Below are 71,325 nucleotides of genomic sequence, written 5' to 3'. Positions count from 1 at the left end.
AAATTAATCAAGAGAAGCTGTATTCTAATTCCTCTGCAAAGACATCCTTATGAGGTAGAATTTACTAAACTACTTTGTTAAATCTGGAAGATAGTTGCCCAAACTGTTGACTTCGAACTATTTCCATTGCCTTTTAAAAATGAAAACTTAAGTATCATATTGTTGCCCCCCTTATTTCTAAAATACTTTTTTTTTTTTTTAATGGAGCCATCACTGGAAATTGCACAAATATGAACAAAGAATCCACAAAGCAAGAAATAGTTTAATGCAAGCATGCATTTTGCCCTCCCTTTAAAACATGCTACCTATCAAAGATGGAAAACATATCTACTTTTTTTTGTAAACTTCTTATTTTAGCTCCAGATCGTTAGTATTCAGTCTTCAAGCACCACTTCCTCCAAGCCCAGGATCAGTGTGTCCCAATGCACAAGAAAGGAGGAAAAGGAGGCAGGAGGCCTCCATGGATGAGCAAAGATCTGCTGGGACAGCTCAGGCAGAAAGCAGCCATCTATGGGAGGTGGAAACAGGGGCTGACTTCTTGGGAAGAGTATAGGAACATTGCCAGGGCATGCAGGGGTGCAACTAGGAAGGCCAGAGCCCTTCTAGAGATAAATTAGCCAGGGAAGTTAAGGACAGTAATAAGGCATTTTTCAAGTACATCAGCAGCAGAAGGATGGCGAGGGGGGATGTGGGCCCGTTGCTAAATGCTGAGGGTGCCCTAGTGACCGAGGATGCAGAGAAGGCTGAAGTACTGAATGTCTTCTTTGCTTCAGTCTTTATGGCCAAGGCCGGCCCTTGGGAAGCCCAGTGCGGCAAGGATAACAGGATGGCCAGGACAGCAGAGGACTTGCCCTGAGTGGAAGAGGAAGAGGTTAAAGACTTGTTGGCCAAGCTTAAGGCTCATAAGTCAATGGGTCCTGATGGGATGCATCCTAGAGTGCTGAGGGAGCTGGCTGATGTGATTGCTAAGCCTCTCTCCATCATTTTTGAACAATCATGGAGGACAGGTGAGGTGCCTGAGGACTGCAGAAAGTCAGTGTCATGACAGCCTTCAAAAAGGGCAAGAATGACCCAGGAAACTACAGGCCGGTCAGCCTCACCTCCATCCCTGGAAAAGTGATGGAACAACTCATCTTGAATGTTATCACTGAACATATGAAGGAAAGGATGGTTATCAGAGGGAGTCAACATGGATTCACCAAGGGGAAATCCTGTTTAACCAACCTGACAGCCTTCTATGAGTGCATAACCAGCTGGCTAGATGAGGGGAGAGCAGTGGATGTCATCTACCTTGACTTCAGCAAGGCTTTTGACACTGTCTCCCATAACATCCTCACCAGAAAGCTCAGGCAGTGTGGCTTGGAAGAGTGGACAGTGAGGTGGATCGAGAGCTGGCTGAATGACAGAGCACAGAGGGTGGTGATCAGTGGCACAGAATTGAGTTGGAGGCCTGTGGCCAGTGGAGTTCCACAGGGATTGTTTCTGGGGCCAGTCTTGTTCAACATCTTCATTAATGACCTGGATGAGGGGACAGAGTGACCCTCTGCAAGTTCCCTGATGACACCAAACTGGGAGGACTGGCTGATTCCCCAGAGGCTGTGCTGCCATTCAGTGGGATCTCAACCAGCTTGAGAGTTGGGCAGAGAGGAACCTCAAGAGGTTCAACAAGGACAAGTGCAGAGTCCTGCATCTGGGAAGGAACAACCCCATGCACCAGTACAGGCTGGGGGTCGAACTGCTGGAGAACAACTCTGCAGAGAGAGACCTGGGAGTCCTGATTGATAATAAGCTAAATATAAGCTAAATGTGCCCTCATGGTCAAGAAGGCCAGTGCTGTCCTGGGATGCATCAAGAAGAGTATGGACAGCAGGTCAAGGGAGGTTCCTCTCCCCCTCTACTCTGCCCTGGTGAGGCCTCATCTGGAGTCCTGTGTCCAGTTCTGGGCTCCTCAGCTCAACAGGGACAGAGAACATCTGGAGAGAGTCCAGCACAGGGCCACCAAGATGATCAGGGGAATGGAGCATCTTTCTTATGAGGAAAGGCTGCGGCAACTGGGGCTGTTTAGTCTGGAGAAGAGGAGACTGAGGGGAGATCTTATTAACATTTACATATATCTAAAGGGTGGGTGTCAGGAGGTTGGGACATCCCTTTTTTTCTATAGTAGCTAGCAACAGGACAAGGGGTAATGGGATGAAGTTGGAACACAAAAAGTTCCACTTAAACATAAGAAAAAGCTATTTCACTGTTCAGGTGAGGGAGCCCTGGCACAGGCTGCCCAGAGGGGTTGTGGAGTCTCCTTCCTTGGAGGTCTTCAAGACCCTCCTGGACATGTTCCTATGTGATCTTATCTAGGTGAACCTGCTTCTGCAGGGGGGTTGGACTAGATGATCTCTAAAGGTCCCTTCCAACTGCTACCATTCTATGATTCTATGACTCTGATTTTGCCCAGATCATTCAGAGATTCAGATCTTAGTTCATCTACAAGAAGGGAGAACAAAATGCTGCAGATGAAGGTGGGAAAAAGGGAGAGGAACATTAGATATGAAACATAATATTGCTTAGGCTATTATGTTACCCAATTGTGTTTTCATTAACATTCAATATTTTTTCTTTTAACTTGCAACTTGTATGCCCTGTTATTTTAAGGCATCAAGTTATACTGCCATATTGAGGATTATTTAAGCAATCCCAGTAAGTAGGTCAGCCAATAATTTACTCTTGGTTTATTAGAGGATGCTAAAAGAAAAGAGCAACACCATTATTTGTTAAATGAACAGCTGGGCCCAAATTGTTAGGGGGAGAAAAAGCTATTAGTTGATAAAGTGTTCTGTTAAGGCTTCCAGCACAAAGAAAAGTATGGCAAAATCTTTGTTTGCCACTTAAATCTATGCAGCAAGCAAACACAATTAGAGCAGCCTCTTTTGCACAGCAGGTTAGATTAAGCATCAGGAGGAACAATGCAGAGAAGAGCTCTGAATGACCCAAGGGACCAAGACAGGGGATGCATTTGGTCTTGTGTAGCCTGATTAGACTAGGTTTTTCCCCAACTGTGTTAACAGCCCAGAGCTGCCACTGAAAGAAAGAAAAGGATCCAGTCAGATTTCTTTTTAATCCCAAGGAAGAATCATTCAGTTACCGATTTGACATACATAAAAGCAAAAATGATAAAGTTGTCTCTATGAGACTAGAATAGCCTTCTGGCAGCAGACCTCAGATATTTACTTGGGAACTAATGTCCAATTTCCCAGTGTTCCCACTGGAGATTCTCTCTAGTACTGCAATGCATCAAATGAATTTTAAAGAGAAGGTATTGATTTTGATGTGTGGCTGTAGGTAAATATGTAAGGCTAGCAAAAATCTTTTAAAAGACACCAAACTGAATGACGTCCAAGGAGTGAGAAGGGTAAAGATCTGGTCTTAAACCTGTCAGATCAAAGCTCTAACACATTTCCTTCTGAAAGCAATACCAGCAGCTCCTGCCTGTGAATACTCTGTGGTGAGGGATTTTCATGCAGTTGGATAAAGATGAGGGTAATGTCCTTTCTGTGCATCCCCCCAAAACTACTACAGTCTCCCAGAATGGGCAGTTGTGCACATCCATACTTAGGATTCATAAAGGAAGTAAACGGTAATGTTAGACCTCAGTTATTTTACAACAGTGCAACTGTGCCTGGGCTATGGTAGTGAAGCAAAACTTCTGCTGATGTTGGCCTCAAGAGCTTACTTGAATGGTTCTAGTTTGTTTCTTTCCTTTACTTAGAAACTTTGCTCTTTAAAAATAAGTTTTTTCATGAACCTAGCTCTAGCTGGCCTGCCAAGGTTCAGCTTCCTTTCCCTTTCTCCCTCCCTAACAAAGAATTTTTTTCATAACCTCCAACGCAAAAACATCATTAAATTTCAAAATGACTGCTACATGGTTTTACAGAAGACAACTTTCCAAAGGAGCCTGCAAGAAATCAGAAAGAGAGTTTTAGTAACAGTTAATTGAAAATATTCTGATAGTTTCTTGTATTTATAAAACTGCAGAGAAACTTCTCTCAAAGAGAGAATTTGAGGCAGTGAGAAAGAAGAAATTGTTATTCGGAAGACCAATATACTAAACACTGGTGAACATTAAACAGTTACAGAATACATTTTTGAAGAGATTACAAGGATCAGCTTTCCACGAAAGGCAGCATGTCCAAGTCCCTGCTGTTCAGAACATTAGGAAACTTTGGGCAAATGCCTGCACACAGGCATCCCCATTTTTAAGGGGAAATGAGAACAGACTCAAAATATTAACTGAAAGTCAATAAATCAGGTTGGACCAACCTGATGGAGGAAATGTATTTCATCAGAAATTCATTTTCAAGAAAAGTCATAAATCCTTTTCTAGTAACTATTCTTGGGACTGAAGAGTCTATTATCCCAGATACCTTGGACAGTCTTGTAAGCACCAGCATCCATCTGTCTCCTTCAGGGAACCAGGAATCAACTCATTCAGAACACCATGCATCACATTCCACCTGACAATTCAGAAGCCAGCAGAGATTGCACTGCAAAGTAGTTGTTTTGTGTGAAAAATGCTCTGCAGTCAATGGGTAAGCATATCAGTTGAGGTTCATGGCTACTCTTTAAGCACAGCCATGTAAACAACACACAGTTCGTGTGATGTGGCACAAGCATGGACTGCTGGTCCATTGTTTTCTCCAAATTCCAGGCTCTGCTGACAGGAGGATACCACATAACTCACCAAACAAACCAAACCAAGAAATACAGCTGCCTTTAATGTGTTGGAGACAGTGACCTGCATGACCTCACTGCTGCCTTGAAACAGCCCCAGCACTGAGGAGGAGCCAACAGAAAAAAGAATCTCAGCTCATTTTGAGACAGTAGAGGAAGACGACCAAGTCAAAACAGGTAAGCAAAGCTTACTAGTTAGTGTCCTTTGCCAAAAAGTAAAGAGTATACGAGAGAGATGGCCCAGAAAGATCACTGTTGACAACAGGCAGCCACAAAATCAATGCAGTCAGTCAACTTTATATAGGGTACACAAACTATGCAGGCTCCAGAGAACCAGAGATGTCAGGAATTGTGAGAGATTAAACACTTCAAAATTCTCTCCTTAAAAAGAAGGATGAAGAGTAGAATCATAAATAAGGTTGCAAACAGCGAAAGAGCAAACAAGGATCCAGCTTGCAAACAAGATTGACTCTGTGCTGCCCTCTCAAAAAGGGCACTACCAGTCTGTCCTGTGTACCTACTGTCTCACCACAAGACACGCAGTCCATCAATAGATTCCCTCTGCAAAACTCCACTTCAGAAAACCTTTTGCTTCCAAAGAAACTGAAAATTCAAATAAAAACCAAATCATCTTACCCACAAGATATGACAAAACTTTCCATGTCAAGAAACAGAAGCAGCTGGACAAGGGCAGCAGGATTTTGCAAAATGACTACTATGTAGTGTCTGACTGGTATAATGAATCACTAAATTACTGGTTTATGACCTAAGGAGTTTCTATTCTCTTACACAGCAGAGAGGAATATGGACTAGAACATCTCTATAGCAGAACAACTCAATAGTATGGCACTTACTTAGACAGTAGCTGCAAAACACTGCTACAAAATAAACCAAAAGTAGAACGACCCTCTTAGTCCTGCCAACACCACTTGTACTTTAACTAAACACATTTTTCTGCCTTGAGTAAACAAAGGTACGAGGAAAAAAATAACAGCTAAGAGCTTTGTGAGTTTTTTGCCTTTTTTGTGTCTAGTTTAAGTAATAAATAGATTGTTTCTAGACTGATGACTTACTTCTTAATCAGGAGGGTTTATCTGGCTTTTAAGAGCTTCCATGGATTGTAACGAGACCACTGCTACTTGCTTATCTTCTAAAGTTTCATCTCCAATATGAAGCAACTGGAAGAAGAATGAAAGAAATGGGAATTCAGAAGGTATCACCTGCAATCCACCCCCAGAGCTTAGGTTCAAAGATGCAACAGCCTTACAAGTATCACCCAAGCTGAGGGGCACCAGGCTGTCAGAGTAGCTCTGGCAGGACAAGGGCTGGAGGGAGAGGGCATCAGCATAAAGGGGCCCCTTTGGGGCAAGGGTGTGTGAGATTGGCCAGGGCAGTCCTGCTAGCCCTGCCTGCTGTACCTATTGGGTACTGGACAAAAAGGGAAAAAGACTAGAGAAGAGATTAGAGGTTATTATGGGGTGCAACAGGCCTGTCAATCTGGGGACCATACACAGACTATAGCCTAACAAAGGAGCTGATGACAGATAGGATCTTGTGAGCTAGAATTTTGGAGTTAAGCATTAAGTTTCATTTGCAACCCAAATGTTACTTCAAGCAGGTTTTAACCTTTGTTTGTTTCTTAAAAGCATCTATATTTTGACCAAAATCATTGCTCTATGATGACCTTTTGGACAAAAAATAATAGCAGAAGTCAAGATCATCCCTATATCAGGTAGAGCTGTTACTATGGAAAAATTAAAGCAAATTTATATTATTTGACCATACTGGAAAGAAGGCCCAGACCTATCATAGAGCTATGATAAAACACAGTTCTGGTTTCAGTCGTGCAGTCCTAAGAAGATGTTTCTCTTACATACCAGCTCTTCTGCTTTCGTGTGGAGACAAACCCACTACCAAAACCAAAATTGTACTGGAAAAATGACAATTATTCTTCTAAGCTTCCCAGTTTCAGCACAGAAGATGTTTCAAAGTGAAGAATAAACTCACTGTACTTCTTGAGGCAGCTGAGGAAAACCTTCATGGTTTGCTGTCAAGGTACACTTATCCCTTTGCATTCAGCACAACCCTGCACATGCAGCAGCATCTTTGGCAGCTGGGTTTTGCACACTGTGCCCTTTATGCCAGGAACACAAGGCAGTCCTTAATGCCCAATTTCAAGCCTGGAATTCTGTTGTGGGTACCGAAGGCAGAGTCTATCAGCCTAATTAATCATTTAATAACACATTGCTCTTACTCTCAAGGTCATCAGTGAAACCAAGGCCTTCCTACTGCTTTCCCTAAAAAAATCACAAGCTGTATGCATCCTGCAGCCACCTAGACAGCTCTTCCCTGCCAACTCCCCTGCCGTGCCACCTGCAAATTTGAACGTGGTAGCCTTTTCTTGGGACTAGGCATTTATTACCTGCCTGGCAGCCAGCAAGTAGTCATTTTTTTTCAGGGTAATTGGGATATGAAGAAGGCTGCATTGACAAACTGGGCTCTGACTCCCTGAGCGAGAATAGTTATGCTCTGCTTGTGGCAGATCAGGCCAACACGATCTTCCTGTCAGCAGGCATATGTTGGAAAAGTAGTTTTCTGACAGCATGGCACAATGCACTCCTGAAAGCAGAACTACAATGTTCCTCTTCACATTCCACTGACTGAGCCAGGATCTCCTGAAAAGAAAAAGGGACTTCCCATCAATGTTCAGAAGTTTCAAGGAAAGTTTCCAGTATCTTTCAGATGTTCTTTTGCATGCAAGTAACAGGAATAAGGAAAGACAGCAAAGCGCAGAAAGGAGAAGCAAGATTCATTTGCTTTCACAGAATCATAGAATCATTTTGGCTGGAAAAGACCTTTAAGATCATTGCGTTCAACCACTAACCTCACACCACCAAGCCCCACTACTAACCTATGTCACTACCTCAGCTACACAGCTTTGGGATCCCTCCAGGGATGGCAATTCCACCACCTCCCTGGGCAGCCTGGGTCAATGTCTAACAAACAACCCTCTCAGGGAAAAAAGTTCCTCCTCATCTCCAATCTAAACCTCCTCAGGCACAACTTGAGGCTGTTTCTTCTTGTCCTATCACTCATTACTTGGGAGAAGAAACTGACTTCACCTTGTTACAACCTCCTTTCAGGTAGTTGTAGTGATTATGTCTCAGCCTCCTCATATCCAGGCTAAACAACCCCAGTTCCCTCAGCTGGTCATCATAAGATTTGTTCTCTAGACTCTTCTGTATGTAAATTGGTGCAAGCATCTACTCTGATCACTCTAGCCATGTTCTCAACCTTGAACATGGAAACTCCTTGTTAATCCCAGCGCATCACTGAAGAAGTTGCTCTGTTCCTCTCCACTTCCACTCAAAGGCATCTTAGAGTTCTTCAAAGAAGTAAATGGGTTTGGCATTTAAGTGACTTGCCTTCAGCTACAGACTCAGAGCCCTGAATCATGTGAGACAGACCTGTGCTCAGTCTTGGAGCACAGGCTGCTGCTTTGTCAACACTCCATTAGCACAGTATCTGCACATCAGGCCTCCTTTCTCCTGCTGGTAAAAGCTTGTGATTTTTTTAGGGAAAGCAGTAGGAAGGCCTTGGTTTCACTGAGGACCTTGAGAGTAAGAGCAATGTGTTATTAAATGATTAATTAGGCTGATAGATTCTGCCTTCGGTACCCACAACAGAATTCCAGGTTTGAAATTGGGCATTAAGGACTGCCTTGTGTTCCTGGCATAAAGGGCACTGTGTGCAAAACTGGAACTGCATTGAAGAATATGTCATCCTAGTCCTTCATCAAACTCTAATGGCACCATTTTCAGCAGAAGGATTTTGTGTTTTCATAATACTTCCTCTGTAAACAGCTAGCAACCCTCTACAACCAAGTGAAAAAGCAAGCAGGCAGATTTTGATATTATCAGGAGAAAGATGTCTTCTGCAGAAAAACAAAGCCAGAACAATAAGCAAGTGCACCTAGAACACATATCCCAATTTTTTGAGTTTGCTGATCCCATCTTTCTGTCCTAAAGAGTATTAGCCCCACTCATCAATTTCAGAGCTTGTAATCCTATCTCTTCCATCTGCCATTCTGCAGTTTCGCACGAAGGCCAAAGTCATCAGGATGGAGCCCATAACGGAGCAAAAAAAAACCCTTTCAAGTGAAAAAAACCCACTTCTTGCCAAGGAAAAGCCCAGTCCAGATATGTTGGCAACTTTTCATTTGCCTGTATGAAAGAATACATACAGCCAGAATTTCAATCTCTTTTTTCCATTCAGTCTCACACTCTTACTAAAGCTTAGAGACATCAAGCCACCTCCATATTAATCCATGGAAGTAGCTAGATGTCTTTTTTTTCCAAACCTCAGTTCTAGACAGAGCTGAAAGGAGAGGGAAAAGGCCATTTCCAGTGACGTATTTCAGCCTGTTTTACAGTTGTAGGGAAACGGGTCTATTGCATTGTTCTTTTGAATTCAGTGAGACTTTCTATCAATCAAATCAAAGGATTGGATTTAATCAAAGGATTGTTATCAAAGCTGTAATGCCATTGCACTGAGATATACTCCAGAGACTCTAGCAGAACCCATCACTGCACAAAGAAAATAGCCAACTGGCCTCTCTGACCAAAATTTCGAAAGGTAGCTAGAGTGCCCGCTTTGTGACATTTTACTGCAGTCTCCAATGACAGAAAGAGCAGAGCAACACCCCTTCTCAGACAGCCTAAGCTTGGCACCTTAAAAGTATAGTGATTGGGAAAATCAAAGGGAAAGTCACAGAAAATTCCAAGTGAATTTGCCTTGGACCTTCATGAAACTCTCCTGAGGATGAGAAGGTGTTCTTTTAGGGTCAATGTTCTGAAAAATAGTGTGCCACTTCCATCCACAGAACTGTAAGGATGGTACAGTAAAGCAGATACTTTGCACCTGCGGAGCTCTCTCACCAGAGAAACACCAAGACTAATGTATGTCTTTCAACCTCAAATAAACCCAGAGTGGTTTTGATAGCTGGCACCATATCCAAATGCCAAGCAAAAATCAGCTGGCTTTTAAAGAGAATGTTTTCTGGCTTCCATTCAACCTGATCTCAAAGCTACTCCCGTAAGATGCTAGTCTCAGAAATGCCCCAAATGAGATGTTCAATAGTTGCACATATTAAATCCCCAGATGTTTTCCTTTGTTGCAGGTGTTGATACATCATCTTCTCCAAACTTACTTCAGGTCATACCTTTTATTCTTCCCAAAAACAGGTGAATGAAGCAGACAAGGACAGAATTTGTTTAATTCCTCATCTTTCCCTCCCCTCCCCTAAATTAACCTCTTGCATGCTTCTGAAATGTGTAATCACCTGGTGGAAGACAACTTTTTCCTTTTCCAAGCAAATCAGGAGCACAGTAAATTCTGCTTTGAGTGACTGGAATGCTGCAGAGATGCACTCAGTTCATTTTTTTTGTCACTTGAGAAATGCTCCGTTTTTTCTAGGGATTTTTTAGGGTTTTTTATTATTATTTTCAGGTAGATGAAAAAATCTTATGCCAGCCCTGGGACATGAAGTTAACATTATAGGCACACAAATTATCCTCCTCACTGCAGCACTGCAGGGTAAAGCAGCCTCTCTGGAAACAATAGCTGGAGCTTGAGGTATCCACAGGGAAAACAGAACATCATACTTGATTGAATGGATGGACTGTGGTCCAGCTGGTCATCTGCTCAACATGTAGTTTCTACACAGTTAAAGGTAAGCAAGGAGAGTCAAGCTTTTGGATGTATGCTACCATGAATTCATAAGAAATTTTAAACAAACTAAAAGGACAGCATTTAAATTCAGAAATCAGGAAAAAAAAGAAGGGGGGAAATGGCTATTTTTTTGCCTGTTTCTGGATATGTTTTTGTGCATTTGTATAATATCTCATGTAATGGGATCCTGGCATGGTTGAGCTTTGTCCATGACATGGTAAGAGCTAAACTCATAATGACTTCAAAGGGCTTTGCCTCAGGGCAGTGAACAATTTTTGGAGCCTATTTTTCTTCAAATTCTAACCTTTGTTTACAGTACAAATATCAACTTCCTTGTATTTGTCCCTCTGATGTACAGACAGGTCACTCAGACAGACAGACATTGGTGAAGGAAAGCAAAAGTCAAGTAGTATTTGGTACAAAATCAATGTTCTTTGCTGAGGACAATAACTGCAGCACTGGTAAAATCTATCAACTTAAAAAAAAAAAAAGGGGGGAAGAGCGAAGGCTGGAAGGGTTTTCACGGAAATTTAGCTGGTGTCCAAGAACTTGCTGTGAGTTCTGTCAAGAGATTATGCATCTTTAGCAAAAATAATATGCAGAGTATTTTGCAGATGAATTCTGACTTTTCCTTCCTGCTGTGCAACTCTGATCTAGGTGAACCTGCTACTGCAGGGGGGTTGGACTAGATGATCTCTAAAGGTCCCTTCCAACTCCTACTGTTCTCTGATTCTATGATTCTTTACCTCTTTCTCTACAACTTGCATTACTTTTTTAAATGTATCCCTTGTTTGAGGAACAGGATTTAATATCATCTTAATTGTCTCCTATTTTGGGGGGGAAGGGGGATAAAGAAATGGGAATTATTCCATGAGCTTGCATATGCCTATATGGTAGAAGGGTGTGATAAACCCAGGATTCATACTGAGAAAACTTTCCTTTCTACCATGCAGGGATTTTACAGGCGAAAGGAAGGGATTTCTCCCTGTAACATGGATAGTGTTACGAGATGGGACAATCTCTTCCCTATATACAAAGCATTTTGCTTTCTAGTGCCTTTCCCAGCCTTCTGGATCTGTTGCCTTCTTCCTAAACAGAAAAATCCAGTTATTATTAGAGACAGCACTTCTTCCTGTTTAGCACTCAGTGCTCTTCTATCTTTTGGGTGTAGACATAGCTTAACATGCACAGAGGCAGTGACTACAGCATTGTGTGACGGGAGGTTCCTGGATTGGAGGGCATTGACATTATCTGCATTTGATGGTGGGGGAACCAGAGCAAGCCTTATGGGAACCTCTGCAGATGATGAGCTTATTTTAAAAATAAAGGAGCTGCTGTTGATATGCATTAAGAGAGAAAATCTGCCTTTACTGCAGGAAGGGAGTTGAGCTTTTGTGTTTTTTTATAGTCATCACTTCTGCACCATGCCCCTGTTTAAGAGTCACAGAAAAGATCTCTACAATAATGAAGAAATACAAATCATATTTTATGGATCTGCAGATCCATAGTGAATACAAGGATGTAATTCACTCTAGGATTTCTGGAGCTGTTAATAAATCACTCAAGCTGCACTCTGGCAGCTTATGACATCAGCAGATCCCCTCAAGTGAATTACAGTCATTAATTTACACAGAGGAGGCCTTCCATCATCTATTATTGGCCATCTGTTACTAAGAATATATACAGTTTTGATAAATTAATAAGATTTTGATTGAAAACGTCTTTGCTTTTACTCCTGTGTTCATTCATTTGCGATGTTCAGCTTTGGGTTTGTGAAGACTGACTCGTGTCATCAGCCAGAGGTGATTACACCTGGATTGCAATGGTAAGCCTCACATCAAGGTTAGTCAGGCAATGTGGCTAGTGCTGCAGGCCACACTCCTGCATGGATGGAAGGGATTGATCCTCTCAAAAGATGTCACAGGAAGACATTCACTCGTGCAGCACACAAGGGAAACAAATTCTCCATGTGCCCATGCCAACAGAAAACTGTCGTTTGCAATGTGAAACCTGTTACCCCTTTGCACAACATCATTTCTTCCCAAAAGTAAAAATAACAGCTATAGAGCATCTGCTTGCTTTAAGCAGAAGGTAAAACACTACTGTAAAGGAAAGATCAAGTTCATCACACCTGATGTTTTACTTTGCTTCCTTCCCTGTATTTCTTTCTTTTTCCTCATGCTTCTGCTTCACCAATTGATATTTGCTATTCGCTTAAAATCATTGGAACTGACGGCAGGGATTTGGGCACAATATTTCCAGTTTAAAATTCCAATGTAAGTATAAGTCCTAGCACACAACATGGTGTGCTTTCAAACTTTCATGGCACGAAAGTGCCTTATAGCCTGGCAGGCCTGCTAAAGAGCCAGAACATACATAACAACTTGGCTTTGTTGTTGGCACATAAACACTCCCAGATGTCTGTTTCAGAAATGCTTAAGCAGAGTCTGTGTAAAAGTACTGCAGAATGAAAGTAAGCAAAAAATAAATCCCCAATGCCTGTGTGACTGAGTAAAACATCAACCAGGTGACGGACTTTTCAGTTGTGGTTATATGTTTGCAGTCCTCAAAATCACTGTCTGCCACAGTCCGTAAGTCAGATTTGCAAAGAAAGTACGAACGGATGTGCAGGTATCCAGGGACAGCACAGCGTTTGCTCAGCTGGAGCTGTATCTTCTTCAGCTTAAGCCGGATTTCCCTTTGTATCAATGGAAAGGTTTTGGTGCAGGGTTGGTTTCAGACAGGGAAGCTTAGGGCTGAGGGCTGGGTTCTGACCCTGCAGTGTGGGCAGAAGGCCTGGACCAATAAAAAGCCCCAGCCTAACACAAGCCTCAGAGACTGCAACGCAGTAGCAGCTTCTACAAGTAACTCAAGTCTAAAGTTCAAGTTTTACTTCTTAAAAGAGACATTTTTTACACAAACACTCAGCACACCAATATTTTAATAGCTACATTTTTTTTCCAGTGAAAACAAAAAATGTTTGCCACACTCGGACTGTACTGTCAGAGCACGTAAGGGATGTCAAAAATGTAAAAGCTACAATTCCCAAAGTGGGAACATCTAAAAAAATCAGCAAAACGCTAATTTTTATAACTGCAGCAATTTAGGAATACTGCTTGTAAACTAAAGACTATTGGTTCTTGCCAAAGCATGCTGAAATAAACTCATTCATTGCCCCATGTACACTCAGGTCTTTCACTCCTGTTCGTATTTATTAAAAATAATCTTCAGCACAAAACACAAACACACAATTTATCTATTTAGTAACATGTGACTCAATGGAATTTTTAATACTTTAAAAATAATGCACCATCACCATCCATTGATAACAAATTAGAAAACAATACAAGTTTATTATCTGACACTTTTCATGTTCTGGTGAGAGTTAGGCTTGATATAGTGATATTAATCTAGGAAGTAAAATCAATGGTGAAATTATCTTTGGGTCTTTCACAATGCAAAATACAATAAATTTCTGAAATTGCATTTAGTTGGAGATAGTCACAGAATGGTTTAGGTTGGAAAAGACCTTTAAGCTCACTACTACGGGGTAGTGATCGTCCTCCTGTAGTGGACAATGTTGAACCCACACCTTGAGTGCTGTGTGAGCTTAAAAGACCTTTAAGCTCATCAGGTCTAACCATTACCCCAGGACTGCCATGGTCACTGCTAAACCATGTCGCTCAGCCCCACAGCTACACAGTTTTGGAGTCCCTCCAGGGATGAGTGTTCCACCATTGCCCTGGGCAGCCTGTGCCAGACCTGGACAAACCTTTCAGTGAAGAAACTGTTCCCAATCTTCAGTCTAAATCTCATCTGGTGCAACTTGAAGCTGTTTCCTCTTGTTCTGTCACTTGTAGCTTGGAAGAACAGACCAATCCTCCGTGGCCACAATATCCTGTCAGGGAGCTGCAGAGAGCAGTAATAACTCCCCTCAGCCTTCTCTTCTCCAGGCTGAATAACCCCAGGTACTTCAGCCACTCCTCATCAGACTTGTGCTCCAGACCCTCCCTCAGCTCCATTGCCTGTCTCTGGACACTTCAGCACCTCAATGTCCTTATAGAATCATAGAATGGTAGGGTTGGAAGGGACCTTTAGAGATCATCTAGTCCAAGCCCCCTGCTAAAGCAGGTTCACCTAGATCAGGTTGCATAGGAACATGTCCAGGGATGTCTTGAAGACCTCCAAGGAAGAAGACTCCACATCCACCCTGGGCAGCCTGTGCCAGGGCTCCCTCACCTGAACAGTGAAATAGTTTTTCCTTATGTTTAAATCAAACTTTTTGTGTTCCAGCTTCATCCCATTACCCCTTGTCCTGTCATTGGATACAAGAGAAAAAAGTGATGTCTCAGCCTCCTGGGGTACATCATTTATATGCTTATAAATATTAATGAGATTCCCCCCCCTCAGTCTCCTCTTCTCTAGACTAAACAGTCCCAGTTCCTGCAGCCTTTCCTCATATGAAAGATGCTCCAGTCCCTTGATCATCTTGGTGACCCTGTGCTGGACTCTCTCCAGCACTTCCCTGTCCCTCTGGAGCTGTGGAGCCCAAAACTGGATATAGAACTCCAGATGAGGTCTCACCAGGGCAGAGTAGAGGGGAAGGAGAACCTCCCTCAACCTGCTGGCCACATTCCTCTTGATCCTTCTTGCAGTGAGGGGCTCAACTCCAAACACAGCACTCAAGGTGTGGGTTCAGCGTTGTCCACTACAGGAGGACAATCACTGCCCTATAGTCCTGCTGATCACACTATTTCTGATACAAGCCAGGATGCCATTGGTATTCTTGGCCACCTGGGCACACTGCTGGCTCATGTTCAGCTGCTGTTGACCAGCACTCCCAGGGCCTTTGCCTCTGAGCAGCTTTCCAGCCGCTCTGCACCAGGCCTGTAGCATTGCCTGGAGTTGTTGTGGCCCAAGTCCTTGGCCTTGTTGAACCCCATACACCTGGCCTCGGCGCATGGCTCCAGCCTGTTCAGCTCCCTCTGAAGAGTCTTCTTGCCATCAAGCAAATCTACTCACTCATCCAGCATCATGTCATCTGCAATATGACTGAGGGTGCGCTTGATCCCCTTTTCCTGTCCATTCATAAAGATGTTAAACAGAACAAGCCCCAACACTGTGCCCTTGGGAACACCACTGGTGACTGACTGCCAACTGCATTAAATGCCATTCACCACGACTCTCTGAGCCTGGACATCCAGTGTTTTACCCAGCCCAGAGTGTGCCTGCAACAGCCATGAGCAGTCAGTTTCTCTAGGAGGATGCTGCAGGAAACAGTGTCAAAGGCTTCACTAAAGTCAAGGTAAACAACTTCCACAGCATTTCTCTCATCTACTAAGCGGGTCACCTTGTCATAGGAGATCGGGCCAGTCAAGCAGGACGTGCCTTTCATTTACTGGTTTCCAGAAAAAAAAACAACCCCAAACCATAAGCACTCAAAATTGTTTAACATGCTTAATTTATTCCTGAAGCATTCTATCATGATTTGAATACATTTTGATCACCTACCTTTCTTATTTTCAAAGACAGCATTTTGTTTTATTGAAAGACCTACAACGGCAAATGCGATAATGTAGAAGAAATAACACACCCATCTGTAATCAAACTGGAAACAGTGCTTATTTTTGTTCTTTAACTTTTATAATTGTTACCAGAATAGCAAAGGAAATAAGGTTTAGCAAATGTATTCTGAAAACAAAAACAACACCCTTTCAGCAGTACTCAGGGCTTTGTCACCAGATCACCTGATGGAGCCTCAGGGGGATGTGAAGGGGAGGAGTTCTGTGCCTTAAGGACTCACCACTTGTTCTTGGAGTCAGGAAAACCCTCATTGCCCTTAGGACTGAAACCAGCAAGCAACGTCCAGACTTTTGAGATATCTGTAGCCAGTCCCGTGAATGTACAGAGCAACATGGTGCATCTATAAAGCAAGACAGAAATGTTGCTACTAGCATTATCACAGTGTCACTGTTTGTGATGCTCTTTACAGCCCATTCTGGTTTGTGGGAAACCTTTCAGAGGTTTATAATTTAACCATTAAAGTGTGTTAATCTGGTTTAGCAACATGGCATGCAAAACCTCAGCTTCAAAGGCAATGTCTTGTTATCAAATTATAGTAAAGACAATTTAGCTAGTTTACTAGACACAAGCTATTTCTAGATAGTTTCACTCGTATAATTAAGCAATATTAAAGTTTCACCAAAAAAATGTGTTTTATTAAAAAACTTTAGCATCTTATTGATTAAAACTGAGGATTTGGTATTCCTGGTGTTGAGAGGAATTGAGAGGAAAGATGTGGCAAATCTTTCCCTCTTCCACCAACGTTTATGTTTACCTTAAAACGAATGGAAAAAAAAAATTAGCCACGCTTCTAGCAAACTTATAAAAAAACCCCTTTTATGTGAGAACAGCCCATCCTGTCATCAGGATATCACATGACAAGAAACAAAAAGCACAGCCCAAAATATTAAGTACTTCTGAACTTTGAGCAGAAAAACGCCTGCCTTCGAGTTTTCCAACTCGGGCAACTGCGGAACCGTTCAGCGGTTATTGCATTAGCGGGATTTTTTTTTCCACGCATTCAATTCTCCCGTTTCTGCTCGTGGGCGTTATCACCTTCACCACTTCCCGATTCGCTGCCTCCGACTAGTCCGACAGCAGCAAATCCACCTTTTGTTTCAAGGGGGCTCCAGCGAGGCGCACGGCCTGCGGAGCTGCTGCCTGAGCAAGCCCCTTCCTCCTCCTCCTCCTCCTCCCACTGTCGTGAGGCGCTCGCTCCTGCGCCCGGCCACGGACACGCGTGTGGAGGGGCTGGGGTGGAGGATGAGCCGCAGACCGCGCGGGCGAGGGGCACGGCCTCAGTCGGCGGCCCAGGCAGGGAGGTGCCGTCCCAGCGCACGGGGGCCATTTTTAAATGCCTCTGTCAGGCGTCGGCACAGGGGAGCGGGAGCAGGTGCCAGAGCCCGGGAGCTCCCTCAGGCGCTGAACTTGCGCTCTCTACTACTTCGGGGGAGGCAGGGCACGGCAGGGCGACCGTCCGCCTCACAAACGGCGGGGCCCCAGGACGCTCGGCCGCGCCACCGGAGGTGTCGGACCCGCCGCAGCCACCCAACGGCGCCCCCGCGGCGCCTCGTCCCTCGCGTTTAAAGGGCAGCTTGGGGCGGAAGGATCCTCCGACCGCGTGAGCCGCCTGAACTTCTTTCCTCCACACACACGGCCGGGCGGTGTGAGCCGCGGGTGGCCCAGACTTGTTTCTCCCGGTGAAATCCCTCCGCCGCAGCACAGCGCCGCGCTGAGCGCTGATGGGAGCTATGGCCTTGCGCTGTCCGCCTTCCGCGGGCGAGGTCGGCGGCGGGCGGGCGGGACAGCTGTGGCTGCCTCTGCGGCGGCCGGCGTGAAGTGGCTGGGGAGAGTAGGCGAGGAGCGACGGGGGGGGGGGGAGTGGGCGGTGTGTGTTTCCTGCCCGGCGGTGTATCCTTCCGCGGCGGAGGGCGTACGGCAGCGCCTGTCCGCGGTGTCCCTCCGCCGCCGGGAGCGCAGGGCAGGCGGCGTTTCCCCGGACGGGGCGAAGAGGTCGCGGGTTTCGCGGGGAGAGAGAAGAAACTTCGCACCGTGGTGGCCGGCGCGGCGGTCCGCCTGGCTCGGCAGGCCGGCAGAAAGAGGGCTCCCCGCAGAAAAGAAGGAAACAAGAAGGAAAGGGCGGCGACGACAGCGGCCGCCCCTCGCTGCCGCCCCGCGGGGTCTCCGCGAGGAAGCCCGGGGGACTCTTTCTCGTGGGGCTCGGCGGAGGGATCTCTGCGCGGCTCTGTCCATCGCCTCCCCCCTGCACCGCTCGCCCCTCTGCGCCGCCATCTTGGATTTTAATCCGCCATTTTTTCCTCCCCCCACTCGGAATTATTTTTTTTACCACTACCGCTCCTTTATTTTCCCTCTTCTTAGTTTTCCTCGCCCCTCCGCCCCTCCCTCGCTCACTCTTTTCTCCCCTCCACCTTCCTCCCTGTGTTTTTCCTTCGCTCGCTTCCCTTTGATGATTCATTTTCCCCCGGTGGCGGCTGGGGCAGTGCCGGCGGCGGCGAGGGACCCAGCGCAGAGGCCAGCCGGGAGGTGAGCCTGCGGAGGGCTGCTGTCGGGGGGTCGTGGGCTCCGCGAGCAGGCTGCCTCCCCGCGTGGGAGGCGCCCAGGGCAGCCCACCAGCGGGCAGTGCGGTGGGGGCGCTGGAGCCGTGAGGGGCTGCGGCCCTCGGGGCCGGGCGGCGCTTCGTGGGGCGAGCGCGCGTGGGGAGCTGTGCCCGGCGTCCTGCCCCGCGGGCCGGCCGAGGGGAGGGGGCAGCGTGCGGGGCCGCCGGCGCGCCCCGCCGCTTGAGGCCGGCCCGGGGCGGATTTGGCGACGCCGACAGACGCTCCGGGGAGGTGAAGCGGGCAGAAAGGACCCGCTGCGGCTTGGAGAGAGGGGCGGCTGCCGCGGGGCCCCCTCCCCGCCGCACCCCGGGGTTCGGAGAGATGGGGGCCGGCGAGTGGCGGCGCCGGCGGGAGGTGAGCCCTAGGGGGCAGCACGGGGCCGGGAGGCGCCGTCCGGCCCGGCCCCGCTCCCCTTCCGCCGGCCGGCCCCGACCCCGGTTCCCCTTCCGCCGCCTGCTCTTCCCTTGGCTCGTCGCTGAGTTTTGGGTGAGGGTGTGAGCTTGGGCAGGTGTGTGGGGAACTCGAGGGGACGCTGTTAGGTACTCGGTAATTCGTGGAGCTTCTAGTATTAAATGATTGGTTGTCTCGGTGGCCCGGCGTTCCTCCGTATGGGCCGAAATGGGGATGTAAACCCGCGTTTGTACTGCTTGGCTTTTGTTGAGGTCTGTTTTGAGTGGCCATCCCGGGGTCAGAAGTTGCTGTAATTACAGCGAAACGCCTGACATCCGCGGCTTTTGTGATTTCGTGTTTTTTTTTAATAATAATTAGTTTGGATTTTTTTTGTTTTAATTGGGGAAGATATGCTTTTAAGGAAGGGGTAAACCACGCTTTTGTCCAGCATCTGTATCTGAAATATTAGAGTCTAATTGTCTTCAATACGTTACTCTTTGAAAAAGTAAAAATGGAAGTGAGAGAGGGTATATGGTGTTTGGGTGAGTGGTACTGAGACGTCATGCCTCGGAATCTCAAGAATATAACTTGGTGTAATGTTTTGAAGGGTCAAATTCAGCACAGGGTGACACACATGCATTGGCAATCTGATCAGAGCATTTAATAGTGTAAATGTAAATACATAGTGGGAGGTTTTAATCAGCGAGGTTTATATGTATTACAGAGTAAGTGCATACAGAATCATGTCCTGTTTCCATAATCTGGTCACTGTAGCTATGGGAGCACACTCCAGTTTTTGTTAAAAATGAACTTTAGCATTCTTTAAGCTGTCTTGCTCATAAGGAACATTGTGTGAAGTAATCAAGATAGACTGGAGTCTAAAACGGGATTTGGTCATATGTTTATTGTACTCTTTTGTTCCTGGAGCCAGACAGATGTATACAAACATTTCTGCTTTATACCCATTTGAGTTAGCAAACTGGAAAATAAGATTTGTTTAAAATAATTACATAGTGTGTTGCATGTTAAATGAATAAGTGGGATGATACATATTTCCATACTCCTTAACAGGATTGAACCTGGCTCTTGGGTACTTGTTTGACTCTGTTAGCACTATCGTCTTGCTGAACTATGATTCCCAGTATTCTTTTCAATACAGACAGCATTGTGCTTTAATGCAACAGGTGGTTACCCAAATTAACATAATAGATCTAAGGTCTGACACTTGAGTGCTGAACACTGAGTCCAAAGCTGTAGTTTGCAAGTGTAAAGCATTTTGGGGCCTTCTCAGCTCCACTGCTCCTGACCCTGCCCCCCAGCCTGGGATGACATCCTCTTGTTCCCCAGCTTGAGCCAGCAAAATTCAGAGGCCTCCCCACCTGCGGTCACTGCTTGGCTCTGCAGTTGTCTTGATGGCACAGGGAGAGAATAGCATGGATGTAGGCATGAGCCAAGGAGGCAGCCAGGTTTTCGTGCTAGGCTGGCTTGAAGTCAACTGTTGCACTGTTTGTGCTGGTCATAATGGGGCTGTCCTGAGCTGCTCAGTTCAGCTGAACCTGTAAGTGACGGAGCTAAACTTACAACAGCTTTTCCTTCCCCTTTCAGTGATCTGCTGCTGCTCCTCTGCTGCTGCATCCTCTCGTGCTCTAGTGCCCGCTGGATCCTTTGCTAAACCTGCTCAGAACGTTGAACCAGCAGAAAATTGCCTACTCTCCCTGCTGTTGGGTTAATGAGGTTAAATTGAGTTACAGAGGGGTCTGCTGAGCCCCAGAATTAGTGGAAACGTTTGTGTGAATTGGCAAGGGAGAGAAGGAGGTTCTGCCTCTCCCAGACCCATTGAGCTTTTGGGTTGTCTCAGTAAAAGTCTGATGAACCCTAGAGTCGCTGCTGGGAGGGTCTCACAGCCTTTGGGGTACTTTGCTCAGCCAGTTACTTGGCTTCCCTGAGAGGACACCTTGTGGAGCAAAAGGGGGTGGGGGGAGAGGAGAAGGGGCAGGAGTTGCGAAGGCACTTGTGGAGGGTGCATGACACCTGGTACAGTGCTGCTGCTATGCCTGTGTGGTGCTAGGGTTAGTATCCAAATTGACACCAAAAATCGAGTGGCTGTGAAAGAATTGGCAGGAGAGGAAGTGGGAAAATACAGACAGAGCTGGGAGAAGGTTGAAGCCTGAGTGTGGGTCACTTTGGGACCCATGCATGCTCTCCCAAACCTGTATCCTGGGACTGCAGTTCCCTGACAGTCTGAACTGGCCTGAGTCAGTTTTAACAGTGTCTTACAGTCTCTCACATGCTGCTGTGCATCCATGAAGAATTCTGCACTGAGTTTGTTTAGAGAAGGCACAAGCTGAAAAGAAACACTCAAAAAACTGTTTTTTTCTTTTTTTTTTTCTCCCTTGTTTCATTTACTGAACTAGTTCATCCTGGGGCAGAGGAAGTCAAAAGTGGATGCACAATCAGGTGGCTAAAACAGGTGTCTGTAGGGGTGGGACTGAAGGAACCTTTCCCAAGTGGCCTCTGTCCAGCAGAACTGCAGCCTCAGCTCCAGAACCAGGTCATTCTTTTGAGATACTTCTTTAACTAAAGAGATTATGAGAAGTAAATTCCCATGTACTTCTTATTCTCACCTTCTGTGGCTGCAAAGGCTTCTGTTCCATGCCCGATTTATCTGTAGTTTAGTATTATCAATAATAGTTTGTGGTGTCCCAGTTTAAAGTGACACTGTGCATTGGCTTCACACCAGAAGCAGTCCGTACCTGCCTGTCCTCTCTGGCACAGTGATACTTGTTTGAGTACTCAAAACCAGTAACCAAAATAAGATTTGAGGCTGTTTTGAATAACTCCTTAAAGATGTGCAAGTTTTCTTTCAGCTTTGAATTTGCTCAGAGTCTTTTGTACTCCTAGAAACTCAAATGCTTTTTAGGAGTGGGTGAGTTTTTGCTGTCCGCCTGGGGTGGATGTAGTAAAATTGTCTGCAGCCTAGAGAAAAACTGGCTATGGAATTGTGCTCCACTTCTCAAATTCAAAGGTCTAATGCTTTTTTTTAGAGCTATCAGTAATGAAACATACAGCTTTTCTCTTTATATCCTTGATTTGTCCAGAAAAAGCTGAGGTCATGGGGTCTTTTGTTTTGGTTTTGTGTTCTATATTTGTTTTAGGCAACTGTCTTGTCAAGGAAGAATTTTTCCAGCTATATTTAATTTGAAGAAAACTGGTTTAGATGTTTTGAGTTCTTAAAAACCCAAATGAAACTGTATTTTGGAAGGAGGCCCTTTGTCTGCCTGTGTGCTGGAGACTGAGAAGTGGGGGTCACCCTGCCTGGTCCTGTGTCTTTGCCTGCATCGTGAATAGAGTCAACAAAATCCACTGCCTGTATTTAGAAGCTACCTCTGTCCTTTAAGTAATACATGCATATCTATTTAAAAACTGTGTTAAAGAAAATTAAAATAAATTATACTTAAATTTCTTACACTGATGTGTGTTTTTGTATGGTCTTGCATTTTATTGTTTTGGTTTTGTGTAACTTTTTTCCCTCTGCAACTTTTTTTTTTGTGCGACTTTTTTTTATGCCCTGGTGTTGCATACCATCTCTCGGAGGCAGTGTTGGTATGTTACGAGAAGGGATAAAGGTTGAAGAAGCACACTTGCAGTTTTCAGGTTTGTCACCTGGCTGGTAGTGGGAAACAAAAGGCAGCAGTAGATGAAGGCAGAGGTTTTCTTGCTTTTTTAAGCAAAAGAGACCAAGACTGAATTCGGTGGAAGTCTTTAATGTAGTTTTCCTTCTAATGCCCTTTATTACCACTGTTATAAAAATGGAATGGAGTTTAATTAGAGTATATGGAGCTGTAAAATAATTTGATTGAGAAGCAGAAAGAGGGAAGTTTAAGATCAAGTTTGCCACTAAGTGTTTACGTGATAGTGTGGATCTTCACAGGATGTCTCTCTCTCCTGGAAGAAGTTCAGGTGGGATGCTTTACAAGAAAGCTTTGGGATTTTTCAAGTTTGTTTGTTTTCTTTTAAAAATAATATATGTTACCAGGTTTAGCTGCAAGGTTTCCAAGGATTTTTTGAAGGTACTATGTAAAAATATCCAGTTCTTTGTATAGCTGAACACATTGAATTGGGTTTTTGCTAGCAAATAGTAAGTCTCTGATTTGTTTTCTGGAGGCTGTATCTGGTAACTGCGTGAAGAATTTGGACAGTATACAGAGTGACTTTTGCATCCTTGTAGTCAAGCTATTTGGTACCAGCTTTGTTAAGAGAGCTATGTTAAAGCTTGTTGGTCCAGTAAAATTGATATTTAACCCTGTTCTTCTTAATCTTGAGGTAAAAGCCAATCACTGCTACAACTGGCAGCAAGAAAATTCTTTGTCCGCTGAAATTATCTTCACTCTTTATATTGAGGCAGCCAGCTTTTCCTCAGTATTGTTCTATTACACTTTGTCAATAATCATACTGTCCTTCTGTGACAATCTGTAGGTTCCTAGATGATAGCTCTAGTAAGATATCCGAGACAGTATATATGTTAAGTCACTTGTCTCTACTCTTTTTCTCCTATACCTCAATCTTCTGAATCTTCGTAAGTAATGTAGTTACTAGTCAGCTGTCCATAAATATTTCTATAGCTTTAAGTAGCAACATGATCTTGACATGTGACAAAAAAATCAGGTATTTTTCTACTTTTAACTGAGGAAAGACAGAATTTCTACAAAACACCCTTTTCAAAACTTCAGTTAGTTGGTTGTGAATTTCGCCCCCCAGATTGCAATGTCTTTTACATGGAGCATTAATGTGCTTTTTTTTTTTAATGAAAGTATAAAGAAAAGGCACAATTTATTTCCTCATGAGGAAGCAGTAGGAGGAGGATGTGTGAAAACCAAGTAAATGAATTGCTAATGCATAAATGCAATTGTAAAATAATTGTATAATTCAGTGTCAGATTTCTTCTTTCAAGTTACAAAGAGTGAGACACACGATATACAAAAGCATTAGTGGCTTGTTTATCACTGCTTATGCAAAAGGCATTGAGACTGCAGACCAAAACCAGCATCTGCTCTGCTGGCCATTTATGTATTTCACTAGAGCTGAAATTTTACTGTAGATTGGGACGTGGTTTTTATTACATAGAACAGGAAAAATAGTAGCTCACGTCTTCTAGGTCATCATTGAGAGTTTTGCAAACTCTTTTTTTTAAATAAAGATTTAATGTCTTTCTTCCACTCCCATTCCAAAAATTTTGACAGTTTTCTGGTGTGTTTTTTTTCCGTTTGGAAAAGAGGGATGCCCCAACCTGCTGACGTCCACCATTTATATACTTATTAATGAGATTGCCCCCTCAGTCTCCTCTTTTCTCTAGACTAAGCAGCCCCAGTTCCCGCAGCCTTTCCTCATAAGAAAGATGTTCCAGTCCCTTGATCATCTTGGTGGCCCTGTGCTGGACTCTCTCCAGCACTTCCCTATCCCTCTTGAGCCAAGGAGCCCAGAACTGGACACAGGACTCCAGATGAGGCCTCACCAGGGCAGAATAGAGAGGGAGAAGAACCTCCCTTGACCTGCTGGCCACACTCTTCTTGATGCATCCCAGGATGCCATTGGCCTTCTTGGCCACGAGGGCACATTGCTGGCTCATGTTTAGTTTATTATCAATCAGGACTCCCAGGTCTCTCTCTGCAGAGCTGCTCTCCAGCAGGTCGACCCCCAGCCTGTACTGGTGCAGGGGGTTGTTCCTCCCCAGGATTCTGCACTTGTCCGTGTTGAACCTCATGAGATTCTTCTTTGCCCAACTCTCGAGATCCCGCTGAATAGCAGCACAGCCATCTGGGGAATCAGCCAGTCCTCCCAGTTTGGTGTCATCAGGGAACTTGCTGAGGGTACACTCTGTCCCCTCATCCAGGTCATTGATGAAGATGTTGAACAAGACTGGCCCCAGAACCAATCCCTGTGGAACTCCACTGGCCACAGGCCTCCAACTCAATTGTGTGCCATTGATCACCACCCTCTGGGCTCTGTCATTCAGCCAGTTCTCGATCCATCTCACTGTCCACTCATCCAAGCCACACTGCCTGAGCTTTTTGATGAGGATGTTATGGGAGACAGTGTCAAAAGCCTTGCTGAAGTCAAGGTAGATGACATCCGCTGCTCTCCCCTCATCTAGCCAGCTGGTTATGCACTCATAGAAGGCTGTCAGGTTGGTCAAACAGGATTTCGCCTTGGTGAATCCATGTTGATTTCCCCTGATAACCCATCTTTTCTTTCATATGTTTAGTGACAACACTGAGGATAAGTTGTTCCATCACTTTTCCAGGGATGGAGGTGAGGCTGACTGGCCTGTAGTTTCCTGGGTCGTCCTTCCTGCCCTTTTTGAAGACTGGGGTGACATTTGTTGTTCTCTGGTCCTCAGGCGCCTCACCTGTCTTTCTTGAATGTTCAAAAATGATAGAGTGGCTTAGCAGCCACATCAGCCAGCTCCCTCAGCACTCTTGGATGCTCTTGGACTCGATCTCATCTCTCCACTAATGAATGACAGAACATGAGGAAATGGGTTCAAGTTGCACCAGGGGAGGTTTGGATTGGACATTGGGAAGAACTTTTTCACTGAGAGGGTTATTAAGCTTTGGAACAGGCTGTCTAGGAAAGTGTTGGAGTCACCATCTCTAGAGATTTTCAAAAGACACATAGATGAGTACTGAGGGGTATGATTTAGTTTGGTGATGACCTTGGTAGTGTGACATTATTGGTTGGACTCGATGATCTTTAAGGTCTTCTCCAACTGTACGACCTGATCTAGGTGAACCTGCTTTTGCAGGGGGATTGGACTACATAATCTCTAAAGATCCCTTCCAACTCTACCGTTCTATGATTCCAACTGCTTTTCTTTCTTACTAGTGCAAATGCAGACCATCATTCTTCCCTCACCTTGTTACCCTTTTTTTTCCCTTTTTTCTTTTTGTTGACATCGATGTCTTGGAAAAATCCCTTCTCAGTGAGTTCTAATTACATTTCTGTTTTGCTTCCAGTAGGAATTGGAACTGAAATTATTCATCAACTTCTCCAAGATTTTTGAAAAGTGACTAAATGCAACTGAGTCAGACTGTCTGTGGGAATGAAGTGGCTGGGAGAATCCAAGACCATGGTGGTGAATGGCAGAAGAAGTGGAAGCAAGTCGTCTAATGACCATGTGCAGAATCAGACCAAATTGCAGCATGCAGGAAAGGAGAATCCGAAGACGGCCAAAAATGGAGTTGAGAGAAGATCAAGCAGATGTATGTTCATGTTTATGCATAGGCTTAGTGGTGCATGTGATTCACCTATCAGTCTGCGAGGCAGGTTTCTGTTTTGTCTGCTGTCTTGTCTTTCCTGCTTTAGTAGGAGACTGAAATAGGTGATCTTAGATGTCCCTTCCTGCCCCTACCATTCTGTGATTCTGTTTTAATTCCCAAAGGAGCTCTGCCTTCAGCATGCTACTGTCATCAGAGGTATTGGTTATGTTTGTATTTGTTGAACCTGTTCACTCACTTCCAGAATATGGAACTCTTCGTATCAGTTGAAAAGTTAAGTGAAAATAACTGGATGTGAATGAACTTTGATCTGGTAGTAAGTATAAAATGCACAATTGGTGCAAAGTGAGAAGTAGTGTGATTTGAATTACTAGCCCAGCTTTTAGTGAGTGCACATTTTGGAGTAAGTCATGTCTATCTAGTCATTATAAAACAGTTTTAAGGAAAATGGGGTTTTATTTTTGCTATTTTTTGGGGTGAAGGGCTGAATACAAATTCAGAGTGAGTCCTTTATTCAGATTTAGTGAGAATCAGCTTTGCAGTTTCTGTGGCTTCGATGTGTTTATAGGTCAGAAATTTTAGAGGCAGGCATTGCTGAGCTGTGTGGTCTGCAAAGGTGCTTGTATTTGGGGAGCGAAAGAAGGAAGCCAACATTAAAGACACTCATAAAATGTTGTAAAATACCTCGTCCATTGGTGGCTACATAAATAAGGAAAACAAGGGTAAAATTGACTGTGCTCCTCCTTCTTCAGATACTCTTCTCGCCTTCCTTAGTTCTGTATTTTTGTCTCCACCCTGTAGCTGTCTGTCCCTTAGTGTAGCTGGACTTTATAATATTCTTTAAAAGATACCTAATTTATGCTCTCTTATTTGCAGGTAGCAGTGCTTCAGGATTTGAGGGTCAAAGTCGTTATGTGCCTTCTTCTGGAATGTCTGCCAAGGAGCTGTGCGAAAATGATGACCTAGCAACAAGTTTGGTTCTTGATCCCTATTTAGGTTTTCAGACACACAAAATGAATACTAGGTAACTTGTCTTTATTTTTCCAGAAAATAATTTCTGTTCTCAGTTCGATGTAATCAGAGCAAAACTGTGGAATTTCTTACATGTCTACAAAAGTCCGAAAAAATGGCAGTTCCTGAGTAGCTTCTGCCTGTAAAGTGGTGTTGCATGTGAGATGAACTCAGCTCTGGGGCAGCATGCCGTTGTAACACTCTCAGGTCTTCCTCTTAGCCCTTGTGGGTGTTAATGCTGCACAATCGGCTGATAATAGACACAATTTCCTAGCTTAGTCATTTGAAGTATTTCAGAGACAGAAGTGTTTAGGAACTTTCCTGTTTATTTCAGTGCCTGGGTGCTTTTTTTTCCCTGTTCTTACTCTTAAAACATCAAAAGAGGGATGCGGTTCCTGAGCACTTCAGTGTCAATGTCACTTGATCTTAAGTTTTTGTAGACCCATGCTGAAGGAAAGCTGCTCAGATGTATCTGTATGTACAAGACAAATTAATGTGCACACTGGGAACTTGCTTGTGCACTGTTAGACAGCTGTCTGAATAAGTTCTGGTCTAAATTTGATGTGGTCGTAGGCTTTAGTTGTTGCATGCTTCTTCCTGTTTTAGAGACCTACAATAAATTATATTTTCTAGAACTCTGTTAAGCTTTTGTTTGCATACAGGTTCTTACTGGAGAAGTGATATATAAATTATAAGTTTCTCAGAATAGGATCAGTGTGCTTGCTACTGCACATTAAGAAGAGCTGGGGTTTCCAGGCAGCACATCATGGGAAACAGGCTGCTCAGCCCTCACTGTGGCTGTTTTTAAAGAACAGTTTACCTGTGCAGCACAGTCACATAACCAGAGTATCAGTTAAGTAGACTTTTGTTTGTATGTAACAAGCTGATTGGTCCAAAAATTACTGTAGTTTAATTGTTGTCTCATAACATAAATGGTTTCTGGTATCTCCCGACAGCATGAGTTGCACATGAAATTGCAGCAGTGTGGTCCAAATGACTGTAAACTTACTCCAAAGAGATTTCTCTTTTTCACTACAGAGCACAACATCCATCTTTAAGAGGAATGTTTGAGTTCTCCCTGTTCCCTCCCTACTATTGTTTACAATAAGCACATTGTGTCCAAACCAGTGTCAAGGCAGATACTCTTACAGTTTAGTTCAGAGTGTCTTTGTATTTTCCAGCAGTTAGACAAGCTACATATGTATGGTCAAAAGACTTTTTTTGATTTGTCGCATGAATGATAGTCAGTCCTTTGCTTTTTTGCCAAGGAAACGATGTATTCATTGTTTAATAGTCAGAAAAACTACTTTCATCAATGTTTTCTGCTGATATGTTTTCAACACCTAAAATACTTCAAATATTACTTATTTGAATCAAAAGACTATCATCATGTATTTCTTCCTTTCTCAGACCTCGAGAATAGTTACAGGCAGTCTTCAAGGACAATAGTTAATAGTCTTGGAGCACTACGAGAAATATTAGGTGAGGCTCACAACTTCTACCAGAAACACATCTTCTTGCCTCTTTCCTAATGTCCTAATGAGAGAGTTTCTGTTGTTGCAATGGATTAAAAGGAAGACATCAGAATAGTTCTTGTTTATCTGTTTTGTACAGTCATGACATCTACTTGGCGTTGTAGCTGTGATGGACCATCTCCTTCCAGTTAGTAAGCTGTAGTCTTTCTAGAGCTCCTGAGATTGATTGTTGTTGTATGGCTTTGAAGGAAGGAAGGGGAGAGCAGACGTGGAAAGACTAGTCTCTTTTCAAACTACCAGATGCCGCTACTCCAATACATGATTGTAGTAGAAATGAAGATTTACAGCTTATATTGAGCATCTTCTGCTTCGGCATGATGAAGTCGTCTCAGTTACATAATTTGTCTATTGAGTTACACTTAAAATACAACAGCCATTTATGATGGCAAGCAAATATTTCCTGTTCCCTTGGTTAAATTTATTTGAAGATGTACTTTGGAAGTGACTGTGCCAGTGTTCTGCTTTGTTGTTGGAACATGTAAGATATTTGTATTTTTGCAGCTAATAGTAGTTGGTGAGTTGATGGCTACTTGCTGAAGTTGTACTTCACCTTACCTCTGGAATCCATGTCTGTGGTTTTGTATGTATAGGTGTCTTCTATGTAAGCACTTCCTGTACTTCATTCATTCCTTTTATTAAGAGTTGATAAAGACCTCTTGTTTTGCCCAGAGGATATTGGAATAAAAAACCTCCTAACGTTCTAGTAAAATACCTGGATTATGTTGGAACATCTTTGATTTTCACGTTCTAGTAAAATACCTGGATTATGTTGGAACATCTTTGGTTTTCATGTTCTTTATAGTTAATTAGTGATTTTATGGTAGAGTGGCAGCAGGAATCTGATTGTTATTTGACAAGAACGTGATTGTGTTTTTCTTTTATTCTTTCTAAGGCCCATGAAAATAAAGTGCTGCAATTCCTGAATGTCCTCTGTCCTGGGAATTGGACTGTTGGCTGTGTAAAGTTGTATGGTGTCAAGTCAGTAATGTCTGAAAGAGCTGAAGACTAGCTCTCAAAGGATCCCCCAGTGAGCTTGTCCAGTGTTCTTCTGAAATATCTTTTTGTCACTGGGGATTTGATGAACAGTATAGAATGTAGCTTGGGAGAGGTCTTCAGTGGCTTTACCCAAAAGTAACTTTTTTCATCTTCCTGGATTTCTGTGAGCAAGCAGGTTGTTTTCAGAGCTTCAGGCCTTTTATGGTCATTCTTTCATTAAATTGATAGCTCTTGTTGTGACGAAATAGCAGGTTAGCAGTTAGTAAAAAAAAAATATATTTAAGAAGAAAATCCTGTCAAGTATAGCTCTTCCAAGAGGCTTTGTTATTTCTTGTACAAATCCTGTTATATCAGACCTTTGGCTTTTTGTTACAAAGGCTATATGACTGTAAGATTTACTTAGTCTGGCATGCCTTTCTTTTCTGTAAAAACAAAACTGATTTTGCAAGTTATTGCTTCCTGGGGTGAAGGCTGTCTAACACCAGAGATTAAAACTGACACTTGTAAAAAGCCAGGTGAATTCTTGCTTATTTTGCCATCCTTTTTTTCAAATGCTTTTTCTCAGACTGAGCACTGAATCTTGAAGTTGCATGCCTTGATGGCTAATCCACTCTTTACTGTCTTGCATACGAATGTGTTAGTATTTAAATCTTAAGCCAGACTCCTGATCATGCTGCTGCTGTTACCAGTTGCTGCCATTTCCTGGTTCCCTAAAACACCAGCATCATGCTGGGGAATGCTGAGGGCAGGTCCAATGTCTTTCTAAGTTTGCAAGTGATGATGGAAGTCAGACCTGTTGTCTCTTTTAGGTGAATCTCAGGGTATCTCCTAATGCCATGTGAAGTTGCAAACTGGTGTGTAGTGTGGGTGATTTTGTCTGATAGTGTGAGTCTAAAGGACCAAGCTTTCAGAATTTCCATGTTTTCCATGGCAAAAAGAAGTGTTTTGGAATGATGTATGGAAAAATGTTTTCTCTCAGCACTGCATGAAGAGCAATTGCTGGCCTTGGTGTAAACCATCTGTTGTTCCTCAAGTTGACAGACAACATTACCCTTTGTCCCTTAGAGTTACCATTGAGCGGTAAAGACAAAGAGGGCAGAGTAGGTTCCTGTCACTTGCATCCACGAGTCCGTGCTGAATCTCTCTGCACTTTTTAGTTTGTTTCAATATAATAATTGAAGAGATCAGTATTGATGATGCAGGATTTGGAGGTAGATAAGTAATATGGCTTCTGCTGAATAAGATTAGCTGGCCATGTAACTCCACTTGTGTATTGTGGCACTATGGACGTACTGAATTAGAGGTATGCAGCTCTTAGGTGGAGGTGTGATACCTTGTTTCAAAATGAAGCTTTTACATTCTTCACCTCATTGTGTACTTTCCAAAATTATTTTGTTTGGCTTCTGTGTAAAATCTATTTTCTCCATTTCTTTATTTTTTGCTGATAACTTAATTCAGTAAAGTCTTTTAGATTTTCTTCCCTCACTGTGTGTAATCACATAGAGTGATTATGTTGGAACTAACTGGTTTGTTGTTGCTGAATGTTTTGGATTTAAAAAAAAAATCACAACCAACCTCCCACCTCCACAGGCAGCCAAACCACTCTGTATCCCCTCAGTGCAACACCCACTACCTAACTCTTGCATATTTTTGTGTAGTTACACCTTTAACTTCAATTGAAAGTGTTACATCTCCAAAAGATGGAGTGGGTTATGTTCAGTTGTCATGGTAACTACTAAATTAAATTTACCATGTGGAGTGTCAGAATAGGAATGAAGAAAAGGGGGGTGGGGTTTTTTGTGACCCCATGTTTATTTTAAAAAAGCATTTGTTTGCTAACCTTATTAAGGACAATGAAATTATGTGGATGTTAGAATTTTCTTTACTTCTATTCTAGGCTTTATTGGAGTTTTGACCACACTGGTGCATGTATAGCTTCAGTTCAAGAAATTTAATTAATGTGGATAACTTTCTTCATTAAAAATGCCAGTTTGAACTTTGGCCTTTATAGAGGGTGAGGGGTTTTTTCAGATTAGCAGTGTTAGGGATTACACAGAGAACAAGTTGATTTTTATATATGCTGGCTTTTCATTGAGATACTCTTGCTACAGAGCTGGGTGGAGTGGAAGCAAAGATATATGTTAACTAAAGAAATTGTTGCCAGTTATTCTACATAGATGATTTTCAGCTCTTGTTGTGCTATGTTGAAAGCTTAACAGCCTTGCAGCTTCAGCTTCTGTGCTGAATCTCTGCTATTAGATGAAGAGTAACTTGCTGTCTTTCCTAGCCACTTAAATAAAAACATCATCCAGACAAAGTGCCTGTTGTTGAGAGGCTGTTGTGGAGTTCCTTACTGGATCTCTGACTTATCCTTTTTATTCAGACTTCCTGCTCTCAGTGACTGAGACTGAGCAAGGTACTGTGCTTCTGAACTTACCAGAAACTCTCCTTTAACTTCCTTTATAGGCAAGCATCTCACTGACCTTTGGCTTTATACCTTGGAGTTTCAAGACTCTTTAAGTATTCCCGAGGTAAGAGAAACTTGAGAGAGAGAAAGAGCTTTGCTTCCCCTAGCCATTTTCCTACATCTTCCTTATTGAGACAACCTCAGTTTGCTGTTAACTGGGAAAAGATCATCTTCTGGCTGATTTTGAAAGTGCTATAGCGATAGCTGGTTTGGATCTTGTTGCCTAGGGAAAAATAAGTATTTCGTAGGGAAGCGTGACAAGTTTCAATTCTCCAGCTTGTCAGGAAAAAGGGCTATTATTATTTCTTTAAAGATACTGGGATAGCTGAGGTTTTCATTCTTAGTTTACTTTTAGTAAGAGATTGTTTTGTGGCAGACTCCATGTGCTGTGTGAGACCTGACCCCTGAAGCTATTTGTACAGCTCAAGAAGTCTGTGCCTGTGAGCAGATTCAAACCCCAGAGTTGTTTTACTCAGTTTCTGTGTTGGAACTTAATGGTACTGTTCATAGGAGCATGCCAGGAGTCTGGATAAATAATTCTGATTTTAATTGACTCTCTTATTTAAAGACTGATTGGCTGGTTTGGTTTGATTGTTTTCCTGTGCTCTTTCTGTCTCTCTCTTTCTCTTTTTTGAGCTAGTCTCCCGTTTCACTGACACTGAAAAGGCAGTTTCTTTGGCTCAGTTTATGTATGTTTAGCCATGGGGCCTTTTCAGGCTCTCTTTGTAGTGGTGCTCAAAACCAGTTGTGTAGACTCTTACAGCAGATTTGTAGATATTTTTAATGCTATGTGTAAATGAGCAAGCCCTGTAACACCAAAATGATAGTATTTAAGGTTGCTTCTCAAAACTCATTGGCTTTTTTGTAGGTAGTGCTGGGGAAGACTGAGTTAACTGCTATTTCCTGATACTCCTGAGAGAAGTGTCTATCAGCAGACCCTCAAATTCTTCTAGGCTTTCTTAACATATTGGCTTGTTCAGTGTCCCAAATTAGAAGGTGCCATTTAAAGTATAGCCAGATATACACCTGTGAAAGTTCTGAAGCTTTCCTGAGGAATCTGGATTGTGGTAGATTAGCTCATACTTCATATGCTCTCAGTTCAGTGCACACAGGCTTGTTGAGCTGTGAACAGCTCACTCAGGCTACAAAGTGTCATTGTGTTTTGCTGATTTGGGAACCCTTGAAATGAAATGCTGTACATTGTGATGTTAGTTTCCAGCATTTTTCCAGGTACTTGTGGACACTTCTTGCCTGTTTGGATTCGTTTTTATCTTTTCTCATTATCTCTGTCTTGTCACTATTTAAAAAAATATATATATATCAATACAACATTTTGATAGCAATGCAACAGGAGGCCTGTTGAACCCAAAAAAACGGTTCCCATTTCAAACATCAGATGCCTGGCATAGTGTAACGTTCATCTGACCTTTCAGTGTTTTGGGGTTTTCACAGTTTCTTCAACCCTTCCTGTTTCCAGCTATCTTTTTGGCCTTCTCAAGACTTCAACATACACTTAATTATTCTGCTTCTCAGGAATGATGTTCTACAAGTTTCTGCTAGAGATTTAACGGAATTAAAGAACCCATAGAAACACATGCTGAATATTATCCATGGAGTTCCATGGGTGACTTCTAAAAGGTTAGGACCGGGTTCTGAGCTACCTAACCCAGCCAGTCAGGTAGACATCTCCTCAGCCTGAGAGTAATGTGTTATGAAAGACCTGAAATATGAGTGGTTACTTTGGGGCTATAAAATGTGCTTCTAAGTGCTAGAAAACGTAGGGTGGTGATTCTTTTTCTGTAGATCTTGAGAGCCACTGTAAGACAGAGGACAATCATTTCTTTAACCCAGCAGGAATAGACAGATGAAGACCAATCTTAGCTGTAAATCCTGTGGCTTTTCCTCCCGTAATGTTTGCAGGTAAAGATATAAACAAAGTGCTGATCTGTCATGTTTATGCGTATTGCTGTTTTGTTCTTGTGGTATAGGTACATTTGGGTCCTTTTTGGGAAAACTGTTTACAGTTGAAACTGAAAATGAGAGCAAGTCCTATTTAGAAACTAGTCATTCAGGCTGTAGCCTTTTAAATTCCTTTAATGTCTGAGAAATTCTGTGAGTTATGACTGTCAAACCTGCAAGAAGTCTTTCTGGAATTCAGAGAACTGGGAGATACTCTTGTCTAACTAGAACATCAAGAGAGACTTCACTGTGCTACAGAAAAAAAAATAAAACCAATCATGTCATCTGTAGTCTGAAGGAAGTTTTCCTCCATGATGAGGTCTCAGCAGCTTGTTAGGCAGCTTTTGTATGCACAGTGCATACTCCAATTTCTTGACTGACTCTTGCTGTCTTGTTAGATGTTATCCCAGCCAGAAGAAAGCTTACCTAAAATCTTCTCAGAACTACTTACTGTATCTTCTTCTCTGAAAGCTTATGAGTTGATGCTGATAAGTTTTGCTCTATTAAAAAAGATCTAAAAGATTGTTTAGTCGTCATATTACAAGGAAGTTTTTCAGATGAAGAATGTGGAGATGTGTAAAAGCAGTAGCACTGCTATACTGCACTGCTGCTGGAAGCAATGCTGCTGCTGGTAGATCTGCCTTTATTGTATTAGGACCATAAATACATCATTTTACTTCTCTTGAAGGAAGCTGAATCCTCATCGTTACTAGTTCTTTCTGATTAAACTCTTACTGTCTTATATGACAAAATGAAAGATAAGCCAGATGATAAGATTGTTTAAATACCAGAGTGTCAGTGAGGTAGTAGACCAAGTTTTATTTCCCCTTGTTTACTCTTGTCATGAAATACAGACTTCATTTGGTAAGTAAGAGGAAATAAAATCAGCACGGTAATGCACTTCAAGCATCAAGTAATGAGACGAAATCCTAGAGATTTAATCAAAAGCTGGTAGTTTAACACTGTTGTCATATGCTGTCTAAGCAGAAGGCGAGAATTCTAAAAGGAGCTGCACAAAACTGTTTCTCATAACCCTAGAAAATTTTTGTCTTTGTAGAGTCCCCTAGGCTGCTCATACATGTAAAAGTTGCCACAGCACACCTCTACCTCAGAGCAGAGCATATATGGGTATGTGCTCAATCAAAAGTAATTTATACTCAACATCACCTGTAATTTAAAGTTCTGCTTTCGCTTAAAGGTTTTGTGGCTCAAAAAATGGTACTGCTGCTTCTTGCAGTGATGTAGACTTTTGCTGTGTAACAATTTTTTTCCTGTTGAAGACAACGAAGGATAGATTTTCTTAAATCTCAAGATTTGAGAAGAAGATAGAATTCTCTGCTAATGAACAGAGGTCTCTTTTCAGATTTGACCTACCTAGGATTCTCAGCTACCTGTTTCCTGTAGCTGATATTTTGGGGAAAAAGTCTTCTGATTGCATTAGGTTGCAGTCTTCCCTAGATGTGATATCTATGCTGTGTGTTGTTATTCATAGGTACTCCTTGTGTAGTCATTAAGAGTCATGTTTTATATGATTACAGATATTGTTTGCAATCTCCATAAACTCATACAGTGGATTTGACAATACAATAAGGCTTTGGGTTGGGCAAAATTAAAGGGTTTTTTGTGTTGGACTTGAAATCAAAGTAGTTGTGAATTTTTTTCTGGTTTGAGATTTCTTGGTCTGCTCAGTTGCACTGTCTAACCATCTGAAAAATTTAGTCTAGTATGGGGGGTTGTAGAGGGCTTCAGTTTTAAAAATCACACACACATGCCTCAGTCTAGCTACAAAAGCCGGAACTGTCCGTAGGTGCCTTGCTACCAACTTTAATGAGGCAACTTACAGCCTCCAGTTACTTTGCTGGATTGTTTTTGCATGTGCACTTTTAATGATAATAAATTTATTGGGAAATTAAGGACAGTAACACTTTTATTATACTAGTTCTTTAGTTGCTTGGTTTGAAATGATAAACCTTGAAAGCAGTGAAATATTATTCTGTGTTGGTTAGTCTTTATCAGAGATTTGTTGTATAAATTGTGCTTCTCAGCAAATGGAGGGTTTTAATGTTCCAAGTACTCTGCTTGGGTTTACTGTACCTCTGCTGTTACCTTGGGAAACCAGGCTCTAGGATTTGAGTACATAAGGGTCAGCTTCTTGATGCTGGGAGATATTTCCATGGCTAGCATATTACTCTCTGCTTCGAGTAACTGTAAGAAAGGATTGAGAATGAATAACAGTGGACTGGACTAACTTTATTCTTTTCTTTCAGATTTCGACCTATTAAAGGAAGGCAAGAAGAACTAAAAGAGGTGATTGAACGTTTTAAGAAAGATGAGCACTTAGAAAAAGCCTTCAAGTCCTTGACGTCAGGTGACTGGGCCCGGCACTATTTTCTTAACAAGAACAAAATGCAGGAAAGGTTGTTCAAGGAACATGTAGGTGTATTTGTAATTAATGTGCTTTTTCAGATTATTAAAAGGCTAAGAAAATGTGAAAATTTCTTAGAAATTGAACAGTAGTAAAGTAATCCACCGCTCTGTTATATGTTGTTTGATTACTTGTTAACAGAAACTTTCTTCTTGGTTTTAAAACCCAGCTAGCTTCTACCCCCTCCTGTTTTTTTAATGTTGGGTTAAGTTATTATTGCCTTTTATTTACTAGACAGACAGAAAAGAAAACATATTTGCCTCTCTTGCTGTTGGCTTAAGTCACAAGCAGAAGAGAGAAGACTTATTTCCAGGAGACAAGAGTTTGAGAAATTCTGCCTTTCTTTAGAGGGGGTGGTGGATTTTTCCCCTTCTTTTGTTGTTTGCTTGTTTTGTGGTGGTATTTTTTCAAACTTACAGCTATTAGAAACCAAACTGTGTCATGAGGAAAGGTCAAGGAAAAAAGAAAAGCCTTGCTGCCCCAAAACAACTCGTTTGTTTTGGTATAGGGGCTTTATGTGGGAGTGTCATTCCTCTTCCTGTACTTCCCACACTCCAGATCCATTTTGCACATAGCATAAAGGTTGTTGACACTCAAAGTTGCAAGGAAATCATAGTAATTTTTTTTTTACTTCAAAAAAAACCCAAAACATCTCCCTTAGGAATGAGTGCATTGTTTGCAGATGCAGCCACAAGGACTTTGGCCTACTTTACACTACTAGATTTGATGTACTTTAGTAAAAAGTAGGCAGTAAATTTTGCGTTCCTGAAGTGTTTTTTTGAGGAACACAACCATACTTAACCAAAAAAAGAATTGATCAAGCAGTCCTTGAATTCACTGCCTAGATTTTTCATGGAAGTAATATCTTTTTCAGAACTGGAATGAAGAAAAGTGGTTAGTGTAGATTAATAGGTCTCAGGGGTGCTTAAAGATCTGTGAAGAATTTTCGAATGCAACTACTTAAGAAGAAATTACCTATTTTCATTGGTTGGGCCAATTTTGTGCCCTTCAAGCATCTTTAATTTTTTTAAAACTCTTTGGATAGTCACATTGTCCATGTGAGGATTCCTGTAAGACACTCTGCAGAGATAACATTAATGCTAACATGTATAGTTAAAATGTATAATAAAAAATGCCTTTCAGCAAACAACATCCCATTGCAATATCTGTTTTATGTGTGGGTGGGATTTTTTGGTGCAGTTCCACTGATTTTCATTATTTTTATATAAAGCTTCTCACTGGTTTGGTTTTGTTTTGTTTGTAACAGAAGAGTACTCTTTTCTTTCATGGCAGGTATTTATTTATTTACGAATGTTTGCAACTGACAGTGGGTTTGAGATACTGCCTTGTAATCGATATTCTTCTGAACAAAATGGAGCCAAAATTGTTGCAACAAAAGAATGGTAAGAAGTGTAGTGTACTGTTGCATTTCATTTCTGTCAATTACTTTTAAAGATTTCTGGTTTTAAATATATTTTTAAAGTACGATTTAGAATTAAAACTGCAACCTATGAAATAAAAAGTTTAGTAGTTTTGCTTACAAATTAAATTTGCTGTTTGTTTTTGGTAAGTACTTAGAGCACTGTGCTTGCAGCTGTAGGACTCCATTGTGCGTTTGGATGTAGCCATACAGTTTCTCCTGAGTGAAACACAAGTCTCGCGTTATGCTGGATTTGTTATACAACAAATAAGTGTGGGGGAAATGAGTTTTTCACCTTTATGAAACAAGGGGGTGTTATTTGTATGTTTTGATTGTGCAATGTTAATGTCTCTTGTAAAAACAGAGTTGGTACCCCAGTATATTTCACCATCTCATTTTGGCACATCTTGAGTTTCATTCTAAACACAGCCATGGCAGGACCAGCAGATCCCTGGGTTAATTCAGATTTCAGAATAAATTTTCCCTTTCCTTCCCCTTCATAATAGAGATTTGTTTTACTTTTTGGCAGTGACTACTCATAGCAGCACATCTGAGATGATGATACATTGTCTTGTACTGTCCTGGGTTGAGTGGCTGGATGTCACGCTGGTGGCGTACCAAGCTGTAAGCGTGTAGTGATATGGCAAGAGGAAATTGTTTCAAACTGGAAGAGGGGAGGTTTAGAATGAGATATTAGGGAGAAGCTCTTCCCTGTGAGGGTGGTGAGGCATTGACACAGGTTGCCCAGACAGGTTGTGGCTGCCCCATCCCTGGAAGTGTTCAAGGGCAGGTTGGGGCTTGGAACAACCAGGTCTAGTGGAAGGTGTCCGTGCCCGTGGCAGAGCTTTGGAATGAGATGTTCTTTAAGTCTCTTTTCAAACCAAACCAGTCTATTATTCTATGGTACCGTGAGGCTAAAGCCTCACTGTGTAGCAGAGAAAGCTTTAAGAAGGCCAAGACCAGTTTCTAGCTCTTTGTGACTATAACTGGAAGTTCTGCAGTCATGTTATAATCAGTATTTTTTAGTTGATTTTGTTTCTTTTTAATTCTGTCCTTGGATGGTTCTTCAGAGTGGAAGTTTTGTATTCAGGTGTGTTGAAAATTAGTTAACTTCTCATGGTCAAAATCTGGAGTGACCTGAGAGGAAGACAGGATGGCTGCTTGTTAGCCCTGCCAATACCTGGAAAACTATTAAGACACAAGAATTATACAGTTCTCTGCACTCTCCATAAAAGGAGAGTTTTGCACTTCAAAGGCTTGGCTTCTAGTTTGTACTCTGTGTGTGTATTTAATATCTCCATATTCATCTGTGTCAGAGGAATATGGCCACTCTAAAGAGTAGTGGAAACTGTCCTTGCGAGATAATGGAAACTATGGGCTTCTTCCTGGATGGAGTGTTCAGTGCCTGTGATCTGATGTAGTTCTGGTGGCAGGTTGGCTGCTGGCACATGAAAGTGTCAAGGCTTTCTTGGGGTTTTGTTGATGGTGTCCATCCATCCCCACAATGGCTTATTTGAAGGACCACGTTTGATGCTGAAGAGCTACTCATGAGAGAGAAAAATATCTTGTGTGAATTCGGGCTTTACTTTTGAGTCAGTTCTGTGCATTTCTGTTAAGGAGACATGGAGTTCCAAGCGTCTTCACTATCCAGTGTTTTCCTGACGAAAACTAGTCCAGGAAATGCAAACAAGAGCAGCTGGAGGAAGTCAGGATGTCTTACATGCTGATGGGGACAGAGTGTGCACAAATAAAAACGTCTTATGTCTGATTTTAACAACTGTAGAAGCTGAAGTAATCAGCTCTTGCAATTTCTTGCATACAGTCTCAGGAAATTGTAGAAACAATTGTGATAATGTGTGTCAGAATTGATGTAATTCATTCTATGTAGTAGCATAAAAACATCTCTTTCATGCCTGATAAAATGTCTGTTTAGCCTAATATCCTGGCTGCAACTGATTTAAACTTTGAGGTTTATAGGGGATGAGAAATGGTTTACCAAACACTTCCTGTTATTGACAGCTTTTCTTTTTGTGAAATTAGTTTGCAGTTTTGGCATGCATGTGCTTATCTCTGCTATTCTTTTTACATTAAAGGAAACGAAATGATAAAATAGAATTACTTGTGGGCTGTATTGCTGAACTCTCAGAAATGGAAGAAAACATGCTGCTGAGACATGGGGAAAATGACTTCAGTGTCATGTATTCCACACGGAAAAACTGTGCACAGCTGTGGCTTGGTCCTGCTGCGTTTATCAATCACGGTGAGCCCTAAGGACAAGGGAGCAATGTTACAGGTCATAAGTGGTTCTGCTCAGAAGTGATGTTATGTGTGAGCTGAACAACATGGGAGCTTAGAGAAAATGTCTGAATCTGGCATGCTGGATTACTGTAGGACAAAGTCCTATAGGGATTTTCCCTACAGCAGCACTCGTCAGCTGTGAATGGGGAAACTGAGGGAAGGCTCTAGGAAGTGATGCTGCCTGCCTTCACTGAAACTTCTGCCCTGGCAAAAAAATGGTGTGTGTTACCTTGAATTCTTTGTGAACTTAGTCAACAGTAGTGTATTTATGAGGTGGACATCTTAAGCCTTCTTTAACCTTTTGCACAGAAATGTAACTGATTCTGTTGCATTTGTATGCTGAAGGAAAGGCAGATAGGATCTAAGATAAATATATTACCTTAGAGAAGGGAAACTGAAGTTTGTGATAGTGTAGGGAAGAGCTCAGAAACCAAACTACATCAAAACAGGTATCTCTTCATGTGTAGCTTTGTTCAATAATAACCTAACTCCCAGTATTTAGTTGAGATTCTACAGTTACTGAAGTCAGAGTGAATCCTTACTTTAGATATCTACAACTATTCATGTTTCAGGTCTTATCAACAGTTAATTGACTTTATCTTTTGGACCTTTTTCAGATTGCAGACCTAACTGTAAGGTAAGCAAGAAATTAAAAATAAATAAAGCACCCCACATTTTGTTTTCCCTTTCCCCCTGCACCTTTTCCTCTCTAACTATTTTACCTTTGTTTCTAATTCAGATACCGTTCAACCTTAATGATTAACCTTTTGGTTGTGGGTCTTTTTTTTATTTTTCTCCCCCTTCCTGTCATCTCCTTCCCCAGTTTGTATCAACGGGCAGAGATACAGCATGTGTGAAAGCTCTAAGAGATATTGAACCTGGAGAAGAGATCTCTTGTTACTATGGAGATGGTTTTTTTGGAGAAAACAACGAATACTGCGAATGTTACACCTGTGAAAGGTATGCATTGACATACATAAGTTTCAAAGGGAACTGGGCATACCTATGATGTATTTTGTGAAGCCGCAAGTCCTTGATGATGAGCACTCAGATTCTTGGACACATTATAATTGCTTCCTAACTATTTGTTGTAACAACTTTTTTATATATGTTGTTACTGCATGGTCATGTTTCCTGAGAATTCTGCATTCTTTTTTCTTTTGATTCTGTGTTCTGAAATAGTTCAAAACGAGAATAACAAAAAGTATATAGTCTGAAAAATACATAGAATCATAAAATCATAGAATGGTAGTGGTTGGAAGGGACCCTTAGAGATCATCCAGTGTACTGAATAAAGGGGAATTGGAATGAAAAGCAGTCGTAGCTTCTATGAGACCGTTAGTAACTGACCCCTAATGTTTGCTCTTTTTTGCACTGGAAAAAGCAAATTTCAGTAACGTTTTCTGTGTTGTTCTGAAGTTCCCTTCTGCTAGGAATAGACAAGGAGATTTCACCCCAAGTTATTAGAATTGGAGGGTTCATCCATTCATAAAGATCTGCTGGTTTGGAGAGGACTTGCACATATCTGTCTGTCGTACAATAGTAGCAAAGTTATTGTTAGGTTTGGGGTTTTTTTTCACCTGTGCTCTCCTAACCTAGCTTCATCCCAAAATCATTTGAAAGAATGTCATAGTTGTGTTTTGCCATGTTAAAACTTCTGCTTAGTGTGAGCGTGGAGGCTCAACATTGTTTGCTAGGGCTTCACTGAGTCCCAAGAAAAGCTACACAATAGCAATTCTGTTACTCTTTGACATAACTGTAGAGAGAAAAAAACCTATTGAAGGAGGAAATATGAATTATACTGAGGAAGAGCTTAGTGCATCTACGTAAGAATAGTCTTATGATTATACCTTCATTTTTACTAGCTGTTTTGGTAACTAACAATTTCTGCAATTCAAGGAAAAATCTTATGTGCACCTCCTGTCCAATCTCATATGATGTTAGTAGATGTTGCTGCAAGTGAAGGTACAGTCTTGGACCTTATGTAGAGACCCTAAGTCTTGGGAGCTCTTTAACATCAAATAAATTGGCTCCATGATTGTTCTTTCCTTGTCACTTGGAATGAAAGGTTTCTTTTTCTCAAGTTGCCTTGAGTCTTCAATTCAGTGTAGCACAGACATACTTTCTCTTTCAGGACGAACCAATTTACATGTCCTAACATTTTCACTAACTTGTCTTCTTCATATCTGAAGTACAGGAAACTGTTTGGTTTTAAAACGTAACATCTGGGTAATTCTAACTTGAGGAATCTGCTTTTCAGTCACAAGGTTGCATTGCAGCAATCAAATATGAGAGATTTTAAATTAGGGGAGTTGAGGAAGGAAAAACGAGTTCTGGCCAACACTGATGTGGCAGCTGTCACACAGGAAAATCATTTTTGAGTGACCTAATTTTGACTATGCTGTAAAGAGTGTTAATATGTAATGTTAAAATGCTGGACTGCGAAGAATTTTCGGGGTATGTTTGGGAGATGTGTGAAGGTTGGCAGAGTGCAGTGTTCTTGTCAAGACTCCAAAAGTCATCACCAAGAAAATTTGCCTACTTCTACATATGTACCTGTATTCTTTTTAGACGAGGTGGCTGTTTGTGCTGGTGAAATGAGACATCTGGGCACCACAGGCATGTCAAGAGACAGTTGTGGTGGTTCATGATGCTTCTGCTTTCTGAGTTGAAATCGCTCTTGCTTCTGCTCAGTTCACTTTAGGGTCTTGTGCTGTCTGTAATTTGCAGAATTCCAAGTAAAACTCAAATAATGTTCTATATGAAACAAAGACAAGTTAATTTGAGAACAAATACTGTGTAACTTGTGGAACTTGAGATCCTGTGTGATCTTTTTGGTACACTTTTGGTTAAGTTTTTATGATGCTCTTTCAATGCAACACAAATCCAAATTGAAATTATCTTCAATAGTTCTGCAAAATGAGAATGTACTGGGTTATTACAAAGCATCAAAAGAATCCTAGTAGTAGTGGATAAATGCAGGGAGAGGAATTTCAATCTTCAAGATTTTTCTCTAATTACTTGAAACATAAGTTCTAGGTTTGCTCAACCATTTCACTTTCACGGTAAATACATACTGGAATATCTCAGTTAAGGAACACAGAGCTATGTGATAATCTTATTCCATTTTCTCTGCTTCACAACTATTGCTGTTGCAGTCACAAGCATCGTAACCAAAGCTAGCATTTATTTATTAGCTTGACATAATCAGGAAACACAGAAGTTGCTATCAAAGCTAATATAAATAGTATTTTGAGCTAATGTATTTTGATTTTGCTTGTATAATTTGACTATGAAATGATACTAAAATAGCAAGGGAAACCTGCTTCTGCAATTTTTCTTGTAAGATGTCAATGGCAGATTTTTCTGCACATTTTATTAAAATGGGGTAAGTGTGCAGCCCACAAAATGCTAATAAATTTAGTGGTTGTTGGTGTGGTTTATCCAAATATATCTGGTACTCAAATTATTGTATATGAAACAAAGTTCTCCATTTATATTAAGAATTATTAATGTGTCCTCATTTTCTTTGTAGACGTGGAACTGGTGCTTTTAAATCAAGAGTGGGATTGCCAGCACCTACTCCTGTGATTAATAGTAAATATGGACTGAGAGAAACAGACAAACGATTGAATAGACTTAAAAAGTTGGGTGACAGCAGCAAAAACTCAGACAGCCAGTCCGTCAGCTCTAACACTGATGCAGATACCACTCAGGAAAAAGCTAATGCAAGTAAGTAAGGGGAGAAGCTTGGAGTACAGGATTAAAGGTTTTGTAAAAACATGAAAACCTCTGACTATGATGGAATTCCTCTCATGGTGTTGAGATGCATCTTGAATACTGATTTCTAGAACTGTAATTTATTCAGAAATCTAAAGACACCTTAAATAGCAAATTCAGAGTTTTCCTTAAGTGTTTCAAGAACAATAGGTGGCCTGGGTTTGTTTTGTTTCCTTTGATTTCTATCAAAAGCAAATAGTGTCGTAATTCTAAACGTGTCAGTTAAAGTTCTCTCAGTAACATGTGTATTTCAAAATATGGTAAACTGTCACATGCAGTAGGATAGTTCAGGAAAGAAAACATACTGTGAATTGTTGACATTGTGTAGGAAAACAGTTTTTAAGTAAACAGAATCACAGAACCATTTAGGTTGTAGAAGACCTTGAAGCTCATCATGTTCAACTGTTCCCTCAGCACTGCCACAGCCACCCCTAAACTGTGTCCCTCAGCCCCACAGCTACACAGTTTTGGGTTCCCTCCAGGGATGAGAACTCCACCATGGCCCTGGGCAGCCTGTGCCAGGGCCAACAACCATTTCTGTGAAGAAATTGTTCCTAGTCTCCAATCTAAACCTATGCCAGTACAACTTCAGACTGTTTCCTCTCATCCTATAGCTTGTATTTTGGGAGCAGAGACCCTCACCTTGCTAAAGCCTCCTGTCAGTTGCAGAGAGCAGGAAGATCTGCCCTCGGGTTCCTCTTCTGCAGGCTGAACATCCCTAGGTCTCTCAGCTGCTCTTCATCAGACCTGTGCTTCAGACTCTTCCTTGGTTCTGTTGCCCATCTCTGGACATGCAAATGTTCTTAATAATAGAGATTATTAAACAAGTGATTGTTTCCTTTAGAAATCCTTTAAATTGGGCAGCTATCCCATCTCCACACCCACAGTTAGCAAACTAATCTCAGAGGAAATCGGAAAGGATGTTTGGTTTGTGCTGCTCCCGAGAGATTTCTCTTCATGGAGTAGTATCATTTCTTTACTTTCCCCCTTTACTACCCTCAGTGTAGGCGCAATGTAAATAACTTAGACTTTGACTTAACTAGCAAACAAGTTTGGAGACGCGTAAAATCTTACAGTTCCATCCAGCTCCTGGTTGCTGCTGTGGTATTATATATAAATATATATACAAATATAAAAAAGCTGCCACCCAAACCCCCATACTCTCTCTGGTTAGAGCTTTAGAGCTGCAGCTTTCCCTGGGCAGACAGAACTTTGCTTCTGGGTGCCTGGAACCAAACCTGTTGCAGCTCTTAAGGTTTGAGGTGGTGGGTTTTTTTTTTTTATCCCTCCTCCTGTAGGAAAACAATCTGGAGTTAATACCAGAGCATACTGATCCTCAGATTTTGCTGGAACAAAATTCAGTAAAAACTGTGGATAATGTGGGATGGATTTGTAAAAAAATTGGTAGAAGTAGAAATTCAATAAAAAGCAAAGTTGGTGTCTTGGGAGCAGACTTGGTGTTCAGGTGCTCTTGTTGGTCAGTTCATTTCACGTCAGAGTCAAGAGTTGAGCAGCCTCACTCCTTACTGTGTGCTACTGAGCCCCTTTCACAGATGTTGAAGTGTTTGAAATAAATGGGCTAACCTCGGTATCTGGAAGTGGGGAACTCGGGGTACAGCGGTGTCATAACAAACCTCCTTTTTTCTTTTGCAGATAACAGAAAATCTTCGATTGGCGTAAAAAAGAACGGCAAAAACAGAACATTGAGACAGTCTATATCAAGAATTCCAGTATCATCAAATTCTACCTCATCTAAACTAACTCATATAAATAATTCCAGGGTACCAAAGAGACTGAAAAAGCCTGCAAAGCCTTTACTTTCAAAGATAAAGTTGAGAAATCAGTGCAAAAGGCCAGAGCAAAAGAATGCTTCTAGAAAGCTCGAAATGGGGAATTTAGTTCTCAAAGAGCCTAAAGTTGTTTTATATAAAAACTTGCCCATTAAAAAGGATAAAGAATTGGAGGGATCAGTTAAAGTTGCCATCTCCAGTGGATGCTTGACAAGGCACGCGGCAAGAGAACACAAACTGAATTCTGTGAAAGGTGCTAATGAGCATGGTGACCTGCCACCCTGCACATACCTAACGAGGAGGTCAGTGAGAACACGGATGAACTTGAAGGAGACCTCTGACATAAAGCTTGAACCAAATACGTTGGACGACTACAAGGGTAACTTGAGCGGAGTGCCGGCGGCTGGCTTGGAGCCGCAGTCCCGCCTGATGAGCGACGGCAACATGGCGCACGGGTCGTCCCATAAAGGGGAGATGCAGTGTCAGAAAAATGATGTCGGTGTCTCAAAAAAGAAATCCCGACAAGGAAAACTTGTGAAACCATCTGCAAAAGCAGAGGAAATGGATACTATGCACAACATGCCTGCAAAGGATGAAGTACCGGATCTGGTAAGTTCTCATTCGGAACTGGGAGAGAGGAACAGCGTGGTAGACACGCCTCCTGTGGGCTATAAAGACTGTGTCCTGGGGGCTGGGGGCTGCTCTGTTGTAACCTCTGACAATTTTAAAGCAAAAGACAGCTTTAGAACTGCAAAAAGTAAAAAGAAAAGACGAATCACGAGGTATGATGCACAACTTATCCTTGAAAATAGCTCTGGGATCCCTAAACTGACTCTCCGTAGGCGCCACGATAGCAGTAGCAAGGCGAACGACCAAGAAAGCGATGGAATGAATTCTTCGAAAATAAGCATCAAATTGAGTAAAGACCACGAAAAAGACAATAATTTATATGTAGCAAAGCTAAATAATGGGTTTAACTCAGGATCAGGCAATAGTTCCACAAAATTAAAAATCCAGCTAAAACGTGAGGAAGAAAACAGAGGGACGTACCCTGAGGACCTTCACGAAAATGGTGTGTGTTGTAGTGAAACCCTCTCCCTTTTGGAATCGAGGATGGAAGTGGACGATTATGGTCGTTATGAGGAGGAGACGGCGGATGAGTCTTTGTCAGAAGAGGACGATGAAGAGGAAGATGACTATGATGATGAATTTGATGACTTTATTCCTCTTCCTCCGGCGAAGAGATTAAGGCTTATTGTTGGCAAGGATTCAATAGATATTGATATTTCTTCCAGGAGGAGAGAAGATCAGTCTTTAAGGCTCAATGCATAAGCTGATAGGTCTGAAATGGACCTGGATGTCCCTTTTTTTTTTTTAAGTAAAAAAAAAACCAACAAAAGAAACCAACAAAAATTCCATTTCATTATTCCTCAACTGAAGAACTCTCTGAAAAACTTAGTGGCAGCACTTCTGTATTGTTTATTCACCTATTGACGTACTATTGTAGAAAGTGTACAGCATCCTGACTCTTCTGAAGTCTGATTTGTGCAGATTTTTATTGTACCTTTTTAATAGCCTTCTTACGTGCAATTCTGAGTTAGAGGTGATGCTCTATTGTAAAATAAAGGCTCGCGTAAAGCTATGAAATGTCATCGAACCTCTGCGTGCAGGCAGGACACGGGGCTGCGGCGCAGCGGCTGGGCTGGGCTGGGCTGGGCTGGGGAAGGGCCTCACTGGCCTCTGCCAGAGTTTCACTAGATTTTTAAATAAATCATAGTAGTGGCATCTTAAGGTTTTCTGGTCTATATCACCAGCAGCAACCCACAGCTTCTTGGTTTATTTGCTAGACGTTTCTTTTTCCCCCTGCAGTTTGTCAGTTCTAACACTGTACGCTGTCCCAGACATCCTGTTTGTGGCCTTTGTTTCGGTAGCAAGCTGTTGGTTGTCAGTCAAATCGATTTCTGTAGAGAAAAGAAGGGGAAAAAATGCGACAAGGTGTTAACACATTTTTTAGTACGTTCTATGTACAAGGGTAGCGGTCTGCAGAACACGAGGTTGGGTATGGTGTATTTATTGCTTGTTATGTAAATTAAACCCCTTGTATTTAACACTTTTCAATACTTTTAGATAAAATTGTTCTTTGCAAGAATGATTGGTGCTTATTTTTTCAAGAATTTGCTGTGAAATAATGTGATTACAACGGGCAGCATTTACCCAATGAACTGCAGCTATCCTAAATTGGTTCTTCATATTTTTTTCTGTTGCACTTGTAAAATGCTACAAGGAATTTAAAGAAAATCTATTCACTTTAACTTATGATAGTTTTATGAAATTAAAAACAACTAAGTCACAGCTTTTGTTCTGTGGTAACCTATAAATTGTTTGTCTTTTAAGAACCAGTTGTAAAAGACTGAAAAAAATATGTATATGTTGTAAATACTTGTGTGTTGTGAGAAATTTTGTCATAAGAAATTGAGATAACTTGCCAGAAGGGTTTTTAAGTTTAGAAATACATCAATGCCAATAAAATAGGAAATTGTAAACCTAGTTTTAACCTTGGCATCAGTTGGAGTTCTTTGCTCATATGTAGTTCACTTGATACTTCAGAGTCTGCTTTATAATGATGAAGAGCATCAGGGCAATCTTTGGCTCTTTTCTTTTTAATAAAAGGATGATAGGAAACTCGTGGGCATGGCAGCCTCCTTTGTGTGAGTCGGCTCCTTTACCAGCCCCTCCTTTGGAACAGGTCAGCGCTGGCACAGCTGCAGCACCGGGGCTGCAGGGTTCCAGGAGTGGGCACAGAGCCCTTGGAGGGGTTGGGGCGCTCCCACCCTCACAGACATGAAGAATTTTTCAAAAGAATACTTCTAAGGCTGAGCCAGTCATATATCGGACTACGAGTCAGATGCTGGAGCCTGTCATCATCTCCCTTCTGTGACGTTAGCAGAGAATCAAGTGTAGAGTTAAAGCTGGTGACTTTGTTTAGAGAAGGTCCCTCCTCTCTTGCAGCTGTGTCACAAATGGCTGACATGAACTCTAGAAGTTTGCCAGCACACCTTGAGGACTAGTAACAGCAGTGCTAATCTTCCATCACAGTTGTAGGGGGATGTGCCCCACAGGCGTGTGGCCCTGTGAAGGAGAGGGAGAGCAACTGCCCTCCCTGCCTCAGGGCTGATACTGTGCAGGCTCAGGGATGCCCGTTCCCCTGCTGGGCTCCACAGTTGGCATTTCCTGCAGCTCTTCTGCCCCCTTGAGCTCTGCTGCAGAGCAAAGGCTCTCTGGCAGTCTGGGCTTCTATGGGGGCGTGTGGTTTGCTGAGAGAATTCACCTGGCTTTTGGGGAAAGGGGATTGACACAGCAGGTTTAGGGCTGGCTGAGGCAATATCGGGTACTGACAGCAGATCATGAAACTTTGGGAAAAGAGGGCCAGAGAACCCATCTATTGTGGTTTAACCCAGCCAGCAGCTCGGCCGTGCAGCTGCTTATCCCTTGGTGAGAAGGGGAAGGATATGAGTGAGAAAATCCCTGGGTTGAGATAAAGACAAAAGCAAAAGCTACGCTTGCAAGGAAAGCACAATGGAATTTATTCCCCGCTTCCTGTCACAGACAGGTGCTCAGCCATCCCCAGGACAGCTGGGCTTGCAGCACACTGATGGAGACTTGAGAAGGCAAATGCCATCACTCTAAATGTCTTTCTCCTTTTGGCTTTACATGCTGAGGATGACACTCTATGGTCCAGGATATCCCTGGGGTCAGTTGGGGTCAGCTGTCCTGGCCGTGTCCCTTCCCAGCTCCTTGTGCCCCCCCAGCTACTCGTTGACAGGGCAGGGTGAGGAGCAGGAAAGGCTGACAATGTGCCAGCCTTGCTCAGCAACAATTAAAACATCCCTGTGTTATCAATTAGTGTCATAGTAAATCCAAAGCACAGCCCCATACCAGATACTGTGAAGAAAACTTTATGCTCCAACCATCACACCTGTCCTGAGACACAGAAGCTGTTTTCCTGGAGTAGATGTTCCTGCTAACTCATAGTTAGCACATGGAAATCAGTACAAGCAGCTCTTTGGACAACAGGAGCTCTGGATTGTTCTTTTTCCTTAAAAATTTTCTGTCATGTAGAATTTGGAACCAAAGCTTTTTAGTCACTGCCAGAGCAGGTGAGTCCATAGCGATATAGTCCTGCTGCCCAAATTTCTGGTGTTAATGACGCCTTGAAAATAGTTGAGTGGATTCCCTGGAGTTGATCAGGTGGGCAGGGGCTGCACAATCCCAGGCTCTTCCATCCTATCCCCCGAGGCAGAATATGATTGAATTACTTTTGTAATTTATATGTGAATTAGCAGACAGTGTTTCCCTCACCTTAGCAGCGAGGAAAGATGAATATTTGTGTCACAGGTATGAGAACTCGACAGCTGAGGGATGTTTCCTCTACAGTGGCACTGTAGAGTTTACAGCGATGTGTCTGCCCAGGCCCCTGCCTGGCCTTTAGGTGTCTTACCCCAGGACAACGGTAAGAGACCGATGATGCAGCAACTGGGTTGGTTTTGGGTGGCTGCAGCACACCTTTTAGCAGGTGGAAGAACTGGTAGAAGGGTATTGTCAATGGGCTTTGTCAACTGCTTCTGTGCTGCGTGTAATGGCTGTGAGGGGAATGCTACAGCCCCCCTGAAAAAGGCAGCTTGGCCACAGATCCATGAGCACCCTGATCTGCAGTGCACTGCGGCCAGGTTTGGTACCACCACCCGCGTGTTGGGGCAGCTGATGAACCCAGCATCCTCTGATGGAGTTAACAGGGCAGGGGCAAAGGTGTGGGTTGGTCATAAGGCAAACGAAATACTGCTTTCTTCACAAGCCACTGATAGAGAATTGTGAGTGTTCTTTGAAAAAATGCAGCGAGCGTGCAGGAGGGGGAGCACTGGGAAATGTGCTTGGCTGCTCCAGGGGAAGCTGCACAGACCCACACTGCCCAGAAACCACTGCAGAATACATAGGGGGCTGTTCTGTCCTGTTAGACGCTGGTCATGTGGATCCCAGAGAGGAAAGATGATGGCTCAGTGTGTTTCTGTCCGCCTTGCAAGGGGCAGCCTAACCTTTCCCACGTCTCTTTGGAGGGATCTGGGAAGGTATTTGACATTTGAGGAGATGTGATTTGACTGGAAATAGCTAAATAAGAATCAAGCCTTTCTTGCTTCACATTTATGGGGACAGTTCTCTGGACATGGGGGAATTCCTGAAAACTTGCTTGCACTGAGAAGTAGCAATATTTGAGCAAACAGTAGAAGCATGTGATGGTCAGGTGCTGTTGTAATATTGTCTGAAATGAGCCTCCCTCGAGCTCTTTACTTCCTCATCTGGAGCTCTGGCTATAGGTTGCAAACAGGAGTGTTGGGGCTTGAAAAAATGATGTCTGATAAAATTGCTGTGGATTCTCTGCACGACTAACATGAATGTCCTGTTACTGTTGTCTATCATTCTGGGTTTTATTATCTACTTCCCCCCGGTGCCTATGTTGGGCATTCAGTGTCTCCACACACACTGAACACTTGGACACGTGTGAAGCTCTGCCATCTGAGGTCATTCATTGCTCATGATGCGTTGGCTTCCTTCAGTTGCACTGACAGCCCCTCTGTGCTCACACACTTGCAGTGCTCCCCGGGGGATGGATTCACTTTTTTTTCTGGTTTCTGTGTGTCCATTTTGTCTAGTGCTGCCAGCACATACTCTTCAAAATGGGCTCAGACTTCCTCTGCTCCCCGTATTTGTTTGCTTGGTTGCCCTTTTCAGAATGAAAGGGGGAAGCTTTGGGAATGTTACTGGAAATAAAAAGGAAAGTCACTTGAGTTTGCATGGTATCAGCTTAGCTTTGTGTGTTTTCCAAAAACCCCACCCCCCACTGAGCATTCTCTGGTTTGGGCTGGCTCATAAGTAAACCTTCAGCCTTGCATAACCTCTGCTGCCCCTTAGACTCTTGCTTTCTTAAGTTAACCAGGCTGGTTGTCTTTCTGCAGCATCATTTCATGGTAGCAATGCTAGCTTTGTCTTTGTTCTATTTTGCCTGCTGTAGCTGCTGCTTTTTGCCAACCAAGGGAATTTCTTTGTCTGTACTTTTTTTACACTGATCTCATTACAGAGTACATGATGTTTCAGTGCTCCTCCTCCTCCCCACAGGCAAAGCAAACTCATTGCTTCTTCCCTAGGCAGCTATGTTTGATTTAACTGTAATTCCACTCAGATTCATCCTTGCATGAACTTTGATCAGAACAGTTCCTGCCACAGCAGTGGCAGCGTTGATGGTGCTGGAGGAGGACTCACGTTGGGTGTCAGCGCTGGAACAGGCACAGAGCCTCTTCAGTGGTGTTGCTCAGGAATTGTTTTAACAGGGGTCTTTTAATTGTTTAACAGAGCTCTTTTAGCTCTTAACAGAGATTCCAGGGTTTGGCAGTGAGTTTCAGTCAAGTGTGGAGCTATCAAGTGGTCCAACAAACCATAGATTTTTCCACTGATGCTTTATGATGTCCATCAAAAGTCAATTCTATTTTGTAATTAGATGTATAGTCTTTTCTGCTCCAGTTACTGAGTTTGGCTGCAATGTTTTACAACAGAATTGGTAGTAAACTGGTAGATTCTGTAAGGTACAGAACGACAACCACAGAATGTGTTGGACAGGACATGGTTTCATTTGTATTTGCATAAACCCTGTGTATACAACATTGGAACAGGACTGCAGGGTAACTCCAGGGCAGAGTTACCAAAATCTCTTGGATAATACTGGAGATGGAAGGACAGTCTTTCCAGATCCAGAGCTTAAGTCCTCTCTTGTAGCCTGAGTCCAAGTTTTAGAGCCAAAGGGTAGCCCATTCGGGTGCAGAGGACAGCAGCACAGAGGGGATCAGTGCAGCACGGGAGGGAAGGGAAACACCTTTGCACCATGTCAAACCAACAAACACCGATCCCTACCTTCGGAAGCAATAGTGAGCTTTGAGATCCTGCCTCAGGTGTGACATCAGAGGAAACTACACACTAGTGCCCTCAGCAGTCACAGTAAGATGGGGTTTACAGTTACTTTTAAGAACCAGATTCAGGCTTTTAAGTGACTTAAATGCTTCTGAAAGTTTTCATCTTGACACGGCACAGAAAAGTCATGTAGAGTCCAGCTGGTTTAGATCCACAGTGAAATCCAGATGCCAAATTTCATACAGCCCATTTCAATAAGGGGCTGAACATGGGTTCTGAGGGCACATTAATCACTCTGGAAAATTCAATGTGTTTAATTTTCAAAGTTGTGTGTCTGTTGCCAGCTGACTAAAGCAGAAGTCTTTTAAAATCTTCAGTTGTTAGAATCTGTAGGTGTCTCATGCATTTTCTGCATGCTGGCTTTCATTTGAAACCCTTCTGAAATGAAAATGTATTTTTGATTTTTCTGTTGGGGGGAAAGAAAGAGATATATTTTTAAGGCAGAACAGGTTTTTTCCTTTTTCCTGTCCTCTCTCAGCTGCCTTGTTAACCTTTATATTGAAACTGAGTGTTGTAAAATCAAGTGGAAAAACACTTTCACCCCCTAGAAACTCCATGCTGTTCCCTGCTGCATTGCAGAAAGTTTCAGCAGAGAGTAAATCCTCCTCTGGAGAAGGTAACACTGAACTCCGGGGTTGCTGTGGAATAGCAGCAATGATTCAGCTCTCTGGAGTCAGTGACTAATGGAGAAAAATTCCAGCTTGAGGAATAGATTGTGTAATAAAATGAAAATCTTTTTGGGTTTATTAGATTTCTAGCAAAAAGCCCAAAGCTGTTGGTCTATCAACTTTTAATTTACAACACAGGATGACAAATTTAATTTCTGGTGCAACTAGCTGTGTATATGTTTCAGTTACTATGGTAGATACAAATAGCATCAAGCACAAACTCAAGATGGAAGAAAAACAGCAGGTAATAAATGGGAGAAGGGTAAAGGAATTGAGGTATTAGAAGTTCTGAACATTATTTTTAAAGTTTCAAGACAGACTGAAATGTAGCATCTATTTTCCATTTAAAAAACCCACCAAAACTTAAAGTCTTGTTCTTTGTAGAAAAAATACCAAAACATTCACAGAATCACAGAATGGTAGCAGTTGGAAGGGACCTTTAGAGATTATCTAGTCCAACTCCCCTGCAGAAGCAGGTTCACCTAGATCAGGTCACATAGGAACATGTCCAGGTGGGTCTTGAAGGCCTCCAAGGAAGGAGACTCCACAACCCCTCTGGGCAGCCTGTGCCAGGGCTCCCTCACCTGAACAGTGAAATAGTTTTTTCTTATGTTTAAGTGGAACTTTTTGTGTTCCAGCTTCATCCCATTACCCCTTGTCCTGTTGCTAGATACTATAGAAAAAAGGGATGTCCCAACCTCCTGACACCCACCCTTTAGATATTTGTAAATGTTAATAAGATCTCCCCTCAGTCTCCTCTTCTCCAGACTAAACAGCCCCAGCTCCCGCAGCCTTTCCTCATAAGAAAGATGTTCCATTCTCCTGATCGTCTTGGTGGCCCTGCACTGGACTCTCTCCAGCAGTTCCCTGTCCCTCTTGAGCTGAGGAGCCTAGAACTGGACACAGGACTCCAGATGAGGCCTCACCAGGGCAGAGTAGAGGGGGAGAAGAACCTCCCTTGACCTTGCTGGCCACACTCTTCTTGATGCATCCCAGGATGCCATTGGCCTTCTTGGCCACGAGGGCACATTGCTGGCTCATGTTTAGTTTATTATCAATCAGGACTCCCAGGTCTCTCTCTGCAGAGCTGCTCTTCAGGGGTTCAACACCCAGCCTGTACTGGTGCATGGTGCATTGTTTCTCCCCAGATGCAGGACTCTGCACTTGTCCTTGTTGAACCTCATGAGGTTCCTCTCTGCCCAACTCTCAAGCCAGTCGAGATCCCGCTGAATGGCAGCACAGCCTCTGGGGAATCAGACATCTGGTTATACACTCATAGAAGGCTGTCAGGTTGGTCAAACAGGATTTCCCTTTGGTGAATCCATATTAACTCCCCCTGATAACCATCTTATCCTTCATATGTTTAGTGACAACACTGAGGATAAGTTGTTCCATCACTTTTCCAGGGATGGAGGTGAGGCTGACCGGCCTGTAGTTTCCTGGGTCATTCTTCCTGGCCTTTTTGAAGGCTGTCATGACACTGACCTTTCTCCAGTCCTCAGGCACCTCACGTGTCCTCCATGATTGCTCAGAAATGATGGAGAGAGGCTTAGCAATCACATCAGCCAGCTCCCTCAGCACTCTAGGAAGCATCCCATCGGGACCCATTGACTTATGAGCCTTAAGCTTGGCCAACAAGTCTTTAACCTCTTCCTCTTCCACCCAGGGCAAGTCCTCTGCTGTCCTGGCCATCCTGTTATCCTTGCCGCACTGGGCTTCCCAAGGGCCGGCCTTGGCCGTAAAGACTGAAGCAAAGAAGACATTCAGTACTTCAGCCTTCTCTGCATCCTCGGTCACTAGGGCACCCTCAGCATTTAGCAATGGGCCCACATTCCTCCTCACCTTCCTTCTGCTGCTGATGTACTTGAAAAATGCCTTATTGCTGTCCTTAACTTCCCTGGCTAAATTTAATTCTAGAAGGGCTCTGGCCTTCCTAGTTGCACCCCTGCATGCCCTGGCAATGTTCCTATACTCTTCCCAAGAAGTCAGCCCCTGTTTCCACCTCTCATAGATGGCTGCTTTCTGCCTGAGCTGCCCCAGCAGATCTTTGCTCGTCCATGGAGGCCTCCTGCCTCCTTTTCCTCCCTTCTTGTACATTGAGATACACTGATCCTGGGCTTGGAGGAAGTGGTGCTTGAAGACTGACCAGCTCTCATGGGCACTTCTGTCTTCTAGAATCATATCCCATGAGATCTGTCCAAGTACATCTCTGAAGAGGCCAAAGTCGGCTCACAGGGTCCAGGGTCACAATCCTGCTTTGTGTCCTGCCTCTTCCACACAGGATCTTGAACTCTACCATCTCATGGTCGCTGCAGCCGAGGTTGCCTCCAACCTTCACATCCCCAACCAAGCCCTACTTATTTGTCAGTACCAGGTCCAGCAGCACACCCCTCCTCACTGGTTCCTCAATCACCTGTGACGGGAAGTTGTCATCAACAATCTGTAGGAACCTCCTGGACTGTGTGTGCTTGGCTGTGTGGCTATCCCAGCAAATATCAGGGTGGTTGAAGTCCCCCATGAGGACCAGGGATTGTGATTGTGAGGCAGCTCTCAGCTGTTCATAGAAGGTCTCATCCACATCCTCCTCCTGATCAGGTGGCCTGTACCAAACTCCTACAACAATATCACCTGCCTTGCCCTGCCCATTAATTTTTACCCATAAGTGCTCAATTCACATTTCCTAGGCTGGTGGTACAGGAATTCCAAAGCTGTAATTATACCCATGAAGCACAGGCAGTAGTGTTTGTAAGTGCGGTCATGTTCTAGGCGGTGAGCTCACTCCCCTGAGCTGCAGCCACCGAAACACGAGTAGGAAGGAGCATGTGAGGCGGCCCCCATATGCCCCCTGTGTGCTCCCCTTGTGCCCCTCCATGTGCCCCCCACGGCCCATGGCTGACCAGGACCCAGTGAGGACAGAGACACCTCCTGCTCAAAACCATCGCAGCTTTGCCCAGACATGGTGTGTCAGGCTGGGCAGGAGCCTCAGGACTTTGAGGGGCTTGAGGAGGGGCAGCCCCAAGGAGGAAGAGGTACAAGGGGTATCTGGTGGGGTGAGATGGAAAGTGCTGGCTGTCAATGAGGGATGAGCTGATAGCTGGCCCATGCCTGCCCCTGAGTAACACGTGTCTCATGTTGGGCAGTAATTAGGCTGTCAGTGAAAACGTTTCAATCAAATATTATGGGCAGTGTTTTTCAACTAATTGATAATTAGCTCCCTCGTATGTACCCCTTCTTGCAGCCCTGCAAGGCAGGCAAGGCACCACCTTGGGCACCACCTCAGTGGCATCAAGCACCCAACATAAAGGAACGCTTCCCTGAAGGGAAATATGTGGGGGGGACAGCCCCCCTGCTCCCTGCCTACCTCTCCCACCCGGCAGTTTGGTGTTATTCAGCCTTTTTCTTTCAGGACTTTCCCAGAATACCACTTCCATTCGTGCAGCTGATCTGTGTGCAAGATGTTGTGTCTGTGGAGGGAAGAGGCTGGAGGCTGGGAGACACCTGAGCAGCCTGTGGCCAGGATGCAGAGTGGCCAGTGGCAAGACTCAAAGAGGCTCCTGTAGGGGCTGGCATGTGTCCCCTGCACTGTAGAGTGGTGACCAAAGGACCACTCCCTTGGTCACAGGGAGCCCAGAGCCCTGTGAGCCCCCAGTGTCATCTCACCTCTCTAGTGAGGTCATGCCAGCAGCACTGAGGCACCAACAGTGGCCCTACTGCTGGCAAACAGCATTGGCACCTCTTTGCCACCTTTGTGGCTGAGGTGGGTGATGTCACTAACGATATTCATCTGCTCTGTTACATTAAGGCTCACGCACTGCAAATGCCAAGGGAGGCGGGAGTCTGGGAGAGGGAAATGGAAGCTGAAATTCAGCTCTGGCACTGTGTGCTCTGCCTTCAGCACTCTGACTCATAGAACTGTAGGACTGGTTTGGTTGGAAAAGACCCTTAACATCATTGAGGCCAACCACTCACATCACATGGCCAAGCCCACCACTAACACATGTCCCTCAGCACCTCAGCTACATGGCTTTGGGATATCTCCAGGGATGGGGATTTCGTCACCTCCTTGCGCAGCCTGGGCCAGTGTCCAACAACCCTCTCGGTGAGAAAGTTCTTCATAATCTGCAATCTAAACCTCCCCTGGCACAATTTGAGGCCATTTCCTCTTATCCCATCACTCATTTCCTCAGGTAGTGGTCCTCCCTCTGCCTTCAGGATGCAGTGGTTGGTTGTGTGGAGCTGAGATGTCCTCTCCGTGTCCATATGCAGTTGTGGTGATTAATGACCCATCTAGCTCTCTTAGTTTGCCTCAACCTTGCAAGTATGTCCATAGAGAGGAACCTCTAGACCCAGCTTTGGCCTGGCAGGAGAGGGAAGGACTGCCTCGATGTGTGGTGTTGGGATAGCGCTGTGAGACCCTCTGGGATAAGATCAGTGTGTGCTAATGGCATTTCTGGGGCACAGTCAGGTTGCTTTTGATCATAACCCAAATTCTGGATTTCTTGGGTTTATCCCTCTTGGTCTGAGAGAAAACAGCATTGTCCTTGGGGTGCTATAATCCTTGGAGTACCTAGCTGTGGTCCTAACCTAAAAGTCAGGTTACTGCACTCTGCTTGTGAGCAGTTTTCATGAAGCAGATACTCTCAGGCCATTCCTTTCAACATGTTTGCAGAGGAATTCCTGCCTCACTACAGGAATATTTTCCAGAACCTGTTGTGGTTTTTCTTCCTCTTAAGTTTATGAAGAAAGCCTGAAGTGAGTAAAACTCAAAGCAATACCATCTCCAAGCCTATAGCCAGCTTGCAAAAATATTCCAGGTTATAAAAAGATTAAACCAAAATCAATCAACAACAGTGTGGAATCCTTTAGTCTAGCTTTGAAATGGGTTTTCACAGAGTAGCAACTCTCCATTTTTTAACAGACAAACATACACTTCCAAGAGGGTGACTATACTAAAGCTCCTCTCAGAATAGGTTCAGAGAAGCAGGCATTTTCCCAAGTTCATTTGAGGCACGTCATATAACTTGACCTGATGAAACTTAATTCCCATCTTTAGAGTAAAAGCCTCAAAGTAAACTTTAAAGAAACAAATAAGAAACTCAAAGCCCACTTTTCCCATAAGACAGATGACTACTCTTGTCTGCACACTGATTTAAAAGAGCAGTGTTTTGCATTTGGGAATGGCTTTGTAAAGTGCTTGTTGCATTTTACTCCTTGGCCTTCCACATCCGTGATATTTCCAGCCTCATCTCTTGCAAACCAGTTTCCAGCATTGATATCCACAGCACTCCACAAAATATTCCTTTTGAACGTGACACTGAGTTTCTCCCTTGACTTGTCTGTGCCAAGGACAGAGCTGGAGCTGCTCCTTCAGGATTACATCTGAGGTCTGGCCTGACTAGGTGAGGGCTTGTGCTGCTGTTTGGGTTCAGAGTGTAGCTGCAGGGAGCCACTCACCATAGCCCACCCATCCCTTTAGACTATTGAGAGCCATGCTGGTCAGTAGCAGGAGGAAAGATCTCCAAATGCTGAATGCAGCCTTAGTCCAAAGATAGCTTCTTGTCCCCTTTCTCTCCTTTCTCTCCAGGGCTCATTGGGTTTCCTCCATTGATGGTTGCTGTTCCCAGTAGGAGGTGGCATCCCCTGCCCAGGCGGGGGGGTTCTCAGTGCTGTGCCCTGCTCCCTGTTAGAAACCAGGTGATACAAGCTCTGAGCTGCCCAGCCATTTATTGCTCTTTACTATGTGGTATCCCAGGAGCATCTGAATGAAACCCAGGGGGAGAAAACAGCCAGGCGGTGGGGACCTGGAGGGCACCCTCCAGGAGGGAATGGTCCTGCTTACAAACAATACAAACAAGGAGAGTCAGGGAATAACTCAATGTTGGGTGCAGATGTGCTTTTACCCTTGTTAGTTTTAATCTTTTTGCAGTCCCCCTTTTGCACTTTCTAGCCTTACTCATGCCCATCTCTTGAATTCCTGCTGATTCCATGAGTCAGAATACCTCCTGCCAAGGGCAGTTGGGCTCTGCAGGCTCCTGTACCTCACATTCTGCTGGTGCTGCGTCACGGGCCCTCAGACAAGGGGAAACACAAGTGCGGGAGGAAGGGGGCTTGTGGGGAAAGGGGTGGCAAGAGGCAAGCAGCACAACATACTCCTCTCATCCCCTGAGTCTGCAGGAATCCTTTCTTGGTCAAGATAGGGCATTAGCACTCACCTCAGGAATGCTGTGTGCTGTGGGGAAGGAGTGTTGGCTGCTTGCAAAATCAAGTGAGAACAAGTTGGCTGCTATCTGGTTTGTTGCTCTGCAGGGCTTTTAAATCAGTAATTGCTCAGGGGTTGCACCTCTGTGCTATGTGCTATCAGCAGCAGGAAGATCCTGGCCATATAATCAACACCTCTTCCTGGAATACTGAACTCTCATATTCAGTCTACTTGATACTCTCCCCCACACTGCAGGTATTTATTATCTATACTGACCTAGTAGATTAATTTCCATGAAGTCTCAGTGAAAACTGTGGTACAATACAAACGGTGAAGGACACAGCCAAACCTCACCTGGCCCTCCTTCAGCTTGAGCTATGTCACCTTTTTCTTTCTCCTACAGCCCTGGCTCACTGTTCTCACAGAACCATGGCATTCAGTCTCAGGGCTTTTACTTTTGCCCATGTCTTTTTTTGGCTCAAGGATTACCAAGAATAATGCAGCAGTGACTCCACAGGGTCCCTCACACACACACAGCCCTGCACGGGCTGCTCCGACACACATTTATCCCAAAGGCTGCAGCTCCTCTGTGCCTCTCGTGTGGGGCTGCTCTGGGGCCCGCAGGCTCCAGCACGGCCTGTGCCATGGCCGCCTCCCCACACAGTCCCTCGCCCGTCCGGGCTCACTCACACGGAGCTGCTGGTGACTCTCAGCCCTGCCATGGCCCTGCATGGGTTGCAGGGGTACAGCTGCATTCTCATCATGGCTTGCAGAGGGGTCTCTGGTCTAGTGCTTCTCCTTCCTTCCTCCTTCTCTGGCCGTAGGGTCCGTGTGGTCGCCTCCATCTTGTACCACTCTTACACCTCCTGCCAGCACTTCAAATTCCCGTCCCTAAATAGTGATGGCAGAGGCGCCAGATTGGCCCAGCCAGGCTGGAGGTGGGTGTGAACCCAGGAGCTGGGGGAAAGTCCAAGAACTCTTTACTGGGCCTACACTGCAGCCCCATCCCCTGTTACCAAGCAAAAGCGGCTCCTCACAAAACCATGCAAAGCAGAAGAATACCCAGATGCTGATCTGCTCCAAAAGTCTGGCTTAGGTTGGATGATCCAGAAAGTCAAATTGACTCACAGAAAGGCAGGTGAGGAGATAGGAACCTGTGTCAAATCTAAAGCATATGTAGATGCTTTTGATCAGTGAGGAGGTGGTTGCAGCCATCTGTGGGGTAAGGGCCCTGAGAGCTGAGCTTTCCCTGAGCTTGTGGAGAGGGAGAGGGTAGCCAAAGGGAATCTGTCCCCCAAGCTGAGCCAGCCAGTTTGCAGATGTGACCTCTGCTAGAGGTGGGTGGGGTGATGGCCAAGCATGAGGCTGTGAAGCCCAAGACCCTGGCAACCATCCCACACTACAGCCCCAGCAGCAGTGATGGCAGTCCCTGAGGGCATCAGGGTGCCTGGGAAATGGACTGTAGGGATGCTTTGGCCAGGGAAGGCTTCAAGGGATATTAGTTCTTATAGTCTTGAATTTTTCCACCTTATTACTTCTCCTGTTTCTGTGCCTTACTAGTTGTGCCTTACTTGTCACGGAAATATTTGGATTTTTGCACCTGATCTGTGTTCTGCGTGTAAAACAGGGATCATAGAACCACAGAACGGTTTGGGTTGGAAGGGACCTTAGAGATCATCTCATTCCAACCCCTTGTCATGGGCAGGGACACCTTCCACTAGAACAGGTTGCTCCAAGCCTCATCCAACCTGGCCCTGAACACTTCCAGGGATGGGGCAGCCACAGCCCCTCTGGGCAACCCATGCCAGTGCCTCATAGGGAAGAGCTTCTGCCTAATACCTCATCTAAATCTCCCCTCTTTCAGTTTGGAGCCATCATCCCTCATCCTATCACTCCAGGCCCTTGTACAAAGACCTTCCCTGCCTTTCTTGTCGGCCCCTTGAGGTGCTGGAAAGCTGCTGTAGGGTATCTCCAGAACCTTCTCTTTTCCAGGCTGGATAGCCCAAACCTTCCCAGTCTGTCCTCATAGGAAAGGGGCTCCAGCCCTCTGAGACAATGCTAGCAGTCATCTAATAAAGCCTCTAAGTCTAATAAAGCTACAAACTCCTAAGGACTTTCCCTTGTCACGCAAACTTTTGAGTATGCATTATGAATCTTGAGTTAGGTAGCTGTAACTCCCATAGTTAGAACAGTAAAATAATTTCAAGACTTCTTTCCTCTTTTGGCTTGTAGAAGACATAGGGCAACAGTAACTTTCTTGCATTCCTGTTTATCTTTTGGAAAAGCTCTCCTCCACCCCTAACCTTGCATATCTGTAAAAGTCAGACTTTTGTGTTGCCAAGCAGCTGCAGTTACAGTGGGTGGAATCTATTCAGGCTCATTAGATTTGGTGAATCCATTATGGTCCTCTTGTTCGTGCCTGTAGTTAAAAACATGGCATGTCTCTTCTCTGACAGGGCCTGACTGTCTCAGACAGGCTGCTCAGTGCTTGGCAGGAACAAGTGCTGTGAAGAGACAAGGCTTTGTTTCATCCTTGCGTCACCAGGAGGAAAGCTTCTACAAAGCTGGCATGGCACATGCAACTAGCCAAGGTGGAGGACTTGGGTCGAGCTCCAGGGATATGGAAAGTGTTACGGCATTTTCACAACCCTGCCACTACTTCCTGCTTACAGGCAATCCTGTCTGCGTTTTCCTCTCTGTGAAACAGCAATTCTTCTCTCATTTTTAATTGTGTTTATTTAAGTGATAACTTTCCATCAAGTGGGCAAGGATTTAGAAGGGAGAGGCCGAAGGGGCGTCAGTCGCAGCCCGGGATCAGCCCGTGTGGTGCAGGCTGATGAGCTGTGTTGCTCAGCACAGCCTCTCGCCTCTCCAGGGCTGCTTCCTGCAGATATTTAGTGGCTGCTGCAATGTGCCACTTTCCACCAGCTGGTTCAAATCTTATTACAAGGTCTTCTGAGACAGCTTCATTGCCATGATTTTAACTGGACTTTGGAATCCTAAAGGAGTAAAGAGTAATTAGATGGTGAGTATTTCTCACCACAAGCATGGTGATTGTCCTTGCTCACAGACTCTCTGGCTAAAAACGTCACTCCTTACCAGCAGTCCTGACTGGAACTGATGAGCTCTGTCCAATTCCCAGAAAAGAGCCATTTCCACTCCAGCATTCCCCCTGAAAAGTGCTCGCCAGCGCCATTTACTGGCTCCTGGCCTGTCTCATGCTGGTTTGAGCGTGCAGTAGGTTTAGGTGGTGTCTGGCAGCAGCAGACAGCAGGAAGGACAGTGTGGCTGGTGGCTGGTGGCCAGAGTGATGCTCAGCTCTGCACTGAAGGCTGCAACGTGCCTGACCACCCCGGGCAGCATGGGGGTCTCGCACTTTGCCTGCTCCAGCTTGTGCAAGCCCAGGGCTCTCTGCCTAGCAGCTCCGTGGGTGCGTCGTTTGCCTGAAGAAGCCGTTGGGGTTGTGGGCTTGTTGGGGATTTTTGGCAAGTTTTTCCCAGGAGAGGGAGCAGTCCACTCAAATGATGTCGAGGGGAACGAATCAGCTGCTTCAACTGCATGTGCTGCGCAGATTGCAAACGTCTCCTTCCTTCGCGCTCGCAGTCCTTCACCTTGCGCCCCGTGAGGCCGCAGCCCCTGTGCCCGCGGCAGCGCCCGGGGACGCCGGTCACGGCAGGCGCCTGCCGGTCCCTTTGACCCGCGCCCCCGCCAGCGGCGCCCGCCGCTGCCGCCCTGCAGCCCCGTGCACGCTCCCTTCCCGAGGCTGGACCCCCGGCCGAGCCGCGCCCGGCCCCCGAGCTCCAGCAGCCGCCGGTCACCCTGGCCAGGCGAAGCAGTATAGCGGCTAACGTGGGAATTTGGGGCTGCTTGGGTGAAAATCGTTCAGTTCTAGCAGCAGGAACTAACTCGCAGAGGCTCGCTGCTCAGACACCTATTTGAGGCTGACTGTTTCCCTGGCAGCTGATGGTAGTATTTCCAGTGACGCATGCATAAAGAACCAGGGGAAGGTGAGGGGTTGTGGACTTCAAAACCACAGCCAAAGTTCTTCCCTTCGTGGTGTCTTTTGTTACATTAGAAAAGGTTCCAAAAACCAGTAGCCTGGTTTCGGCTGAAGGAAGGATTTGCAGTTTCTTCCTGATGACTTCTTTCTTTATTCCTTCCTTTCTTTCTTTTCTCTCCTTTTTTTTTTTTTCTTTTTCTTTGTCTTTTTTTTTTTTAAATAACCAGGAGAGGATACAACAGGGCTAACCTTGTGATAACTGAACCTCTGCTGGATTGTGTCTCGGTACATCTGATACAAAAACCTCTACTGACGTGCGCTGTGATTCGTAGTGCTGCTGTGAGCTGAACCACTCTGGGAAAATTTCCAAGGAATAATGGGCAGAATTCTCAAGGACAAGCTGAGGAGGACAGCACAAGATATCTGTTCCACAGCAGTCCTGGGAAATGAATGTGGCTGGGAGGCTGGTGCAGCAGTGACTGGCATCAATAATAGTGTTGCTCTCGGTCTTGACGTGCCAGCAGAAATAGTTAAATGGTTTTGTGCATGGATGACCTTCAAATTAAAGGCAAAACTGGAGCAGTGGATTTTGCAGCAAAGCTTACAGGGGGGAAAAAAGTTAGGCAGCTGTTAGAGGAATAAACTGTTTTCATTGAAATGAGATCTGCAGCTGTCTGCTTGGAGATGGACATCTCTGGTAAAGACATACCCTGAGACAGAAGAAGTCTTTTAAGAGCATAGTCCTGACAATTACATCTCTGCTGCATACTCTCTCTGAATGTCTGGCACAAAGAAGTCTACAGACACATGCTGTGATTTTTAATGCTGCTGGGAAATTTTCCAGGCAGCATCAGGTGGAGTTCTGAAGGACAGATTGAGAACAGCGCAAGGTATCAGTGCTAGCAGCAGCCTAGGAGACTACTGTGCTGGAAGGGGGTAAACTTCTAAGTGTGAAGCTTCTTTTAAGTTAGTACAAGCAGGCAGGATGAAGCACTTGCAAACCCCTTGTGCGACAAGCAGCCCCCAGCACTCCAATTTAACAGCATCCGGGCCCGTGCTCAAGTCCCCTTTGCTGTACCTGAGTGCAGTGTGTGCTCAGTCCGAAAGCTACATGTGTCCTTTCTTTGGCTAGAGGAGTACATTCCACCTTTCTTTGGGTAGAGGAGTATTGTAATTCACCAGGCAGCAGTTGGAGTACGAAAATTCTCTGGCATTTCTGTGTCTGCTGTTGGTGTTATCTGGGCCCATCAGATCATCCAGCTCATGTTGATTTTGGAGCCTGGTGGGTGATCCTACCCAGTGGCGGGGGTAAACAGTTCACACTGCAGCCAAAGGTCACTCTGGCAGATCTGAGTTGTCATCTCTGCTTCCAGTTTGCATTGACAAAACAGCATCAAAAAGAGATGGGGTGAGTGGAAGTGGGTGAGGCAGCTTAACTCGTGTTGTTGATGTGTCCATTCAAAGGGCAACATCAGAGTTAGCTGAGCATGAGTAAATTCCTGTTTATGAGGGTCTGACCTTAGACTTTGGACCTCCACAGCTGAGGAATCGCTAAAGAGCCACAGAATTACATGGTGAATGAAACAAGGATGATTTGAACTTCAATATAAATGCCATGTCCCCTCAGCTTTGTAACATGCTCTGAGATAACACCATGTGTTACTTTAGAGGAATCCATTTTGTCATCTCAATATAGATCTTTTGGCTGGTACCATCCAAGGGCCAACATTCTCACAGAGCTTATCATCTCCAGGACTTTCTGTTCAGAAAACATCTCTAGGCAAGGAATTCTTGCTGCTTTTGTAAGGCTGGGCATGCAGCAGATTTTGTCTGTTGACATGGGCAGGTCTCTTCAGGCTTCATTTAAGTACCTGTGTAGCTCTTTGCTTGGAAGTTTCATTACTTCACTTGGGTGTCTCAAGTTTGAAAAGCTTTTGCAGGTGGTTTTCCTACCTGCTGGCACCACACTGCCTGAATATTACCGTGTCTGGATGCACTGCTTAAACAGTGACAGTCATGCATAGTAGATCTCCTAGGATTTTTGTTTCATCGCTTCTTGCTTGAATCTGGGCACCTATTTAAACAAGGATAAAAAACTACCAAACAGGATAAGATGTTGCAAGAAGCTAAGTTCAACTGATATTTTGGATGAGGCCTTAGATGGGTTCTGACAGTTAGTGGGCTCTGACTTGGATGCAAATATATGTTGAGAAAAAGTTTCTATTTAAAGTGTTGTGATTTTTGTCCCTTTGAGGAGGAGTCTGTCTAAAGAGCAGATCTCAAAGTGCTGTTAGGAAGAAAAGGACATTTGTCTGAATAGCCCTTCTTTACTGCCTGTCCTCTCCACAGCCTGTGGATGAAAGAAGCTTTCAGTTCTACTGTGGGGCAGAGAAAGCAGCCAAAGCTGACAGAGCCCAAGGGTGGCTTTTTTTCAATAGTACAAGCTGCCACATAAGCAAATGACGGATCTGCCCCGACCTTCATGGTGGCAGCACTAGGCCTACATTGTGTGCTCCAGCAAATCATTCCCTCAGGCTCTGTAAATCCTGTAGTGTTGTCCTGCTTCTGGGGCAGTGAGAGGACACCCTGTGCCACATGGCTCTGAGAGCAAATTCTGTATCCTAGTTTTGGCAGGGACAGAGTTAATTTTCTTCACAGTAGCTGCTACGGGGCCGTACTTTAGATTTAGGATGAGAATAATGCTGATAACACAGGGAAGTTTTTGTTACTGCTCAGCAGAGCTTGCAGAGTCAAGGCCTTTCCTGCTCCTCATAACACCCCACCAATGAGTAACTGGGGGGACATGAGGAGATGGGAAGGGATAGGACAAAGACAGCTGACCCCAACTGACCCCAGAGATATCCCAGACAACAGGACATCATGTTCAGCATATACATCTGGGGGAAGAAGAAGGAAACAGGGAGTATTCAGGATGATATTTGTCTTTCCAAGCCACTGTTACACATGATGGAGCCCTGCTTTCCTGGATATGGCTGAGCACCTGCCTGCCAATGGGAAGTGCAGGAATGAATTCCTGGTTGTGCTTTGCTTGTGTGGACAGCTTTTGCTTTCCCTATTATCCTGTCTTTATCTCAACCCAGGAGTTTTCTCACTTGTACCCTTCCCATTCTCTTCCCTATCTCATGGCATGGAGCAGGCAGTAGGGGGGAGCTGACCTGCTGCCTGGGTTAAACCAAGGTTTGAAACCTTTGGTCTCTCCAGCTTCTACCACTTTCTTTCAGATGCTCTGGAAAAAGTAGGGATGAATTAGCAAGTGAGACAACAGAGAGACAGAGTGGCACTTTGTATGAAAGAAGAGAAGGGCAGAGGTAGAAAGAGTGGGACGAGATGGGAGAGAATAACAGCAGTGATGGCCCAGGACAGGGAAGTGTAATAGGCAGTGGAAAGGGGAGACCTTAGAAAGATTAACGAAGCTGAACTGTGCTGAGAAGGGACCTTGCTCTGGGATTTCCAGGCAGCTGTGCAACCATTCTCGCGCAGTGAAGGAGATAAACACGTGCACCGTGTGGCAGAAAGCAGAAATCCAAGAGTAAGGCTTTTTTTGTTGTTTCACTCAATTTTGTGGGAAAGTTTGCCCTTTCTCTAGAGCTGCTGACTTTTCGTTTAGAAGCTACTTTTTCAGAAGGCATGGTCAATTTTGCAGCTTGCCAGAGTGTGGGTTTTAATGATATAGGTCAGTACAATGCCTTTGTTTGGAGAAGGGTTGCGCAAAAATAGGAATCTGAGTTTTTACAGCTGGTAGAGCAATAATGATTTAAAGGAAATTCCTCCCTCTGTACAAGCCAAGACATGCCGAATTCCCCCTCCCCTGAAGCTTGTGTCACCAGCCACACAAGCAAGGCAACTAGTCTGAGCAGGTGACATTTATCATCTGCTTTGAAGTTCCAGTCAGTGGCGGGTCAGATTCACTGAGGGGCTGAGTGAAATCTGTCCTGCCAGCTCTGCCACTCACTTAGCAGGTTCACAGAAGACTGTAGGGTGGATGTCCATGCACCATTGAGTTAGCAAAACCATGAAACTGTCCTAATTCTGATTATTTCACACTGTCTTTGCCCCTAGAAGTGGCACGCAAGAGCTCAGGTGGCTGTTTCTTACCTTTATCCTCAAGTTCAGTCCAATGCACATGGAGGACTGGCCCAACTTTGGTAACCTAGAAAGGGCCTCATTAGCCAAGGACAGATTCTTTTGCCTGCAGGAACATAAAAGAAACATAAAGCACCTGGACTGGAAGCTGCGCCCCCTCCATATCCAACATCGTTTTCCTTGGTGTTTCCAGCTAGTCCCTACACTGAGTTTGGGGGCAGGCTGATACGGAGAGAAGAAAGCTGGAACTTATTCCAGCCATTACTGACAGGCAGTGCCTTCCTACAGGATGTGTCTCACATGGGTAATGGCAGCAGCTCTCAGCTTGCTCTGGTCTATATGAAAATTGGCATAAGCTCAATCTAAGATCTGCAAACTTTTGCGCTGTCTTTGGCCAGATACCTCTCAAAAGTACGGTTGTGAGGCTTGGTTGGACCAGAGTGATCTTAGGGAAGGCCTCTTAGCATCCAGAGCAGACAATCCCTCTGGCTTAAGAGCTTTGGCAGATGCTCCTGATTTCATGTTCACTTACTTTGCATAAGAGGGGCTGCTTAACAGAAGGCTTAAAAACCTGGTGCTCTAGACCAAGTGCTTTTGACCTTGATTGCTTTTACCTTAGTAGAAAGTTCCTTTCACCCAGAGCATGGAGGACTACACCGCACATCCTGTATCCTCTTTACTTTTTGGGGTTACTTCAGAGCTTGGAAGTCAGTAGGAAGGCTCTTGTTAATTTGAAAGATTGCTACCACTGGTCTTTTGCTGTTCAATGCCCACTACAGTCTAGTCTACCAAAAGAGAACCAGTGATGGGGGAAGCAGCTGGCTCAAGAGGACTGAAGAGCTGGAACCCAGGTGCTACTGATCACCACAGGCTCCAAGAGAACTTCACTGTGAATTGTCAAGTGTTTTGCACAAGTCGTGAGGATGAAAGAATAATATTAGCCTTATCTGCTGAATAATAAACTCACTCAAGTGTTACAGAGACAGCCAAGGCCTGAGAGGACTCTTAATACTCCACAGCACTGGCTGCAGATCGAGTACTCAGTGCATGACTGAGGTATAGATTACAGTCAGCAAGCGATGCTTAGGATTCTCCCTTTCTTATGCTGAATTGCAGCAGAAGAGTGAATTGTCTATCTTATACAGGGTGTAAGGGCCCTGCTGAGGGAAATAGCACAAGAAAGAGGGCTAGAGAAGGAATGGCTGGAATTAAGCAGTCTCCAGAGAGGATTGAAGACCTGCTCTAAGGTACAAAGAGATTAGTAAGCACTAAGGTGTGTGCTGGCAGCAATAAAGAAGCTCTGTGTGGTTTGGGTGAGGGAATTTACCTCACTCAGCTGAGATTATGGAAAAAAACAGCAACATAGTTGAGAAAAGAATGGAACATGGGAGAGAAGAGGGAAGCAATTGAGTTACTCTGGGACGGTACAGGGGAGTCAAAGGGCATTCAGTAGCAATGTGTCATCACAACTAACCAGCTCTCATAAGGTAGATCATCTGCCTTTCAGCCTGCTTTTGATTTTCATCTCACTTATTTCCTCCTCCCCCAGCACTTCTTCTTGAGTCATGAAGTTGACATTCTATTAGCAGAAGTGGATGTTTCCTCCATATGAAGTGCTAAAGCTGCACATCACTTCTCCTGAGTGCTCCTCTCTCCTTGTGCCTTTGTTTAACAGCAGCAAACACTTTTCATTTAGAGGTGCTGCATGTGATGTTGAGTCCCAGGGGAACTGCTACTGTTAAAACTGCAGTCTTCTCTGTGCAGGCCATGTTCTGTAGAGCCTACCTCTGGGTACAGAGCAGCTGAGAAACCTGACCCAGGCAATTTGCCTACATGCTAGTCCCAGGTGTTCCAGTTGGAAGCAGCAGTCCACCTTTGCCGTTGCTGGGCTGCAGCTTTGATACACAGGCTCCCAGGCTGAGGACTAGATCTTTGTGTTACTAACTCCTGAAGATCCTTGATCTGACTACTTTGTCAGAGCCCCTTTCCTTCTGAGCCCCAAGCAGTAGCAGCTTGTTTTGGGATGAGTTTCAACATACTTGAATTGGAGGCATCCCATCCATACAGCCTTGCTGTGCTTTGCCCACTCGTGATGGACTGAGCTGCCCTCTGCCAGTGCCGTGGGTTGGCAGTGAAGATGAATGGCTTGAACATTGGAAGAGTCTCTCCTCTGAACACTGAGATAACTAGCTATTAGTAGATTCCCAACATGGAGAAGACTCGTGTTAAGTGAATTTATTTCTTTCTTCCTCTCATATTTATGTGTTGAATTAGTAATTTCTACTCAGTAAGCTGTGCCAGCCACTGTGCAAGAAATACTGGAGCTTGCTTTATTTCTTCTTTCAGAAGGTTCTGCTTTTTCTGCCTGTGTACAAGATATATAGCTTACTAAGGAGAGCGCTACTTGCACACCATGACTAAAAAGTATTCTGGAATAGCTAGTTTGTTTTTCCCCAGTAGTGTGTTCCCAACACAAACCTCATGAATAGGGAGGATGGTGGGTGTAAAAACTGTTTGAGAACTTGCAAGGGTTTGATTTGGTTGGTTTGGATGGGATTGGTGGATGGCATCTTGTCTTAATTGACACAAGCAATCTTGGAGACAAGAAAGGAGGTGTTACTGACCAGTGTGACACTGCTCACTTGGCAACTTGCCCAGCTTTTATTTCTCTTTCAAACTGACACATCTACATTTCATAACAGTTTCAGTGCCAACTCCAGTGATTTACCATCCTCTCTTCCAAAAGTGGAGTTTCTAACTAAATTATAAATGAGCAAAAGGTGTTTCTTGATCTGTCCAGAACCAATAAGAATTAATGCAATGGACAGAGAGGTATTTGACACTTAAACCACTTTGGGAATCTTTCCAAGGAAAATATACATATTTAGAATATGATATTTAAAAAGGGGTCTGTACTGTATCTCCTCCTTTTCCAGAGTAGCCCTAGGCACTGAAGTACAAGTCCTGGCTATTCTTAGTGATCCTACTGGTGAGTGCAGGGCTGATGGAGACTGTGCGAGGGACAAGCTTTCCAGAGGTGAGAAGTTTAAAAGACATGGAAAACCAAAAAGCACTTGTCAAAAAATTTTACTGGTAACATCTCCAAGGTATTTCAGTGTTGAACAGGTGGAGGAAGGTGAGGACAGTATAGAGAATCGGAGGTGGTCTTGTTTAAAACTACGGTAGCTCCACCTGTCTCAAACAAGCAGTTCAGCCACTTCTTTTTCTGATTGTTGGAAGCTGTTGCGTGGATGGGCTGCAGATGTTTGGTATCACTGCTGTGGAGACCATCCTCTGAAAGCAGCCTGCCTTCCCAGCCCCATGGCATGTTTGGAAAAGCACCAGTATGTTGCTGATTTGTGG

At 44.0% G+C, this 71,325-nt stretch overlaps 1 protein-coding gene across 5 annotated transcripts; it reads left to right on the top strand.

The window, feature by feature from the left end:
* Positions 1-17,776: 17,776 nt before the first annotated feature.
* On the top strand, positions 17,777-47,405 carry KMT5B (lysine methyltransferase 5B). 5 transcript variants are annotated; one of them, XM_061999516.1, is made up of 10 exons: positions 17,777-17,798; positions 26,039-26,281; positions 27,173-27,320; positions 36,532-36,697; positions 37,983-38,092; positions 40,203-40,369; positions 41,025-41,044; positions 41,231-41,367; positions 43,943-44,139; positions 45,841-47,405. In XM_061999516.1, the coding sequence occupies exons 2-10, from the start codon at positions 26,122-26,124 to the stop codon at positions 47,307-47,309; spliced, it is 2,574 nt and encodes an 857-aa protein (XP_061855500.1). In that variant the 5' UTR covers positions 17,777-17,798; positions 26,039-26,121; the 3' UTR covers positions 47,310-47,405. The 5 variants fall into 5 exon arrangements, with proteins under 5 accessions (XP_061855500.1, XP_061855498.1, XP_061855499.1 ...); XM_061999514.1 differs by lacking the exon at positions 17,777-17,798 and adding an exon at positions 17,910-18,558; XM_061999515.1 differs by lacking the exon at positions 17,777-17,798 and adding an exon at positions 17,910-18,558 and having other exon boundaries at positions 26,036-26,281.
* The last annotated feature ends 23,920 nt before the right edge of the window (positions 47,406-71,325 follow it).

Source organism: Colius striatus, chromosome 7, assembly GCF_028858725.1.
Source record: "Colius striatus isolate bColStr4 chromosome 7, bColStr4.1.hap1, whole genome shotgun sequence".
Lineage (NCBI taxonomy): Eukaryota > Metazoa > Chordata > Aves > Coliiformes > Coliidae > Colius > Colius striatus.
This window is presented reverse-complemented; position numbering and strand designations above follow the sequence as displayed.

Coding starts and splice junctions, on each gene's coding strand:
- KMT5B (XM_061999516.1), top strand. CDS start 26,122: ATGAAGTGGCTGGGAGAATCCAAGACCATGGTGGTGAATGGCAGAAGA. Junction 26,282..27,172: donor TGAGAGAAGATCAAGCAGAT/GTATGTTCATGT, acceptor TCTTATTTGCAG/GTAGCAGTGCTTCAGGATTT. Junction 41,045..41,230: donor ATTGCAGACCTAACTGTAAG/GTAAGCAAGAAA, acceptor CTCCTTCCCCAG/TTTGTATCAACGGGCAGAGA.